Source organism: Propithecus coquereli, unplaced genomic scaffold (genome assembly GCF_000956105.1).
Source record: "Propithecus coquereli isolate 6110/MARCELLA unplaced genomic scaffold, Pcoq_1.0 Scaffold138, whole genome shotgun sequence".
Taxonomy (NCBI): Eukaryota; Metazoa; Chordata; class Mammalia; order Primates; family Indriidae; genus Propithecus; species Propithecus coquereli.
Window position 1 is genome coordinate 4,473,741 of NW_012138080.1, and position 69,385 is coordinate 4,543,125.

A 69,385-nucleotide genomic window follows, 5' to 3' on the forward strand; every position below is an offset into this window, starting at 1 on the left:
GACGTGTACAGCTTTCCAAAAGAAAATGTGAACACACACATCTGCCAGAATGGCTGAAACAAAATTAGTGATAATACCAAATGTTAGCAAGGATGCAGAAAAACCGAATCACTCACGTGTTGCTGGTGAGAATGTACAACGGCACGAGCATTCGGGAAAATAATTTGGCGGTTTCTTACAAATCTAAACATACACTTACCATATGACTCAGCAAATGCATTCCTGAGAAATAAAAACCTAGGCTCACACAAAAATACATACATGGATGTTTATATTAGCTTTATTGTAAGAGCCAAAAAGTAGAAACAACCCAGATGTGCTTCAACAGGTGAACGGTTAAACAAACTTTGGTACTTCCATTCCACGGAATATTACACAGCAATAAAAAGGAGTGAACTATTGGTACATGGAACAACAGGAATGGAGCCCAAGGAAGTTATTCTGAGTCAAAAAAAGAGAGAAGTCCATCCAAAAAGACTTATACTGTATGATTTAATTTATATAACATTTTTTTTTTTTTTGAGACAGAGTCTCACTCTGTTGCCCGGGCTAGAGTGAGTGCCGTGGCGTCAGCCTAGTTCACAGCAACCTCAAACTCCTGGGCTCAAGCGATGCTTCTGCCTCAGCCTCCCAAGTAGCTAGGACTATAGGCATGCGCCACCATGCCCGCCTAATTTTTACAAAAAAATTTTAGTTGTCCGATTAATTTCTTTCTATTTTTAGTAGAGACAGGGTCTCGCTCTTGCTCAGGCTGGTCTCGAACTCCTGACCTTGAGCGATCCACCTGCCTCGGCCTCCCAGAGTGCTAGGATTATAGGCGTGAGCCACCGCGCCCGGACTATATAACATTTTTGAAATAAAATTTTAGAAATGCAGAACAGATTAGTGGTTGCCAGGGATTAGGGATGCAAGGAGGAAGAGCAGATGGACATGGGAATTGTTATAAAAGGAAATGAGAGGGAACCCTGTGGTTACGCAACTGTTCTGTGTCTTGACTGTGGTGATGGACATACAAACTGGCATATCCATACAATGGCATATTATACAGCAATAAAAAGAAATAAGCTGTTTAAGACATGGGTGAATCTTAAGCTAAGTGAAAGAAGCCAGTCTGGAAAAAGCAACACGTTGTATGAGTCCAATTATATGACATTCTGGAAAAGGCAAAACTAGAGAGATGATAAAGAGATCAGTGGCTGCGAGGGGTTCAGGCTGGAGTAGGCTTGAATAGATGAAGCACAGCATATTTTTTTAGGGCAGTGAAACTGTTGTGTATGATACTGTAATGGTAAATACAAGACACTAAGCATTTTTTAAAACCCATAGAGCTTTATATCATAAAGAGTGAATCTTAAGGTATGAAACATTTTAAAAAATCTTTTAGGAGGTCAATAAATCCTAGAATGAAATGAAGAATGTGGCCAAAGAATATAAATGTATTCCAAATGTAAGAAACAACCTCACTAAAAAAAAAAAAAAGAAAAGAAAAGAAACAACCTCACTGAAAGGGGTGGACGTGTAAAGTGCTGACCTAAGTGACTTTGGAAGTGAAAGGCGTCTGTGAGACTAAAAGCAAAAGGAACTGTATATAAGTGCCACACCCTAGCTGATAAAGTTATTTCCCATGGGTGCAGGTTCAGAATGAGCAATTCTGAAGTCACCATACACGTATACTGGAACTGAACACTTAAGCAAATGCATGATGGATGACCGGGGCCATTGTTGGAGTGGAAGGTTAAAGATGAGCAAGGGGAAGAAGCTAGAATAACCCACGTGGTAATGGACTGGAGTTGGAGCTGTGAGTTTGAACTCATGTTTAGCTTAATATAGGTACAGGTGGTTACGTCTAGAATGTGTACATATTTATAGGTAAGTGTATACATATGGGTTAGTATACACAACTGCATTTCTTTGCTCCGTCAGCTGAGAGGGCCTCAAAGACATGACAGCGTAGCAGCAATGAACACATCTGCAGCCCAGACCTTGGTCTCTCACAACATTCTCTAATGAAGGGAACCAAGACTCCTTGGAAAAAAGGCTGATTCTAGGAACGGGGCAGGAAATACACAATTTGAGCCGAGAGCATCTTGTAGTGCCAGGAAGTAAACAAGTGCTCAAAAAAGAAAACATAAAACCCCACAATAATGGTCATGCCAAAGGAATACAGGAGCCAACTCAAAGAGCTCCTAATTGCCAAAGCTGGAACAATTTGGGCAACAAAATGAATATAGCATTAGATTATAACCCTAAGTATAAAATAAATATTCATGAGTCCATACTGATATAAATAAATGATTGAATAAAAAAATAAATTGGGGAGATTGGACATATCTCCCACATGGAAGCATTCCAAATAATTGATGTTGATATTTTGCCCTTGAGAAGGTGGAACGTAATTCCCCACTCCTGAAGTGTGAGCTGTGCATAGTGACTTTCTTCCAAAGAGTGCGGTATGGGAAAAAAAAATAGTGACTTTACAGTGGAGAAAACTGACAAACACTCTCTCAAGACAGTTGGTCGAGGTCAACAGTGATGCTGACATGATGAGAATGGCATTTTACCTCTCTGGTCTTCCTCCCTAAAACATATCACCGCAATCTAATCATGAGGAAAGCATCAGACAAATCACAATTAAAGGGTATTATACAAAATACCTGATCCACATTCCTGAGAACTCTCAAGGTCAACAAGAACAAGGGAAGTCAGAGAAAGTGTCACAGCCAAGAGGAGCCTTAGGAGATAGAACTGCTAACCATAATATGTATCCTGATACAGAAAAAGGACCACAGGGGAAAACTGAGGAAATCTCAAGTATGGACTTTAGTTAATAGTAACATATCAAGATTGGTCTATTAATTGTGACAAATGTACCCCACTAACGTCAGATATTAATAACAGGGGAAACTGGGTGTGGAGCATATGAGAACTCTCTACCATCTTAACAATCTCTCTACTCTCTTCACAGTAATTCTGTAAATCTAAATTGTTCTAAAATAAAAATTTATTTTAAAATAAAAGGAATGGACAGGGGCCGTGGTGTGCTTGGGCAGGGTGGGGATGAGACCATTGCACTTTTGCTTTCCCTTCACTCCCTACCCCCAGATCCTCTGCTGAGATTGTCTAAAGTCACAGGGAAATTTGATTAGCGATGGATCGTCATTGCTTTCCAGAAAGAGTGATTTATGGCTCTGTTCTTTTCTTAAGCTCCCAATTTGGCTTCATCCTATATTTCATGTGGGCTTTTATACCTGAATCTTAACTAAACTCCTTAGACTTAACCAACTGGCCTAAAATATACTGGGCAGTTGCAGTACCTGTCTACCTTCTTATTACCATAGTAATCGGTTATGCACTCTTATTTGAAATTACTGTAATGAACAGCCCTCCACTTGACTCCATCAATACAATCACAGATAACTGCTGAAAATCAAAAGCAGGAAAATTACCAAGAGGCCATCTCAACATTAAGAGATTCCTATTAGTGAAGTAAACCAAATTTTTTTCTTGCACCCAAAGAACATTACACCAAAATCTGAATTTTATGTAGACACATTAATACCAAGCATTTATTTATAAATTTTAGATATAATTTTGACTATCTCTCTTATTAATACTTAGTGTTGAGATGTTTAAAAAAATTAAATTGAACTTCTCTTAGATTAAGTTCCATTAATATTGTAAAGGTTCTCAAATATTAGTTATTAATGGATAGAATAAGTAAAATTATGCATTACCAAAAATAAAAATTAAAGGGAATGAACTATTGATATAACAACTTGGATGGATCTCAGAAAAGATGCTAAGTGAAAAAAAAAGCCAAACTTAAAAGGTTACATTTATATAACATATAACAATTTATATTAAAATTTTGAAATAACAAAATTACAGAGATGGAGAACAGATTAGTGGTTGCCAGGGGTTGGGGATGTGAGAAAGAAAGGGTGTGAGTATAAACAAGAACCACAAAGGATCTTTATGATAATGGAACAGTTATGTATCTTGATTGTGGTTGTTGTTAATCTACACACATGTGGTAAAACTGCATGGAACTACATGTATACACACACATAAGCATGTAAAAATGGTGAAATCGAATAAGCTTTGTAGATCATGTCATTTTCCTAGTTGTACTATGGTACTACAGTTATGCAAGATGTTACCACTGCAGTAATCTAAGTAAATGATAAATGGAATCTCTCATTACACTTTTAAAGGCATTAGATGTTGTTTTTATTCTTTTTTATTGACATATAATTCATGTACCATAAAATTCAGCCTTTTAAAGTGTAAAGTTCACCCCCATAATATGCTGAAATAAAAGAGAAAAAAAAAAGTGTATAGTTCAGGAGTTTTTAGTATATTCCCAGTTGTGCAACCATCACCACTATTTAATTCCAGCAGTGTCATCATCCCCAAAGAAACCCCATATCCATAAGTTGTCAGTCACCATTCTCCTGTCCCCCCATTCTCTAGAAACTACTAATAAACTTTCTGTCTCAGTGGATTTGATTATTCTTGATATTTCACGTAAGTGGAATCATACAATATATGTTCTTTTGTGTCTGGTTTCTTTTGCACAATGTTTTCAAGATTCATCCATATTGTAGCATGTATCAGTACTTCATTCCTTTCTGTGGTTGAATAATATTCTATTATATAGATATGCCATATTTGGTTTACTCATTCATTAATTTATAGACATCTAAGTTGTTTCTGCTTTTTCACTATTATAAATAACGTCACTATGGCCAAGCAGAGTGGCTCACGCCTGCAATCTCACACTTTGGGAGGCCCAGGCAGGAGGATCGCTTGAGGCCAGGAGTTTGAGACCAGCCTGGGCAACATACCGAGACCTTGTCTCTACAAAAAAAATAAAAAAATTAGCCAGGTGTGGTGGCGCATGTCTGTAGTCCTAGCTACTTGGGAGGCTGAGGTGGGAGGACTGCTTGAGCCCAGGAGTTTGAGGTTACAGCAGTGAGCTATGATTGTGCCACTACACTCCAGCCTGGGCAACACAGTGAGGACCCTGTTTCAAAAAAAGAAAAGAAAAGAGAAGAAAAAAAGATAAATAATGTCACTATGAATATTTATGTACCGATTTTTATGAACATATATTTTCAATTCTCTTGAGTGTATACCCATGAGTGGAATTTTTGAGTCATAGGGCAACTCTATTTTAATTTTTTGAAGGACTGACACAATTTTCCAAGATGCTGTACCATCTTACATTACGATCAGCAATGCATGAGCATTCTAATTTCTCCACATCCTCAAAAATACTTGTTATTATATGTCTTTTTGATTATAGCCTTCCAAGTGGGTGTGAAGTAGTATCCCATTGCGGGTTTGGGTTTGATTTTCTATTTCTTCTTGACTCAGTGTGTTTTGTCCTTCTAGGAATTTGTCTATTTCTGTTAGGTTATCTAATTTGTTGTTATACACTCGATCCTTTATAATCCTTTCCATTTCTATAAGATTGGTAGTAATGCTCCCTCATTCGTGATTTTAGTAATGTGAATTTACTTGTTCCTTCATCAGTCTAACCAAAGGTTTGTCAATTTTGTTGTTCAAAGAAGCAGCTATGGTTTTACTTATTTTCTCTATTGTTTTTCTATTCTCTATTTCATTTATTTCCTTTCTAATCTTTTCTCCCCTTCCTTGCTTTGAATTTAGTTTGCTCTTTTTTTTTCCGGTTTCTTTAGCTGAAAAATTAGGCTAATGATTTAAGATTTTTTTCTTTTTTAAAAAATACAGGCATTTACAGCTTCTGTATTTTTTTTTTTTTTACAACTCCATGTGAATCTACAATTATTTCAAAATAAAAACTTAAGAAAAAAGTATGTACTAGGGGGCCAAGTATGGTGATGTCTCAGCCATTGTAGCTACCCTTTCCAGGAAGCCTAATTTTGTGGAGAAAGATATAAATAGAGTGATATAGAAGATGAGAGGAGGAGACGGTTGTCGTAGAGACTAGAGGAGACACTGAAAGATGTCCAGGAAGGCACAATCAAGGGTTTATTTGAATTGAAGAGTGATGCTTTTATCCTGGGAGTTCCAAACTCAGAGAGGCCAGCCCTGAGGCTGTCACACTTATTTCTCCTCAGCTCTTTAAAAACCATAGCCGAAGCCACTTAGGGCAGAGATGGAACCACACTCTGATTAACGCTAATGTTTCTAGTGGAGGGCTTTTCTCTGTAGCTCAAAATGTTCAAAGATACCCCGCCTTGTACCAGGTCACTCAAGTCTTCAAAATGTAAAGATGGACTTCCTTTACAAAAGATAGCAAGAATAGTGTTTAAACAGCAAAAGAAAACTATAGCAAATTTGTTTGGGTTCCTAATACTGAAAACGTTTCTTTTAACTTTTAATCTTGAAATAATTCCAGAAACACGAAAAAAGTTGCAAAAATAGTACAAAGAACTCCCACATACCCTTCAGCCAACTTTTCCAACTCTCCCTAAAGTTAACAACTTGTACTGGGTTGTTAACACTTTTTTGGTGCTTATTTTTCAATTTGTTATTTATTTATCTATTTTTTGGACTATGTTTTTACTCTTGGTCTATAAAGCAAAACAATGTAAACAGATACACAGGTGAAAAATCTTATTCTCACCTCTACCCTTTACACCCCTCACTCGTACCCCTCACACACATTCATAGGTGACCATCTGTATATTTCTTTTTTTTTCTTTGAGAGAGGATCTTGCCCTGTCACCTGGGCTGGAATGCAGTATCGTCACCATAGCTTACTGCAACCTCAAACTCCCGGGCTCAAGTGATCCCTGTGCCCCAGCCTCCTGTGTAGCTGGGACGACAAGAGCGTACCACCGTGCCTGGCTAATTTTTCTAGTATTTGTAGACACAGGGTCCCGCTCTTGCTCAGGCTGGTCTCAAATTTCTGGACTCAAGCGATCCTTCCTCCTTAGCCTCCCAAAGTGCTAGGATTACAGGTGTGAACCACTGCGCCCAGCCTTGTATTTTTCTTTATGCAAACATAAACATAATATTTTCTTAACTCCCCCTCTCTCTGCACACACACGAAAGCTAGCATCCTCTGCATACTGTTCTGGACCTTGCATTTGTTATTTAACAAAATAGCTTAGAAATACTTCCAAATCAGAAGGCAGTAATACTTTTTTTTTTTAAAGACTTCTGTATTTACCCCAACTCAACTCCACCGTCCTCCAATATCACCTCAGACATTGATCATGCTCCCTCTTTCCTGTCCAGTCTGAACTGTTCAAATCCCAAGTCCTCCAAGCATACTTCATTCTCTGTGTTGACAAACCCAGGGCTTATACAGACCCCAGCAGGACTGGAGCAAAGCCACCAACCCCTCGTGCCATCACGATCACGGGGGCACATTCAGAAGCGACAGCAACGGGGTGATGATTGCTTTAGCATGAGCAACACTCCACAGAGATCACTCTGGGCCAAGGAGAAGAGATGGTCTGCAATAAGGCCTTGTTGCCAAGCAACCCCAGAGGGGATGAAATTAACGCAGTCTGTTTTTCATGTAACTGCATCTCAAATGAAAGCCGAGGCCAGAGTTGATCCCATGCAAAATTAATAATTACCATATGATTCTTTATTTTAAATGGCTGTTGCCAAAAAACCGAGGACTAAAGAAACCAGTATATTCTTTATTTAATAGGGAGGAGGGAGGGGAAAAAAAAGAACAAGTAAATTCAGATCCTGTGTTTTTCCATTTGCGTCTCAGGTAGGAAATGAGACATTTCTATCTTAGACTGTCGTTCAATCTGCCTGGTGGGAAATGTGCTTTAAAAGCAGATCTCAAGCAGACAAGATAATATGCACTAAAAGAACTGAGAAAAGAAATGTTTTTAGGGGCAAGAGAAAGCTTAGGATCATTTGAGACCCTTTTAGTGCCCCTTTTAGAAGATCTAATATGTACTTTTCCCCATTAGTACATTCAGAGAGGGCAAATTGTCATAAAAATAAAAATAACCCTACTGCTTCCACTCACTCTCCTTAACCTCATACCAAAGGCTGAAAGAGCACAGCTTGAGGAACCCGCTAACCCTTGTTTATTTGAGAGCTTATCAATATTAAAAAAAAGGAGGGGGGGGCAGAAGAGAAGATTCTACCCCCACCTGTTTCTGTCGCATTAGTTTGGATAAATTAACTGCGTGGTTAGAACAGAGCAATGGCCCTTCTTACCAAGAGAAACTTTTTGATCTTTATTTTGTGGTTGTACAATAACATAATTCAAAACAAAGCATTTTTTTTTCGGTTTTTTTTTTTTTTTTGAGAGAGGGTTTCGCTCTGTTGCCTGGGCTAGGGTACAGTGGCACAATCATAGCTCACTGCTGTAACCTCAAATTCCTGGGCTCAAGCGATTCTCCCACCTCAGCCTCCTGAGTAGCTAGGACTACAGACATGTACCACTATGCCTGGCTGATTTTTTAATTTTTTTGTAGAGACAGAGTCTCGGTATGTTGCCCAAACTGATCTCAAACTCCTGGCCTCAAGCCATCCTCCCTCCTTAGCCTCCCAAAGTGCTAGGATTACAGGTGTGAACCACTGTGCCCAGCCAAAACAAAGTAATTTTAGCCAAGGAAACTAATTTTGTCTGGGAAGGAAAACTTTCTTGCCTAATGGGAGTCTGGACCCATTGCAAGTATTTCTAAGCTATTTTGTTAAATAACAAATGCAAGGTCCAGAACAGTATGCAGAGGATGCTAGCTTTCGTGTGTGTGCAGAGAGAGGGGGAGTTAAGAAAATATTATGTTTATGTTTGCATAAAGAAAAATACAAGGCTGGGCGTGGTGGCTCACACCTGTAATCCTAGCACTTTGGGAGGCTGAGGAGGAAGGATCTTAAACTGCCTTAAGGATCTTAAACGTCCTCCCAGCCAACTTGCCTCTGTGAAGCAATGAGTATTTGCTGTTAGAGTTGAGCAGAATGTACCAGTACATAGAGAAAACCAGACAGCAAAGAAAGTGCATACTTGATTTTTGGAACGTCTATCAGTCAGGGTCTCAGCAGCAAACAGATGGTACACTCAAACTGGGCGATTTGAAGAACAAACGCTTCTCAAATAATAAAGGGATTATTTACAAAGGTTGGTGGGAAAACTGCAAAGGACTGGTGTTACCTTGGGCTGGTAACATTGGTTTGGGGGTCGTTATCATGTCTAGACCTGGAGACATGAGAGAACCAGGAGGCACAGGGGCTGTATGGAGAGGGCAGCCTTACAAAAATGTACTGTTTGGTGGGGTATGAATATCGCAGTATCACTTGCCTCCTTCCCTCTGATCTCTGGCTAGGGTTCCCCATTCGGCTGAACCCCTGAAGTCAGAGGACAAGGAGGCCCTATAAGGTAGTCTCCATAGGGCAGCCTCCCAGGGCACAGAGCAGCAAGGAGATCATGACACACAGAAGATGGCCAAGGATAAGCTTTAATTAATCTTTCTGGTTCTGAGTCTATTCAATCATTCATCCAATCATTCAGCCAGCACTCACTGATCACCGACTTATCGATCAGCCAGCACTTACTGCTCACCAGGCAGGCAGAAGAGAAACACAGTAAACAGGGTGGGGCTGGGGGCCTCACAATCCCGAGGCTGCGTCAGGCCCGGGCAAGCTTCAAATAGGCTGAAGGTGTAAGATCACTGTCCTCCAGCCTGCGCCATGGTTATCACACGCCTTCTCTTATCTTCTCACCTGCCAGGAATAGAGATTCTCTGGTTACCGGTAAGTGAGCGCCAGTAATGGGGATGTGTCCACGTTGGTGTGTGTTAAGGTGTGGATATTGAAAGGGTGCGTATGCAGAAGAATGCAGAAGAAAAGGAAAACACTGGGCCCCGGGAAAGGCAGGACCAGTAGTAAAGCCAGATAGCAGGAGCTCCGCTCCAGCACTTGGCCTTTTTTTTTTTGAGAGACGGAGTCTTGCTCTGTGTCTCTGGCTGGAGTGCAGTGGCACGGTCGTAGCTCACCGCACCCTCAAACTCCTGGGCTGAAGTCATCTTCCTGCTTCAGCCTCTTGAGCAGCTGGGACTATAGGCGCATGCCACAACATCTGGCTAATTTCTTATTTTTTTAGAGATGGAATCTCGCTATGTTGCTCAGGCTGCCTTGGCCTTCAACATGACCCAGCTCCTACCCATGCATCCTGCCTCCTCTGTGTACACCCAGCTTCCAGCTCCCATTCCCACAGGTGTGGCCCAGCTCATCTTTCCACGCCAGCCTCACTCAAGGTCACTGCCTAGCTTATGCGGAGGGGCTGCTGGGCTTGCTTCCTTGTCCTAACCCAGCCAGTGGTCATTCCTGGTGCTATCTCTGAGCAGGGGCTGTATGTGGCGCAGTTTCTCCCTATCATAGGACACATTAGGTATGACAGAGCCCAAAGCTGACGTGGCCAGGGCCCCCTACTACTAGATGATAAAAGTTCCTTGAGGTCAGAGACCTGGGTCCTACTGGGTTTTCCAGTAGCACGTGGCACCAGTTCATGTAAGTCAGTCACTTAGTCAATGTTTACGGAATTAGACTGGGCAAAATCACCTCAAAGTCACAGTTACATACCTAAGCACATCCGTTCATAGGGACCTTTTAAAGCACAAAGATATTTGACATTTGACATTTGTTGAAAAGGACATTCTTGATCGACAGGCAGAGAAGCCGACCTGTGCTTGGGCTGATGGGGAGATAGGCTGGCAAGGTGCGCATCCTGTTGGGGACAATGGCTCCCTTTTTCCTGAAATGCCTCCCAGCTACGTGTGGCCAAGCTAGAGCTAGGCTCAATCCTTTGCACTAAGAAATCTGCAGCAGCAGGAGAGGAAGCGAGGTGCTGCCTTTGTGCTGAGGTGACCTTGTTCCGTTTCAGTGACACAAGCTTATTGACATTGTATGGAGAGACTGATAACCATCGATTCTTCCCTGAGCAAAGCTGGCCTTTCTGATGGTGAGCACAGGGCTTCAGTGCTGTGTGCCACAGAGATGTTCTCTTCCTGGGTGGATCTGGGGAACAGAATTCCTTCGGCTGAAAATTAAGAGCCATGAGCCATAGTACAAGCTGCTAGCGGAAAGGCCTCTGGACTTTCCTACACTTCTGGCTTAGAACTCTGGGGCAGAAAACAACTGTTTCCAGCACTTTCTACATGGCACAGTTTTCCAAACCAAAGTCTTAAGTCCAGAGACTTAGCTGGAGAGCAACTTGAAGGTTCTCCATGAACAGTAGGCGCTGATCCTTGGGGGAGGGGAAGGTTTTAATTAACTTCATCTGAGAAGTTTCCAAGGCCTTTTCAGCTGTTTTGGAATGTAGTGTTCTAAGTTGTAGAGGTTATAACTTTCTCCTTCTGGAACCCAAAAGTGACTCTTGGAAGCCAAATGAGAACAGCTTTTGGCCCCTGATACCACAATGCATCAGCCAGGCCTGGATCTTGCAAACAGAGCGGAAACTGTTTCTGGAGTCTCCTCAGGGCCAGAAAGGCATGTTTGACCTTAGATATGAAGACTTGGCAGTTTGGGAGCAGATTGCCTGTTCGGCTGTTGAACCTTTGCTAGGGTCTGGGTCTTTTTCCAATGCCTGGGAATTGGAGAGATGGCCAGCGAATGTAATGGCCAGCGAATGTAACGGCCAGCTGCGCAGTGTCCAACACCAGGAGAGAGGAAATGGTGGCTCTTCCCTACCATTAGTCCCGACATCTTGGAACAGAGGGTACCCACTGGGACTAATGGATCTAAATATGTCAAAGAAAAGGGTGTGAGAACTTTTTTCAATTTAAGGGATGTGCTGCATCTTTTCAAGAATGGACATCCCTTTTTTCCATTAAGGGAAGACTGACTGAGCGCCCCGTCTGTCAGGCACCATGCTGGGATTGGAGGATAGAGCAGTGACTCAAACAGTCACATGTTTTCAGGGCCAGGACCATGTTCCATCCTCTTGCTCCTAACAGGTACTCAGGCCATTCTTCACTAAAATGGTTCCTCAAAGTCACATGGCTTTACCCCACGTAAAGCCTCCTCTAACTGGTCTCCCAGCTCACCAACTTCAGGAAATTGCTACATCTTCCCTATGCAAGTTGCAGCCTTGCACAGAAATTCACCTTTAAAACCAAACCAACAACCTACAAACCAAACCAAAAGGAAACAAGAGGAGAAGGGAAGTAGAATTGGCTTCCCTTTGCGCCCTTCCTAGTTTTCATCTGGTACACATGGATCCTAACAGGTTGCTCCTCATGCTGGCGAAAACCCTGTTTCTCCTTAACTCTTCCCCCCCAACCACCTCCTCTCTCATTTAAAATAAATTAATGAACGTTTTCTGATTATAAAGATAATAAATACCATTCGGAAAAGAGAACACACTGTCTCTACCCCTGCTACATTTTAAAAATGACTTCCCAGGGTGACTTCTGATGCCATGCTCAGCCCCTCCTGCTCGGGAGTCTCCAGAGGAGGCAGATGAGTGAGCCCCTCACCACTGACCCTCTACTCCACAGTGGAACCTATTGCCTGTGGAGAGGGCTTCCGTCCCAGGGTCTGTGACTTCATGCTGATGATCACAGCTGCCCAGATGTTAATTTTAGCCAAACTTCACTCATATAAAGTGAAGGAAATAGATAGGAAATAAGGAAGGAGGCCCGGTAAGGAGATTTTATGTTCATGATGGAAATACCCTAAACTGGGGGCTGAGCTGCCAGTCTGAGTCCCAGCTTTGCCAGTAACCAACTGTTCCCCTCACATGGGTCTCCCAGCCTCTCTGAGTGTTTATCATTTGTGAAATAATATAACTGATTTGATTATCTCTGAGGTGCTATAAATAGCCCAGATTTATAGAGTTTAAGAATAAAATATTTATTTGGTTAGTCTGCTTTCTCTCCACCATGTTTCTTCCTCTTTTTACCTCAAAGACCTACCAATTTTCACTGTTTCTCATTACCCAGCCCTGCCGCTCTTCCATTTGGTAAGGAGTGAAATGTTCTTTCCAACTGTTCAAGCCAATGAGGAAACTCTCTCACCTCTCAGTCGTTTTCCTGCTCTTTGTGCTCTTTCGGTTGTCTTCCCAGCCTTATATCCCAAACAAGGCCCCACACAAGCAGGTTTGCCTCTCTCATCTATGGCTTTAATCAACATATTCAATGAATGAACAAGTCTTTACTGGGTACCCACAATGAACAAAGCACAACTCAGTCCTATTAAAAAGATAAACAGGTTTAAGACACATCCTCAGACTTCCAGGAGGTAAGTCCCTTAGCTCCCTATGGTCTGCCACTGACCTCCATGAGCCAACACTGGTAACCAGCCCACTGTGCCAGAACGAGCTCTTCTCGGGGCTGCCCTGTCTGCACACTCTGGCTCTTCTCTTTCTCTCACTTCTTCCTGGCTTTCTTTGCTGGATTCTTCCCCTGCGTCCATTCACTAAATTTGATCCTCAGAGGCTCTATCCTAGATTCTCTTTTCATCTCAATCTCTTTTCATTTCTTGGACCATTTCAACCATTCCTATGACTTTGGTTACCATCTATTAATACATGCTGATAACTCCCAAGTATGCATGTGTGTATGTAAATATCTACATCTACCTATATCTCTATATATCTGCCTTCATTCCTGCTTGCTATGGTTTGTCCTCATCAAAACTCATGTTGAGGCTTGGTCCCCAGTGTAATGGTGTTGAGACATGGTAGGACCTTTAAGAGGCATTTGGGTCATGGGGATCTGCCCTCATGGAGAGATTAGTGTAGTCTGTTGGGAGTGTGAGACCAGGTTATTATAAAGTGAGGCTGCCTCTTGCGTTTGCCCTCATTGCACATGCCTGCCTCCCCTTTTGCTTCTCTGCCATGTTATGACATGGCACGAGGCCCTCACCAGAAGCCAACCAGATGGGCCACCTGATCTTGGACCTCCCAGCCTCCAGAATCACGAGCTAAATAAACCTCTTTCCTTTATATTATAAATTACCTGGTCTCAGGTATTTTGTTATAGCAACAGAAAAGGGACTAACAAACTGCTCTTTCTTCTGGGTTCCAGATCTGTATATCCAGTTGCCTCATGGACATCTCCACTTTGGCATCACACAGGCACCTCAAATCCGCCATGGTCACCACCAAGTTCATCACCTTCCCCATCACCCTGCTCCTCCTCCTCCCTCCAGTGTTCCCAAACTCAGTAAGTGGCTACACAGTTGTTCAATCCAGCAACCTATGACTCCTTTTCTCTCCCACAATCTGTCCCCAGTCCCAATATCCAATCTAATTGCCTTATAATATCTTGAAATATCTGCTTCTCCCCGTCCCCATTGCCTCTATGTTAGTCCAAACCTCCATCATCTCTTATCTGTACTATTTAATTGGTCTCCTCATCCAACCTTGCTTCTCGCCACTTCACATTCCTTGGTGCAGAGGACTTTTTTAAGAGTTCAAAGGAGTTTATTTGGGACAGATGAAAATCAGCCTCTTAAGGTTCTTGTTAGTGGAATAAGATGATATATTTATAGGGGAGGAAGGTCCAAAATCTATTCCAACAGTTCAGCCTCACTATCTCCCTGTTAAGTGGAAACTTTCTGGTTTACCTGATTGCTTATGCCACCTTTACCATGGAGTGATTGGAGAATGGGCATATCTATCTCCCAGTGCAGGTGATTTTTAATTTAAAAAGAAAATCTGGACATTTACTATATACATATTCCACAAAAGACTCATCCAGAATATATAAAGAATACCTACAAATCAGTAAGAAAAAGACAGACAACACAATTTAAAATGGACAAAAGATTTGAACAGGCATTTCACAAAAGAGGGTATCTAAATAACCAACATGCCTGTGAAAGGGTGCTTGCTGTTATTATCAGTGACACACAATGAGGTACCACTAGACCTTTACTGAAACTACTAAAGTTTTTAAAAACCTGTCAATATCAAGTTTTGGTGAGGATTTGGAGCAATTGGAATCCTCATACTGATGGGAGTATAAATTGGTACAATGTTGGAAACCTGTTTGCCTATAACCACTGAAACCAAATATACACATGCCCTGTGACCCAGCAATTCAACCCTTGGTACATACACAAGAGTAATGGGTACTCAGTCCACCAAAAGACATGGCCTAGGTTCCTGATTTTGTTGCTGTTTCAACATACAAGTGGCTGGATGCGAAGTGGCTCCCCATCGCCCACTCACTGTGCCCAGAAGTGGCCGCACGCACTGTCCCCCCGCCCCCCCACAACAATATGAGCCCTACAGTTAAACCTCCTGCTCACTGACCTCAATTGGGGTCGTCTCTTTCCATCAGATTCTAATACAGGTCCACAATCTTTATTCAGGAATTAGAATTTTCCAGATTTTAGAGAAGCAATAGAGTACATATACACATTCTATCTAATATCCCCATGTTTTACTATAGATACATTGATGTGTCTGGAGCAGCACTGTGCACCATTAATCAAACACATTGACATATTTGTAGCAAAACATGGGATAGATAAAATGTGATAAATAGCCTGGGCACAGTGGCCCTAGCACTCTAGGAGGCCAAGGTGGGAGGATTGCTTAAGGCCAGGAGTTTGAGACAAGGCTGAGCAAGAATGAGACCCCATCTCTACAAAAAAAAAAAAAAAAAAAATTAGCCAGGTGTGATGGTGCATGCCTATAGTCCCAGCTACTCAGGAGGCTGAGGCAGGAGGATCACTTGAGCCCAGGAGTTTGAGGTTGCAGTGAGCTATGATGACACCACTGCATTCTAGCCAGGGTGACAGAGTGAGACCGTCTCTCACACACACAGACGCACACAAAGTGATAAATAATAACTGTAACTACCTCTCCATAAGTTCCAGTCAGATTTTGCTGCCAAGTTAGTTTTAGTGCCACCTTATAAAAAGAAAAAAAAAAAAACTTTCATTTTTCAGAGCTTTATGGACTTTAGAACTGCAGAGATGATTGTGGGCCTGTTATGAGGAGGGCTGGCCTTTGTCAGTCCAGACAGGGGAAAAAGACAAAGAAAACAAAACTTTTCTTCATTTCCTCTTTCCCAAAATAATGAACACCCCCTAACCATACATCTACATAACCAAAGGAACTCTCTAGTGGTCCCTTCCAAGAGACTTGACATCTCTACTGCTAGAATGAGGCGATGAGGAGTGACGAGAAACTTGTAAACAATTTTTCTTGTTAAAAAAATAATAATAAAGTTCTATGACCTCTGGCTGCCCACTACAGTAGCAGCCGGCAGTCGCAGATTCAAGCTCCTCACTGCCTATTAGCTTAGCTGAAATGCTTGAGGTTTCTGTAACACATAATCTCTGCACCTGCTGAATATGCGCACCAATGCTCACGCACATGGCTTTAATTTGTAGGTATTTAACTAGACACACAGCAATGAACAAAGTGATTTCCCCCACTCCTTTCCATGATGACTATTTTCATCCCCTGGCATGACACTTCCTGTGAGTTGGCCCTACAGCCAGATTAGTAACAGAGCTAGGGAATTTTCAAGGGGTGGTAGTGGATGGCAAGGCAGCATGGAGAGGCTGGATGAAATGTTAGTTTCATATTTTTCAGTGAGACAGAAAAAAAATCATGCGAACTGCTCTAATCCTTCCCTCCCTTTTGTTTTATAAAGTCTTTATCCAAAGCTCAGTTTTGGATTAGACCCTTGTTGACTAGGTCTGCTTAAGTCCTAGACAAAGGCTTATTTATTTGACCTATGTATCCATAATTGCTCTAACTGCGCGTTTTAATTTTCCTATTGTGTAGACTGTGTTAGGAAGCTTGGCAGGAAGCATACTATGGAAATGTGGAACTGAACAGTTTAATGTGTGGGATCTGGGAAGTTCAGCAGATGCCAGGGCTTAGCAGGCTCCCAGCTTGTGCAAGACTAATCCTGAGGATTTTCATTCTTGCAGGCATCATGCCCCTTAAGTCTAAGGGCTTGAGTCCCACCCAAACCCAGTCCACAAAGCCATCTCCCAGCTGTCCTACTCTTAAAAGACCAGGGTAGTGGCTGACACTTGGAGGCTCTCCTATTCCTTCTGAGGAAGTGGAGAGGTAAGGAGGTAATTGGGTTCCAAAATGGTCCTGGTAAAAGCTGTCATATAATGTTTCCTCTGGACATGAGTGTGGACTCCAGGTTGGCTTCTAGGAGACCTGAGGGGCTGCCCATGCAGCATCCATCTCCCCTGCAGTGGATGGCGTGTTGTGCCACCCACATCTCCCCTCCAAGACTGGAACGCTCATTCTCCCATCTACTGGGAGGGGTGATGGCAGCAACTGTCAGCTGAGTCCCTCTCTGAGGCTTGTCCTCTGCTGAAGAGAGCCACGTTGCCTAAGATTATGCTCACGCTGACCGAGGGCAGCCCACATCTAATGACTAGCTGACACAGGATTAAAAACGCCTAGTCCTCTCGCCTCAGTATGGAACAACTTAGCCACCCCAGCACCAGAGGTTCCTGAAAGATCAGCTAAGGCCTTTACTGTGAATGCACCGCAGCTCAACGTCTTTCTTTGATCATTCCTATTTACTTCACTTCCCCTCAGGTGTCGATGCTGTACTCCCCAATTAACTTCCTGTACGCGAATCTCTGTGTCAGAGCTGGGAAAGCCTACCTGCAATGCCCCCTTCATCCTGGCTGGCAGAGCCCTGGGTTTGGGGGCCCACTTCTTCACCTGAAGACTCAGGAGTAAGCCCAAATTGGTCTAAGCTATTCAGGGTGGTGCCACTTTCACCACCAGTGGTTGGCTTAGGAAGCATCATGTGACTGTCTCCCAGCCAGTAAGCTGGGAAGGGAACTCTCAGAGGGAACTGTAGGAAAGATTTCATGGGTCACAAAAAGAGACAAGGGAAGAAACAGTTGGATGTTGAATGAGATGCCTGAAATAGCTGTCGACAGGAACAGATGTATGTGGGAAGAAGATGGTACCAAGAGAACAGCAGAGAATTCAAACTGAAGCAGAGCCACGACGTGCTGGGTTGGAACCTACCTCGCCCTGTGATCATTTTGTCATCTGGGATAAAAATCCCCTTTGACAGCACAGAGGGATTTGTCACACAAGTATTTAATGATGAAGTTGCATCTACAACTTGCAGGTCTTTTTCCAGTTCCAGCTGCCCATTCCGTTTTCCCACCCTTTGCTTTTATAGTTCATTGTCAGGATTCTTTCTTCTTGAAGATTTCTCGGTGAACCAAATTCTCCTTTCTCTTGATCATTAACATGTCTTTGGTTGATCAACAAATCTCTGCTTCCTTTTTCTACAGCATTATGGGCATCAGCCTACAGAGCCAATGCTACGCAATAATGTATATGTGCTGCTGAGGGTGGCGGGATGCTGACCCTGAAAACCATGTCCTGGGATGACCGTAGATGAGGAAAGAAGGAAATGGTGATGAAAAGGCTTTCAAAATGTAGAGGAACAGGGCTTGAACCTAAATGGTTAGCCCAGACTAGGATATTAATTTTTAGAAAAATGCATCCCTTCCTATCTGTAGATTATTTTGAAATGTCAGTTCACAACTGCCATAAAGCTTGGCACTGGGGAAAATGCCTAACACAATAGTGGGATTGATGGGTGGGGAACCCCCTTCTTGCCCATATTCCCCTCTGCCTAAAGACTGCTTCCTTTTTTTTTTAGTAGAAGTATAATTTATAAATAATAAAATGTACATATGCCAAGCAGTTAATAAAAAAGATTGTTTTTCAGAAAAAACCCACAAATCTGAAGTATACAGTATAAAGAGTTGTGACAATGGTATGCTACCATGTAACCACCATTCCAATCAAGAGATAGAATATGTCTCTTATCCCAGAAAATTCCCTTCTGCCTCTTTCCAGTTAATTCTCTCTTTATCCCAGAGACAACTAGTGTTCTGATTTCTCCCACCATAGATTAGTTTTTGCCTGTTCTTGAACTCCATATGTACTTTTTGTGTATGACTTCTTTCACGCAACATAGTATTTTAAGATTCATCCATGCTGTTGTGTGTATCCTGCTTCTCTCCTACGACTATTCATGGGGTCTGCTGCTCTCTGATTTCCCCAGCTGTTGACTGCCAGGTTTGAGGAGGAAGCCCTACCCTCCTGGGGATGGTTTTGCTGTGAGATGAACTTGACAAGTGAGCTTCATAAGTTATTGGATCCTAAAGACCAAGCAAATGGCTCCTCCCAGGGATAGCCAATTGATTTTTCCTTTCTACATGATGATGATGATGATGATGATGTCAGAACCCTTCGGAATGAGGACAGAATGGCACTTCCTCCTGTGAGAGGCACAAGACAAATGTTGAGAATGTCCAGCATTCTATACCAAGATACCATCTGTACTTCATCTTGGTGAGGACTTAGTCCCATGACCATGGCCAAGGAGAGAAACAAACACTTATTAAGCACCAAGTGTTTGTAGGCACTTGGTCAAATGATCTCATTTCCTCTTCCTGGGAACTCTTTGAGATAGGTGTTACTTCCTTCATGAGGACCACACTTGGCTTCTTCCCAAAGTGGGAAATGAACCTGGATTTGGAGACTTCCCTACCACAATTTTTCACCAGCAGCAGCTAAGGCCTGTGTCCATCTGAGGTGGTGCATGCATATCTCTGGGTGATGGTTAGACCTCACAATTATATCCACAACTGGATTGCTGCAAAGCTTGATAGAACTTGGAGTCAGACATACTTCCTTTCTCAAAAAGAGCCTACTAGAGTTGACAGACCAATCTTCATTTTCCAGAAATATTCTCTTTCTCTTTAGCCAGGCAGCTCTGACCTTTGGTAAAGGTCAGCAGATCTCTGTTATGCCCCTTGGACGTCACTGTTTTGTAACAGTTGTGTTTACAATTGAGATGGTTTCCAGACCCCGGGAAGCATTACAAAGGATGATGGCAGCAAAAAGGCATTAAGTTCTCTAATAGGCTTATGCCCTCATAATCATATTAACGGCACTATCTCATGCTTTGATGCTGCAATTATGGGCCTCTCCTCTTGAATATAATTTTTCAGTTTGATGATAATTAAGAGTATGATTTTGCATTTCTCCTTAATGAGAGTTCCATTCCCCAAACAATATGATGATCCTAATAGAGACAGCTGTTCAAGCCCCTTCAAATTGCTGACCTTAGGCACCACCACAATGTCATATACAAGCTGGGAATTGTGAGTTCTCCCAGCATCAGGATTCTGTGAGATATGGATCAAGCTCCCTGAGAATCATGACACTTGTTTCTAGTATCTGCATCTGATAATAAGATTTTATGTTTTTCTGCTGTTGCAAAGTAATCTTGGGAACAAAGGGTCTGCTTTAGGAGCCAGGCGAGTTTTAACCTGTGACCTAAAATTGTCCACCACCATTCAAGATGTTGTCTCTGATATCAGGTTTTTGGCTTCCAGAAAGCTGCTCTTGAGCCCTTCTTTTCCTCATTTGCCAGTTCCAAGGGATTGGACTAGAATTCTAAGAATTCCTATTCCAAGCTTCCACACTTTCCATCAATAATTAATATTTTAGTCACTGACAGAGGTGGTTAGTGTTTTCATTGTCCCACCTGGGACTGATTAACAGACTAAGAAAACACTGCTGTCCTCCTGTAACAGCCTAAGTTCCTAGTATATATGAGATTTGGGGATTTCTGCTGCTGTTGCTTTTCTGTGTGTGCCTGGCCCTTGGGCACGCTGGGACCTTTTCTAGGCCTATGGTGAAAGAAGGAGGGAGGTAGAGAGCTGGGGCACCAACCCGGTGGCAAGACTTGCCACTGAGGAGGGAGGCCTTCATCTTGAACCACTAAAGGGCTGCAGGAGTTGGTTCCAACAGAACCGAGGAGGTGGAAGCCAGCTCTGGGGTGGCAGCTCCGTGGCGCCTGTACCTGAATGGTGGGTTGGTGGGTGCTCCTGGCTAGTGAGGCAGAGGCAGAGGCAGTAAAGAAAAAAGGAGGCGGGTGTGGCCCAGGGCTTTGCCTCTGTGGGCATCCTAGGCTGACCAGGTGCAATGCGGAGAACCGCAGATCTTGAAGGCTAAGGAGGAAGGGCGTCCAGGTCTGCTGGCTCAAAAGCATGCAGTCTGGCTGGGCAAAAATATAAGGTGGGGGCTGGCACCAAAGGGTGCACAGGAAACTTGCTCAAAATCAGCCTCTCTCCTCAGCAGAAAAGCGGGTGACATGGGAAACCCAAACACGAGAAGCCCAGAACAAAGCACACAGGATTCATTGTGTCGCCCAGACGGCCCGTCCACCGTGACCGAGAAGGGGGGTGAGGCTAGAGGAGTGACAACAGGCTGGGAAGCAGGAGTGCCAAGAGAGAAATCTATGACCTAGAAACTTTTTGTAGACCCATGCCAGTCAGATCAACAGTCTTCACGGCCACAAAGAATCGGGCATATTCACAAACGTCCTCCTCACAAAGTGCTCCTGAGAGAGCAGCCTGGTGCCCTCCACCCCACCTTCGCCAGGAAGCCTCCCAGACTTCCCCAACCCTGGCTAATTGTTCTCTTTTCTGATCTCAGAGCTCTTATTGTCTACACGTTACAATTTAGCACTTAATAAGACACAGCTGTGCATTCCTCGCTAATTGTTTTGGGTGTGTTTGTCCTGTCTCGGGGCAAGATTACAACTTCCTCTGGAGCAGGGACTCACAATCTTCTTGGGGGGAGCGGTCCCAGGAGTGATGTGGGTGTATGTGGGGTTCTGAACAAGGGAAATCACTCACATTCATACAGGCCTTTACAGTCTAGAAAGTGCTTGTACTTAGTTAACTCCTCTACTCCTCGACAGCCCTGAGAGTTGGGTGTGTTTTAGTGTCCCCATTTTACAGACAATGAAACAGACTGAAGAGGTCAACAACCTGTTTGAGGAAGAGAGAAGGTGAGTGGCAGAGGTTTGGTGACAACAAAGCCCACAGTGGAGAAGCGGGGAGGGGTGCGGGAGGCTTCCACATGCCTTTCCCCAGTGGAAATCTTGGGAAGGAAAGGAAAGTGAGGGGGATGTGGCCCTGGTTGCAGAGCTACTCGGTCAGGCTTCATAAGAGACAACTGAGGCAAAGCCACTGTGCCACTCATTTCTGTTTTTATTGTCATTCCTTCACACATCCTCGATCCCTCTATCATCCCACAATGCTCTGCTCTCCCTGGCACCTGACTTATCCCCTCTACTCACCTACTCTTCTCCAAATTCTTTCACATGGTCCTGTGGAACTGCAGACTTCAACAAGCAAACTGAATTGAAGGTCAGTCCATCAATCTGTGCATCTCTGTCTGTCTGGCCAGACATCTATTCAGTCACCCATCCTTAACCTGTGCAGAATTGAATTCTCACCTTCTTTGCTTCCCTTGCAGCACAGGGAGGTGAGGCTGGGGACTCGCTCCCCTGTGCCCCCAGGTGGGGTAGGTCCTCTACTGATTACCTCCCCTCCTGCTCTTGCGAACAGTCTTGTTCCTTTGAGGAGACAGCTGCCCAGCCATACTCTCTCTTCCCTTCCTGATGCTTCTCATCTTCTGATCTCCTGGTATTCCCTCTTCCTCATTCTTGGCTGCATGGCCTTGGCACCGTGAGCGCAATTCCTGCCCATATCCTGGACGGTCACTGTCCACACAGATGACCCATCCAATACCCTGATTCTTAACCCTCGACCTCAAGTTCTCCAGTGACCATCTCCTCTACTCCTCCCCCATCACATCCTGGCTTTTCCATGGCCCTAAACTTCCCCACCTCCTGAACCCCTTCCTTAAGCACCCAGATCTCTAACTGATCTCCTCTCCTTCCAGCGTGACTGAGATTTCACCCCTTTGACCTGTCTAGTCCATTTGTCAGGTCACATGCGAAATGTCAGTTCTTGGTGCGCTCATGGCAGAAGAATGACCAGACACACTAAAGTAAGGCAAGCACGAAAATGAGGTTTATTGAGGAGAGAAAGATAGGATTACAGAGCAAGATATAGGTTTACAGAGTGAAATATATACACCACAGATGACTACCAGACCCATTGTTGTAGCAAAAGAGACAGCACTTGGTTATGGAATAGGTCTTATTTTATAGTGTCCAGATAGGGACCTCCCCGTGGTTCAGACATCATCATGGAACCACTCTGATTGGACAGTTGGGAGTTACGTGACCTGCGTCTTACTATGCATGCGGATCTCCCAAAAGCCTCTCTGAAAGCCCATTTGCAGGGATGAACCGCAATGGCACCCACTTTCGTCCCTAGGAGACCCAGAATCCCTTGCTATCTACCTAACACATTAACTTCTGTCCTTTATCTCCGATCACGGATTGTATCACCTCACTCTTGCCATAGCTCTCAGTTCCTTTGGTCCTCTGCCCCAGCAAGTTTCCTCACCTGAGCCAGCACCAGAGTAAGCAGCTCAACTGTTGGAGGAAACCACACAGGAAGGCTAAAGGCACCTTAAAAGCTTACAGCCACCAACCTGAAGCAGACTGCCATGCTGCCTTGCTATCTAGCTGTTCCCTGGTCATCACAACCCTCCCAAACTTCTGCAATGACTATGATAAACCTTCCCCGCACTCTTCAAATCTCTCATCTCTCCTTGCCCCATCCCTAGCCTCCTATGTCCACAGAGAAAGAGGAAGTCATTAGGTGGAAAGATTCAGCTCCCTACACCAAATCTGCCTGGCTCAGTCGGCCTCCAAGCTGTCCCCTGCTGTTATAATAGAGGAGGTGGCCCCTGCATGAGGTCAGTCTTCCTACCCATGCTCTGGTGCCATCCCCTCCCATGGGCACAGGAACCTTCGCCTTTCTCTTCTTTATGGGATCCTCCCCATCTGTGTTTAAATACACTCGAGTAATTCCATCCTAAAAAGAATAATAAAAATATACAAACTCAAATAAACCCACTGCTGACATAACATCCTTTTCTAGCTATTTTTCTTTCCAGCTGTCACAGTCGAACCTTTCAAGAGCTATCTGCACTCTGTGCCTTCATTTCTTCATCTCTCACTCCCCAATCCACTCCAATCTACCTCCCACCCGCTTCACTCCACCAGTCACTGCTGGAGTCCCGATGACACCAACGTCACTAACTCCAATGGATGTTATTCAGTCTTCAAAACCGCAAAGGGTTTTCAGCCTAGGTCCAGTTGCTCACTGCACGAAGATCCAATTACTGAGACAATGAGGACTGCCAAGGAAGAAAGGAATTTTAATGCTAAAGATGTCTGTTGGGAGATGGGGAGAAATAGTCTCAAATCCACCTCCCCACCAAAAGAGATCACGGGCTTTTTAAGGAGGGGCCACATGCATTGGGGTAGGTCAAGTACATTGGGGCAGCACTGGGGCAGGTCATGGGGGATGGTGATTCTTGGCATTACGAATCTCAACTCCTCTGTCTTATAAAAATTCCACCATTTCTGGGAAACAACTCAAAAAGTTAAAGTAGTTAGATAAAGGAGAAGATTATAAAAAAACATGTAGAGGTCACTGAAATTTGTTCATAGAGGCAATACAGTCTTGTTGGTGCCCAGCAGTCACTCTACTACTTAGTCTCAACAAACGGCCTCCTATCTGTCCCTCCACTTCACTCCTCCCCCACGCCATTCCTTCTTCACATTGCAGTCAGACTGATCTTACACCAAATGCAAATTTCAGTATATGACCCCTGCTTTGAACGTCCTTAGGAGTCACAAAGTCCAAACTCTGTAACATGATGTACTACACCCTGCCTGCCTCTCCAGCTTCCCCTCAACCACTTCCTCCCTGTGGCCTGAACCAGCCAGGAACTCCTCTTGGACTCGCCACATGATCCCACCACCGTGCACTCCCTTTGGCCCATATCACAAGTGTAATTATATATTAATAACTGATAGTGCATTTAATGGTTAAGCTCCTCTCTCCAGCTGGACTGTGAGCTCCAAGCTGGAAGCACATTTCTGCCACGTTCACCACTCCCAGTGCCTAGCCCTGTGTCCTGCACCTAGTAGGTAGTATGTGGCCAGCACATATTTGTTGAATAATTGATGATCATGTAACAGGAAATGGCCTGAAAAAGAGTAAAAATGTTTTACAAGCTGTCTCTTTAAAACCTCCCCACCCTTTTTGGGAATTAAAACCTGTATCCCTGCCCTAGGCCAGTGGTTCCGGAGGGCAGGGGAGTGTTCTTTGTTTTTTTGTACCACTGGAGATGGTTCAATGGAAATGTCTGGGGAGAAGTCGCTAGATTGTCTTCACTGGAGATGGGGTAGGTCAGAACCATCAATTGTAGTTAAACAATACCCTGGAGCTGAAAACACTCCCTTTAAAAGCTCTGTATTTCTGTTTCTGCTTAAAGATAGAACGTTGGTTCTTTAAGTCAGGAATCTGCCAACCTCCTCATTTGCCAGCAAATTAATAAACCTCCCTTTCTTTCTCCTCAAACTACTTGTCCTTGGTCTTCTGATGCTACCTTGGGGACAAGTGCCCAACTCTCCATAACAATCAGTCTACCTACTGATGATGGACCCTGGTCCAAACCTAAGAGTAGGGACTATAGCCAAGTGGATGTGGAATCTAGCATTGAATTAGTCCCCCAAAGACACAGTGTAACTGTTGCAGATACACTCCCAGCTGCATTGATTAATGGCACCATAGAGAGAACGCCCTTATTTTTAAATTTCAGGGCCTGGTCAGCCTTTGGCAGCTGTGAAGGACACAAGCTTAATTTCCTTGTTGGTTGCCAGCTGACACTGTAGCAGTTCCTTTACTAAAAACTCCTTGGCTGGCAGTCCCTGAAAGCATGTCTGTGGCTACTGGGAGTGCATTTAAAGGGAAGACACATAGGCATAGAAACAATATACTAATCTAATGGCACAGAAAATTTTGTCAGCTTTGTCCCATCACTACACTAAAGATCAGACCAGCAGCCTAGAGATATCTTTATTTAAACCAAGGAACGCAGACTCAAGATTATTTTAACAGAGAATGAAAAAATTAGGCTTCATTTATCTATTAATTTATACTTTCTGTAGAGTTCTTAAAGAATTTCTAGCTTTCGTTTCTTTAAAAATGTTTTTCTTAGCTTTCTAAATTATGAAAGTAAATATAACTGGGAAAATACAAAATCCAAAGTCAATAAAGTCCAAAATTTATCTTCCCTCTTCTCTCCACCCCAATCCCACACCTGGGTAGCCATGGTAACAGTGTGCACTCTTCCAGATGTGTTTTCTATGAATATACAAAAATCTGACGTTGTTTCTTGGAGTTTATGCCACAGTCTAAGGATAATCATACGACCAATATTGCAAGAATGGAAGAACAAACACCACATGTACTCAGTGCTAAATTGGAACTAATCGAGCAACACTTACTTGCACGTATGGAAGTAAAACTCAAGGGAAATGAAGTAGGTGGGAGGGGGAGGAGGGGATGGGTAAATTCACACCTAACGGGTACAATGCACACTAAGTGGGTGAAGGGCACACTTACAACTCTGACTCAAACTGTACAAGAGCAAATTATGTAACCAAAATGTGTGTACCCCCGTAAAATTCTGAAATTAAAAAAAGAAAAAAATCATATGACCAACATAAAAGCAAAAAGGTCTGAAGACTGCAAATCGTAACATTTCCGAACCTACTGACTCAGAATTCGCGTTTCTAGAGGACCGCACCCGCGTGGCTAGGTGCATTCAGCAGCAACGTGCTCTTCTTTCACACTGAGTTTGGTTAACCGAGGGCAGGGCACACAGGTGCTTGAAATTCCTACATTAGCATTCCTTCCCTTTCGGCTAATTCAGCCTCTGAGAGCCGCTGGAAAAAATGCAAATAGTTGCGGGTGGAGCGTCCTTAATTCTTCAGTCCAATTATTTAGAAGTGAGCGCTTTCAACCCCGGGAGATAAGGACCTAAGGAAGGAGGGGCTTGCCTCCCTGCGGAGCACGTCCGCCTTCCAGCCTGCGCTGGGCCTGTCAAACCCCGGTAGCTTCACCCCGGCGCCCCGGGCTTACCTGTGGGCCCCAAAGTTGTGTTAAGTGCGGCTCGGACTCACCTTGGAATGCAGTGCTCCGGCGAGCCCGCGGGAACGCTGGGCTAGGAGGGCGCGTCGGTGGTCCTGGGACGTGGTTGGCACCGAGGCCCTCTGTGCGGGCGGAGCCAGCAGTGTCGGGAGGGCAGCGTTCAGAGCCCAGCCGAGCCTAGGTATCCGCCTTGCCCCTTGGACCCCGTTGCGGGATTTGCATTTCCGGCTTCCTGAGAGGGGCATGGGACCTCGAGGAAACCCGTCTGCATGACACCACGGGAACTAACGACTTCACCCTTCCCTAAATGTCTTGGATGGCTTCATAAACCCGAGGATCCGGTGGCAGTGCCAAGCAGAGCACCATCCTAGGCCTTGCACACCTACGAGGTGGCCGCAGGTACTGGGCGGGCAGGCAGCAAAGGTCAGGTCCCACTTTGGCCCTGATTTTCCCCCTCCTTCACCTCCCCCGGTGGAACCATTCCTCACCCGCCCCAGCACTTGAGGGGCGGCCGGCGTCGGTCTAGATCCACTCACAAACTGGCTCCTGCCAGAAAAGGGCATTCGAGTCCTCGCCAGGCGACGTGCTTAGTCCCCCAGCATCGGACCGACTGCACGAGGGGCCAAGTGCAGGGGGAGGGATTTAGGTTAGACCTGAGTTAGAATAGTTTTTTGGAGTTTCGAGCTGCCCTGCTTTTCCGGGGGGGTCTACTTCCTAGAGTTTCCCTTTCCCCAGCTTAACCCTTTGCTTTCCAGGTGTGTGCGTGGGGGCCGAGGGTCCCAGGAAGCCACGGAGAGCACAGGTCTCGGCGGGTCCTGGGAGCCAACTGGCCAACCCGCGGGAACTGAGCCTTTCCAAAACTTGGGGCGCGGGGCCGCGGGGGGGCGGGGCGGTGACGCGAGGGGCGGTGCCTGGCCTGATTGGCGCGCCGGGCGGGGGCGGGCCCGGGGCGGGCGCCCCGAGGCGGCGGCGGCGCCGAGAGACGGAGCCTGGAGCGAGGCGCGGCGGACACGGCGGCAACAAGTGCGGGAGGCGAGCCGAGCCGGAGCCGACACCGCCGGGCCGCCCATCCCGGGCGCCGCGCATGGGGCGTGAGCGGCGGCGGTCGCCGGGCTGAGCCGCGCGGAGCGGCCGGGACGTGGATGCGGCCGCGATCTCCCGCCCCTGCCCCCGCCCCGCCGAGCTGGAACTGCCCCTGGACAAGGTAGGGCCCGGGCGGGTGGGCGCCCCCGCCGCCTCCCTCCCCACTCTCTTCTCCCCTGCGTAGTCAGCCTGCCCTCTCCACCTCCCCGCTCCTCCGCCCACTGAACCCCCTCTTTCCCCACACCCGCTTCCTCTCCGGTTCCGGCTTCGTACCGGCGCCCCAGTGGAGGAAACCGTCCCTAGGTGCCTGCCGCATCTAAGCCTCCCCCACCTTTCCCCCTGTCCCCGTCACCGTCCTTAACCCAGAGGAAAGCCTCTTGCCCCATTCCACACCGACCCCCGGGTCCCGGGGACATCTCCCCCTCCCGCTGTACCCCAGCTTCCGGGAGATCCCGCGCAGGGGTGATGCAGGCTTTGGAAAGGGGCGTCTGGGGCAAGGCCTCCTCATCTGGGGCGCACGAGCATGGTGGGGAGGGGGCCGTGAGTGATTTCTCGCTCGCACCCCCGCACCCCACCCTCGCACTGCGCCGGTCTCCTATGCCGCATGGGGGAATCAGGTGTTTTGTGAGCCAAAGAGCCGCCGGCAGCCGCACCCCACCCCCAACCGCTGGCCACTGCTACCTCCAGGTCCCTAAAGACTGGTTTCTGCGAAACTTAGGGAGAACCTTTCGCTTTGACCTCTAAAAAAATATTCCACGCCGCCCGCGTTGAATGATTAACCAGGCTGCTTGCCCGGGTCGTGGGGGTGGGGGCTGGGGTGGGGTGCTGCCGGGCCAGGAAGCGCCTGCAGCCGGTCTCTGCAAAACACCTCGTGGGAAGGTGGGCGTGGGGGCCCTGCGGGGGCTGCGGACGCGCTCGGGCAGCGGCCGCTGGAAGGCAGGCGGACCCTTCCGGAGGCATTTACCGAGTCACCTTGTTAATTTCCAGGGCAAGATATTTTACATTCAGCTTGGGGAGCTGCAGAACTCCGTCTCCCCATCAAGTGGAGGAGCAGTCGAGAGACTCCCCACAAGTGTCACAGCGTGACAGCTCATCTTTAAAAATAATATGTACATTTATAAGTTGGGTTGGCGAGGAGGCTCTGTCCTGTCTAAACGCAGGGGTGGTTTGTTTGTCTCTGCTCCCCCAGCCCCCATGGCCGCCTCAATCACTCCAACTTCATGGAACGGTTGTTCAGAATAGTTAATTAAACCGTGTTCTTCTGCCCTTCCTTTGTTGGAGCCTAGCCGTAGATATCAGATTGCGAAGCCAGTGGTGAATATGGGCTTCTACTTGTTATAACAAATTCTTCCAATGTAACTGTTTGTGTTTCTGGAGTTGATGAGATGGTTAACAAGGTGGCCAACAGGACCCGCACTGGGACTAGAAGGCGGGGACCAGGCCAAACACAGTCGGGGGCTACCCTGCCTGTGGCGGCTCCTGGTCGCGCCCAAGCGGATCTGACAGCTGACCCGGAGGGAGGACAGACAGGGCAGGGCGGTCACTTCCCACTGTCCTAGCCGCCGCTTCTGTTTCTTTTGAATAGAGGTTATTAAGCGTGGTGGAATTTGGGAGAGTTTTACACAGAGCCCATGCGCTCTTAAACCAGATTAGATTTTCAGAGAAGTGCAGGAGCCCCGTGGAACTCTACTTGAGTAATTTGAGTAAACCTTTTCTACCCTGGCCTGCCTTTACAAATGTGTTTATCATTAGATCGTCTATTTGAAGCTACTTTTTCAGTTTGGGATTTTTTTTTTCCCCCTGAGACAGGGTGTTGTTCTGCCCAGGCTAGAATGCAGTGGCGTCATCATAGCTCACAGCAACGTCAAACTCCTGGGCTCAAGCGATTCTCCTGCCTCAGCCTCCTGAGAGTGGCTGGAACTACAGGAGAGCACCACCACACCAGGCTACTTCTTCCATTTTTTGTAAAGATGGGATCTCCACCTCTTGCTCAGACCGGTCTTGAACTCCTGGCCTCCCAAAGTGCTGGGATTACAGGTGTGAGCCACCGCACCTGACCTGGAATATTGCTTTTTCCTTTGAGACTCTCCCTACAACAAGGGCGCGGTGCTCCTCTTTTAGTTTTTTGTGCAGATGGCACATGTATCATGAAAGGCCTAATTCTCCACAAAATTTGCCAAGTTCTCACCCTCACCATTCAATAGTCTTGATTTTGCCACATGCTATTCAGTGGGCAGGTTAACCTTGGGCAAGTTATTTTTTTTTTTATCATAGCCTCATTTTCCGTATCTGGTTTTGGGGATGGTAGTGTCTGCTCTACAAGATTGTTTTTGATGACAAATAGAGTGTTTGCCAAACTCCTAGCACTGTACTACAGGAGTTAAGAAGTGCTTAATAAGTGGTGGTCATTGCTGTAATCAACTTAAAGGTTCCTCCTAGCACCAACTTCCCCTTACCAAAAACAGTAACCACATGGCAACCCTTCAGATTTGTCTGTCTGAGACTGAAGTCAGCCAAGTTGGGCAGATGCAGATGGCAGGTTTTTAAAATCTAAAGAATGAGGTCGTTTTTTGAGGAAAATAAACATAATTTGCTTGTAAAAAAAATTATGAATTGGTTTTTTTTCTGGGCTTCTGATGGAGGCCTGAATATATAAATAGTTTGCAGTTTTGAAAATTTTCTTGTTTTAAACAAAAATCACAATTTAGATTTCTCTGGTTCTAATAAACATGCTAAAAATAGGAAAGTGGGACTGATAACAGAAATGTGTGATACACATGCAGCTGATACAGGGATAAGAGAAAAGGTGAATCCTTTGTTTCTCAAACAAACTTTGAAACGTAGCTTTCAATGTTTTCTAGCAATGGTGGGGTTCTTTGAAAACCATAATTTAGGGATGCTGACCCAGAGCTGTGAATGTGCCTGAAGCACTCTGTTCTTGACATACTGGGTCAGTGTTTTCATTTTTTCTAATTTGCTTAATGGATATAATATTTGACTCTATTTAGGTTTTTTGACAGTTTTATTGGACAGTCTGTTAAAAAGATTTTAAAAATTAATAAATGCCTATGGTTACTTTTATAAACATTGAGATCCTGCAACTAGAATAATATTTGGTTATGTAACCTATTGCAACACACCGGATGATGGTACATATATTACTAACATTGAAAAATTCTCGTAAAGGCCTTTTGGTCTTTATGCAAATGCCCAGGGGAGACTAAAAGTCATTTCATTCAATTGCCTGATATTTTTGGTGTGTACAGAAGGTTAAAACATGAATTAAACTAGGCTCAGGAAGTGGTAAATGTTTCCTGGCTACCTAATCGAAAGCACCCAGTAAAGAAAGAAGACAGCACATATACCCAACAGGTGTGATCCAGCTCTTTTTCTCCACTCTCTAAGGTGGGATTACTGTTACTAGGTACTTGCCAAATATGTCTCCAAATTGTGGGATGAATAAATTCCTCTCTCTGGGGAGGCAATTACTGTTGGAATCAGAGGTGTGCGTATGTGTGGGGTAAAGCTTTGAGAGAATTGATGTAATGATTTCATCATCACCCACTGGTGATGAGGCTTTGCTAGTCTGAACAAAGCTTCAGCCAGAAGAACTTGTTACTTGATGGAGAATTTGTTATGAGGGCATATGTGGCACAATTACTTCACTGCTGGAAAAAAGTTACTTGTACTGAGTTTTCTATTTGTTACAACTTTCAGAGTTGAGATTTTGCACTCACTGCCTGTTGCTCCTACTCTGAGTTTTTTGCCCTTGGCCCACCAGCTTTGTCTTCTTGGTCTTAATTTTTGTAACAGAATTAAAACTTCTTTTGAGAGTCAGCATTGTCGATAAAGTTGTAATATATATCTTGAAATATTTTCTGTAATTTTAGCTTTAGGTATTTTTATAACTTTAAGAACTGTATTACACATTATTTTCTGTGTGTCTATAAACATTCCCTTCCAGCAGGGTTAAGATTCTTTTTTTCTTAATTCTGATGTGGCTGCAGAGGGGAAATTCTCAGTAGCCAGGAAATTAATACTTTCTACTTTTCATTCTGTGGCATTTTAAAACAGGTTTATTGTTCAGATGTCAGTTGCTTACCAGAATGTTTGAAAAAACTGATAATCCAAGGTAATCAATTCTAGGGTGTAGCTAGGTTCGGTCGGAGTGGCCATGTGGTGGCTTAGTTGTGGTGGTTTAGGGGTTAAGAGCATGAACTTGGAGTCTATGAGATGAGAATTTTTTTAAATTTGAGGTATAGCAAACAGTAAAATGAGTGAAGTGCTAATATTAAGTGTGAGCTCATGTATGTGAGCTCCCAGGTCAAGAAGTATAGCATTTTCAGTACAACAGAAGGTTCCTGTGCCCCTTTCTAGTCAATATCCACCCCCTAGAAGGACCTGTTATTCTTACTTACATCATCATAGATGTGATATGTGGTTTTGCCTGTCCTTGAATTTCATATAAGTGGAATCACAGAATCATACAGTATGTAGTCTTTTGTGAAACAGACTTAAGTTCTATTCTTGCCACTTACTGTGTGACTACAGACAAGTTACATAGCCTCTCTGAGCCTGTTTTCTCATTTGTGAAATGGGGGAGATAAAGCCCTATCTCAGATTTGCTGGGAAGATTAATGTAAATAATAAACCTAAAATAAATACCTAGCACTGTGCCTAACGTGCAGTTTCCTTGTCCCTCTTTTATTTTTTTTAAAAGGTGATAACTAAAGCCACTATTCTGTGTTTAAATAGGCTATTTCATTATAAAAGTCTTGTAAGTCTTTTATTAAGGTAGAAGACAAATTTTTATTGATTCAACACTTTGTTGATATAGCATTTAGCTTAAATAAGATGTATTATTTGTTGATAGTTGATCCCCTATTACTATTAATTGACATTTCCTCTCTAATGACAGTCATTGAAATGTCTCATTCAGAGCTGTCGGGTCACTTGTGTGATAGGAGCTAGGGTACATTGATGAGAGCTGGTTTACGTTTGATTGTGAAGCTCATGGAGGAGTTTAGTTGAGTCATCGATAAATGCTTAAGATGCTCAGAACATTTACTGCTTTATGTTTTGTGAAATAATTATTTCTGAAGTGAAAGCACAGGGCCAGTTGTTTTAATTGCATGCTTTAGACGAGCCATTTAAAACGTTTTTAACTTGCATAATCTTACTCTAGAAGTGGTATTATATATTTAATGGTCTTATGTCCCTAGTGTATGCATTTGTTTGATACCTTTTATTTTTGGAGCCATTCTTTGAATATAACTTGGGTGGTACTTTGGCATCCTTTCTGACTTCTGTTTATTTAGAAAAAATATTCAAGATAAGGTAAAGGAAAATAAAATTAATCCCACTATCTCTTAATGCTGTAAATGTAGTTAACTTGATTTGGATCCTTCTAAGTGCTCTTTTCTGCATTTGTGCTCTTCTAGAATGACCTTAGGAAAAACACATTGCCAACACTTTAGGCACATTTAAAACTGTGTATGGGCCTGCTTAGAGATGCCTGGCAGAGAGAGCAAGAGTCTTTGAAGGCCTAGATTCAAATCTGTCCACGCTCTGGCTCCTACCCGTGGCTGTGCCTGTGTCAGGAGGGTTGGGCACACTCTCCCTGGAGGCTCCATCAGAGGGCCCCTGGCCTCCAGATTACAATAGCTGAGAGGGAAAACCTGTCCTCTAATCCTCCTCCCCCAGGAAGACCTCAAGATGTTATCTGAAATGGGCAATTTATTCACTTAGTCAATATGCATTGATTGAGCACTCAATGTATGCCCAGCATTGTACTCGCCCTGTGCGTATTCACATATGGGTCAGGCATAGTTCTGACCCTCCACTGGCAGACCGGTGGCGACAGCCAGGGACTGGTGTGAGTGCTCTAGTAGAGGCGTAAGCAAATCACACATTGGCAGGACGGCCAAAAAGGCTTCCTGAGGAGGTGGACTTCGGGCTTAGCCTTGAAGGATGAATAAATAACATTCCAGGGGCAGAGAAAGGAAGGTGGATATGGTCAAGGAGTTGCAGGCTGAGAAAATAGAGTGTACAACACAAAGGCTTATAAAAGTCTCTTGAAACAGCAGGTGATCCTGTGGTTTTGGAGTGCTGCGTGCTTAGGAGCGGGTAATAGAGCACACTGCAGCCTCAGCGACCATGCAGAGACGGGGCACTTAATAGTTAGGTAGTGGGGCGGAAGGGCATTGAATCTTGTTGCGGTGGAGAGAGTATCGTGACAAGTCCTGATCAGGCTTGCAATGAGCTTGAGAGCAATGCGTGAGGCGTGTCTCATGGGCCTGGGTCATTTTATAGTCCCTCTGCTCTCTGCTTCCCATCTGTGTACCCCACAGTCTGTTCTCAGAAGGAAGCTGGAGGGATCCTTTAGTGGCTCCCTCAGAGTAAAGCCAAAGTTCTGTGTCACCCACCAGGACTGTGGTGACTGCCCTCCTCTCCTGCCTCCCTTCTCCCCTAGTTTCACTGCAGCCACACTGGCCTGGCACTGGAAGCAGTGACCCCCCCCACCTTCTCTCGGAGAAGAGAGGCTTTCTCTGATCACCTGCTCAAAGCAGCCTTTCCTTATCCCCGTTCTGCGCTTCATGTTTCATCCAAGCGCTTAACCTTGTACAGTCGACCACCACTTTATTCTTCGTTGCCTGTTTTCAACACTGCTTGGTTTAAGTAGGTGTTTGGTATCAATTTGTTGAGTTAGGCCACCAGTAGTTTTGGTAAGGGGGGTGGGAATTGAGGGCCCAACCCAGGGCCAGGATGGTATAGGATTGAGATGTGCGTATGTTTTATTTGAAAGAGATAAGAGGGATAAAAAGACTCATGGTGGGTGCGGTGGGATTCAGAAACCAATTTAGGGAGGTGTGGAGGAGGCAGCTACAGACAAAGGTATGCTGGGGCACTTTTAGCATATGGGATGTTGGAGTCCATATCTAAGAGGGTCTGGGGACAGGAGTGTGGGATGAGAGAAGACCCAGCAATAGACATGGGCCCAGAACTGTGGAGAGGGCCCATTTTGGGGGATGGTGCCAGGAGCACAGGCTGCCAAGATGCAAGAGAACTGGGGGATAGGGGGAATCCTGAACTTGGGGTGGGTACAGAGGTGGTGGCCAGCAGTGTTAAGTGCCTATGGAGTCAGGAGAGTGCAAAGACTCTTGACTCTGGGAGGTGAAGGGGATTGGGACAGTCAAGGCGGGACAAAGGGGCATGAGGAAGAGCCCGTGCCTGGAGCCACTGGAAGAGAGCTTTGAGGTGGGGGAGACGGTGGAGATCACTGTTTGTGAAAAGGGTGTCATAGCAGGTGAAAGCCTGGGGCCTGGCTGTTGTGGAGAACTTGGACAAGTAGGTTTTGGTCCCAGAGCTGACATCAAATATCTTTGTAACCATGGCAGCCCATTTAGCTTCTGTTTCCCACTCCCTGCAAAATGGGATAAAACCTGTACAGCCAACTTCACATGCTTATTGTTTGAATCCATTGAAATCATGAATATGAGGGTGTTAACACTCTAGTAGGATATTTCTATGGACTATAAACTTGCTACAGCTTATTATTTGTGATTCAAAAAAGTTTTTTTTTATTGCTTATTTTCTTTGAAAATCACTTAACATCCAAGTGCTTCTTTTCTGAGTCCTGATCAGGGAGTAACATAATCTGTGTGTGGGGTTTTTTGGGGGAGGGGGAACCCAAATCCTTCAGATCTGGCTCTAGATTGTTTACTGGGAAGCCTGGTGTTTTGGAATCAAATATATTTGTCTAATATTGAAAGGGTCAAAGTGGGTGTGTTGCAAATGCCATCCTTTCTAAATAATTGGCATTTGAAACTAAGGATGTATTTTTACATTTATTATTTTATGGCTGTATTTGAAGCGTGTTTATAAGGAACGTATGTAGCTTTTTTCTTTAAATGAGTTGCAGCCATTTTATTTTTCTTCTCTCCCTTCACCACATAAGGAATTATTTTCTTCAAATGAACTTAAAATATCTCTCATGAATACTCCTATTTTTAACTGGTTGTTTCTCTTTTGAATTTTTGTTCCTTGAGGTTCTGATGGATTTTTTTTTTTTTTAAAAAAACCCTCTTTATTATGGAAAATTTTAAACAAGTGCAGAATGGTATCCTGCAGCCTCAGGTAGCTGCCAGCAGTTTCAGTGTGACGACTTCTCTTTTTCATGCCTGCCCCACTCATGACTAGGGGGCTGTAGGCACCGTCCAGAGCAGGAGAGGGAGGTCACAGGAGACCACAGGTGTGGGAGCCATCAGTGTGGGGAGTGGATTGGGTCCCCAGGGAGAGTGAGAAGCAGACCCAGGAGGACATGGGAAGCTGTGTCTGTGGGGTAGCCACAGCGAGTGAAGGCAATATGTATGCATGGACATGCTTAAAACTGAGGCGATTTCAATTGCTTGGTAGAAGAGGCCCAGTTTCTAGGCTGTTCGGTAGTATGCCCAAATATTGAGCAAACAACATGTTCTCTTTTATTTTGACAACAGAGATTTTTCTTGGCACGTGGCCAGAGAAAGCTATGTTACTATTTTACCTCTTCTTTGAATACTTAGACATGAGTTTTTAGTTGAATGCTTCAATGATCCCTACCCTTTAAGAGAACATTTGGATAAAAGGCCAAAATGTCACTGTTTTGAGGATGTGTATTTTAAATCTGTATGATTTATTTTGATATTTAAAAAAACAACTTAAAGACAACAGCCCTTACATACCTCTCAGTAATTTGGAATTTAACTAGCATTTGAGAAAGGGAGAAGAGGCAGGAAAGGAATCTGGGAGGTGGGAGCTGAGGAGAGGGAGAGCCATTGTGCTTGTTTGGTACCCTGTTCTGAAGTTGCCACCCCAGGGTCACATGTCACTAGGAGAGCTGTCTTCTGAGACGAGGACGGGCTCTGACCCTGGAGAAGAGGCGTCATCCTGGGGGACCCCAGGTTAATTGGAGACTCGGCGTGTGTAAAGAGTGGGCTGGCCTGGGAAGCTGGGGTGCTGTAGGGGCTTTGCCGGCCCTTGGACATCATTGGGAGATCCTCATTGCCAGGAGGAGAGGATGAAATACAGTACACTGGGCAATTGAGGCTGTCCTTGTGGAGGAGGAGGAGGCAGGATTTGAACCTGGACCTTCAAGGATGGGGTAGGATTGAGAAGCAAGAGAAGGGACATTTCAGGCTGGCAGTCTGACCAAAGGTATAGTGGGGAACACAGCAGGTGTCTTAAGGGGTGCTAGTGTCCAGGAGGCCTCCGGGTGAGGGTTTTGAGAGTGGCATGCCAGGATCGAGGGCCAGGGCTTTGTAAGGGCGCTTAGTGAGGATGGGGATGCCCGCCTTCCCTCCGTCCGGCCATGCCTGCCACGATGCTCCATGCTGGGGCAGCCCATCTGGGTTCCCAGTTCCTGTGTCCCCTCCCTCCACTCTCTGGGAAACTCAGTCACCACTTCACAGGAGCATGTATCCAGGTGGGCCCTTGGCACACTTCCTGGTACATGGACAAGCCCTCAGGGAGTGGATAGGGACTAGTTGTACAGTGGTTAATTTGACTCGTTATAAGGAGTGTTCCTGATACCGTCATCCCATTTCTTCCTTTCTTGTCTTTTTTCCCTCCCCCAAAGTGTCAGACTGTTGTCCAGCCTGCCTGTGGATTCCCTTTAATACGACGTTATTTTAAAAATCTCTGCACATGCTAATTCTGCACAACTTTCTGCCTGTTTTTAGAGGAGTGCGTTAGGCAGCTCTCTCAAGACTCCAGCTGGGTAAGTTGAGGAGTCCTGGAGTCTGAGGCTGTGCTACCTTATGCCCTTTGGTGTCCCCTTTACTAGAACCAAGGGCCTGGTCTCTTTTAAGAAAATGTGTCACTGGAAACCTTTATCCTAACAACCAAGAAATTGAGACTTCCCAAGGCAATTTGTTAAATTAAAATAAACACAATGAATGTCATTTCTGTAATTTTAAATATTTATTGAAGTTACAAAAGATGGCTATTTTTAATGTGCTATATGTGGTCCCTAGTTTGCAGCATGTTCAAACAATGCTTTCCTGGTTTTTGGAGGATATATTTTTATTTTGGAAGGGAGACAAATGTAAACGTTTATACAGCAGGGAAATGTTGGGAGATGCTCTCAAACTCTATAGTTCTTGGAGGACGAGAATTGCCAAATATAATTTAATAGAATTGGAAGGGCAGTGGTTGTTTTGGAAGGGTTTGTCTGTAAAGTACCTCTTGGAAGTGATGCAGATGATTCTTTATGCCAGGGAAAATGGACTGAATTGGATTGCCCAAGTGCTTAACATTAAAGTGCTTGTTTTAAAATTTAAAATTTCTGCTTCTGTTTGTGGTCAGTTATCACAGACTGTTGGAACCAAGTGGTGGGGAACGACGTATAAATTTGAAAGCCAATCTTAAGAGTTTAAGGGGAGTCAACTTTTAATTTTGTTAATTGGTCATTAATTGGATTTTTGATGCACTTTGCTGTATAAAAGGACGATAATCACTTTTCCAATACCTATGTGAAAATATTTTTTTCTTAAGTGACTTCACCACCTTTTCTGTGTATGTGTTTATAGACAAAGAGTATCCCACATAATAGATACCAAATTACCCCCTCCCCATCTCTGCACACCAAGATTGCCAAACCAGGGCTGCTGGCCTACTTATTTCCAGAAGCATTTATACAAGGTCAGTTTGATAACTTAGTTTATGTAATGGGATTCTGTTTCTAGTCCAGTACTGTAATTTATGCTTGTACATTTTTATTAATTTTTAATTGCCTTCTTCCTCCCCTCCTCCCATCCCTTGGGCCTGTGTTTGTTTATAGATTTCTTTAATTGTATGTGACTGTTTCCTGAGAGATGTTTCTAGGCGATGTACTACGTTGAATTGATACCAGGTGATGCTGCCTGATGGGTGAGAGTGAGGCATTGAAGGGAGAGCTCAGGATCTAGAAAAGGCTTCTGACCTTGTGGAGAGGAGTGGCCAGGACTGCTGCCTCTCCTCTTTTATGTCCTTCTTTTTTTTTTTTTTTTTTTTCGAGACAGAGTCTCTGTTTGTTCCCCGGGCTAGCGTGCTGTGGCATCAGCCTAGCTCACAGCAACCTCAAACTCCTCAAGCAATCCTACTGCCTCAGCCTCCCAAGTAGCTGGGACTACAGGCATGCGCCACCATGCCCGGCTAATTTTTTCTATATATTTTTAGGTGTCCAGTTAATTTCTTTCTATTTTTGGTAGAGACGGGGTCTTGCTCTTGCTCAGGCTGGTCTCGAACTCCTGAGCTCAAACAATCCGCCCGCCTCGGCCTCCCAGAGTGCTAGGATTACAGGCGTGAGCCACTATGTCCTTCTTGTCCTCACGTGTATTGTGTGTTGCGTGGCAGACCTAGAGATACAGAAGTGAGTGTGGCCCTATCTGCCCAGACGCCTGTGGGTGTGTCAGAGCTGTTATCACACAATGTGGTAAGTCAGATAAATGTGGGTGACGTGTTACAACAGCTAGGAGGAAGCAGGGGCAAGTGGAGGTGCTGGGGCAGTTGGCTCTTTTGGATTTTTGTTTTTCTTTTGAGACAAGGTCTTGCTCTGTCACCTGGACTAGAGTGCAGTGGCCTCACCATGGCTCACTGCAACCTCCTGGGCTCAAGCGACCCTCCTGCCTCAGCCTCCGGAGTAGCTGGGACTATAGGCACGCGCCACCGTGCCCAGCTAATTTTTCTATTTTTTGTAGAGATGGGGTCTCACTCTTAGGCTGGCTTTTTTGTTTTTTATGTTAATGGACCAGAATCGAAGCTATGGACTGTGAGAAAAAGACTTTGTTACTAACAATTCTCACTGGTGAATTGCTGGCCTCATCCTAACCTGTGGTGGCCGCAGGCAAGGCTCTGTCTCCCTGTGCCTTGGTCTCCTCTCCTGTAAATGAGACGGTTGGAGTAGATGATCTGTAAGGCCCTGGAAAAGAAATTCTTACAGCTTCTTTCTGGCAATGAAATGGGGCTATGCTCCGTGTGTGGAGTGCCTGTGCATGTTGTTGTAAAAACAAGGAAAAGGGTGAGATGGCACAGTTTGTGGCTAATACTGGTTCTGTCACAGGCAGGCTGGCTGTTCCTCTGTGACCTGTAGCCCGTTGTAGGGCTGTGCTGGGCTCCCCTGCCTCAGGCTGTCGTGCTAGAGGCAGAATTTCTCTGTGTGTAGACAGCTCTGACAAAAGGTTTTGCCTGGATGCGTTTGTGCCTGGGGCTAGTTTAAGCCCCTGCCAACCTCTCATTCTTTAGTACAGATAACTAACTAACCAAAACGAACTCACTAATCACAAAACACATCTGCAGGGGATTCTGCCCAAGGTATGGAAGGTGCCTGCGTTACTAGACCGGGACCTCTGGACACCTTAAACCAGTGGCAACTGGCCACTTTGTCTACGTTATTCCTTTCTTATACTGATTTAAAAAAAAAAAAATCTCAATTCCCATGACTTTCCTTGGAATTGTTTACATTTTTCTGGGTATCCACAAATGCAGTGATTTTAGTTCCTTGATTATCTTTTAAAAATGCAGCCTTATTTGGGGATTCTTGAAATCCTCTTTGAGCTAGTGTTGTGTGGTAGAAAGTATAAGAGCTTAGACTTGAGGTTGGGTCCGAAGTCCAGACATTGGCTCCACAGGGATTAGCTCTGTGACCTCAAACTAATTGCTTCACGTTTTTAAGCTTGTTGTGAAGATTAAATGAGATGAGAACATCCCGACATAGAAAAATGGGCAAAGGGCAGGGAGACTAGGAAAATTAGGAAGGAAGCGTATGAAAAGACAGTGTCAGTTAAAACAGGGAGATGTTCTTTTTGTTAAAGATTAAAAAGAAGGACAGTGTCCATTGTCAGTGTGGATGACGTCGTGCTCTTGGATATGTTGTGAGAGGATAAATCAGTCTGGCCTTTCTTTTTGGTAGGGAAGGTTTAGGGTGAGGGCAAGGGGAATAACTTGATAGTATGCTAAATGACTTTAAAAGGTTGTGTTCCCTTGTAATTTTTCCAAAGGAAACAATTAGATGATGAAAAAGGCACACATAGGTTGTTTATTGCTTTTTTTCCAATTATAGGGCAAATCAGAAAAAACTCATACGCCCATCGGTTAGCAATTGGTAAGACAGACCAGATATACCTGTATTCTGTCAGAGATGTGTTAGAGATTGGATGATAGAAGACAAACCACTCAGGTCATGCTCCTTCTCCAGCGTGAACAGAATCCGCTTTATAGAAATTAAATCTCAGTGAACGCAAAAGCCAACTATATTTGTAATTGCCACAGATGTCCAATTTGGAGTTCTTCATTTTCCCCTTATTTCATATTCTTGTGCGATATAGTCAGTTTTCTTTTTTAAATAAAGGGGATGTAAAAGAAAACACGTTCTTGCAATCTGTCCAGCAGCATCATTTGTCAAGTTAGACGTAGGCATGGCTCATCCTCCTCCTAGCGGAGCAGCAGAGGGCCCCGCCAGCTCCTACCTACTCTTTCCAGTGTGGCCTCAGAACTGATCTGCCTGGAAACTGGCTGTGTGGATCTCAGCCTGCAGACACTGTGTCCCCACCCCATCTCTTATCTGCCCTGCTTCTCGCCACATTTCTGAAACCTGCCCTGTTGCAAGCCCCACTTAGGTCCTGCCTCATCCCCTGGTGTTGACTAAAGGACTGCCACGTATTTATTGCCTCTCTGCCAATCCAGGGTAGAGGACTCATGTTTTATACCCTTTCCTCCCAACTCCAGACTTGAAATAAAAGTGTTTGTGGTTAAAGAAGACTTTGGGTTGATGACATAGAGACCTACAGCTCGTGCCAGCTTTCAAGTATTGCCTCTCAGCTTCAAATTCACCCTCTGTTGCCTGATGTCTGAAAATGGGTCTGGGCCCTTCACATACTTTTCCTTTGCTCTCTGTGAGTTGAGATCTCTGAAGAGGACTTTCAGAGAGCTCGTAGAGGGAAGGGACTTTCCTTCTCGGTTCCTAGTGTCTGTGTATGTGTGATTCTGGGCTCCTAGAGAGAGCCTGTTGTTTTTCCTGCACTCCTAGATTCCTGTAGGGTACAGCTCTCTCCAGAATTTGCTGTTCTGCTTTCTCCGGCTCTGGCAGCAATGGTGGGTCTGGGAGCCTGAGATAGCAGGCCATGCCCATCCTGGGTCACTGCTCCCTTCATCCTCTTCTTAGATCCTATGTGTGTACACCGGAGCCACATGGTGCTGGCCATCTAGCGAGCTGGCCACCTGATCTTTGTGCTGAGCACAGCCCTGAGCTGCTCTAGTCCAGATCGTACACTGATATGCTAAGCTCCTACAGGGGGAGGCCTCTTCAGTTCTGGGTTTTAGCACCACCTAGTGACCCCCCCTCTGTGTGTCCTCCTTTCCTTCTGCATGCTTGCCCACCTATCCACTCTCCGGCCTTGTTCACCTACACCCCAGAGAGTTGTCCCTGCTTTCCTAATGACTGGACCATCTCTGGCCTGGGTACCAGGAACTTTTCTACCATCCATACCTTCTTCAGCAAACCCTGGAACCCCCCACTTCCAAATTTGTCCTTTTGGGGGTACTTTTCATCTGTCTCAGGGCATCCTTTAGATTCTTATTCCATCTTCATAGTCACTCAATATCATACTCTTTGTATTAAACTTTCTTGCTTAAATTACTGCCTGGTTGGACCCAGACTGGAAAACATCCTGGTCAGCTCATCTAAACAAGCGGAAGGATGAATGAGAGAGAAGGCTAGCGATTTCTCTGAGGGCTCTCCAGGAGCCTGCCAGATTACCCTTGCTAATGGGTAGATCCTAGAGGCTGGAGTGGAAGCATTTTCCAAGCCATGTGCAGGCTCTTAACCAAGGGCTTCCAAAATGCATTAAGCTCCTTAGGAAGGGGCTGCCTGCATTACGGCATTTCTTTTCTGCAATCATTGTCCTACCTCAGGTTGCAGATCTGTACTAAGGACCTTCCTTCCTTTTGCCATGCTCGCTGTGTTCCTCTACTGTCATGTAGGTAACAACTACAGGAGGTGGAGCACCCCCATTTTGGGATAGGGTGGAGGAGGGGAGGCTTGGGTCTGCTACAGAGGAGGGATGGAGCCCTCACCTGGAAGCGCTGCTGAACCCCACACACCTGCATCCTGCACACGGGATGCTCACTCGGAGCACACCCACGGGTATGTTGCCTTTGGTGGGTCTAGGGCCAACTGGGAAATAAGGGCTTGACTGTAATTCCCACTCCAGGCCTAACATGGGCTTGCTACTTCAAAAACTCCTATCTCCCCCAACTCTAGAGAATCCGTTATAAGTTTTTTCTGTTGTCCTTCAGTACTTAATAAAGTGAGACAGATGTATATAAATGTGTACGTATATTAAATAATTCAGTAGCATACATCTAAGTGATTTCCCAGTGTCATCTCTTTGGAGAAAGGATATGTATATTTAATTAATCCTAGTTTCTCTGAACACTCACTCTGTTCAGTGAACTTGACCAGATGACCAAAATATCTGTTCCTTCGGCAAATGCTGGGTGACTTTCAGGTACCATGAGCTGGAGTGTAGTGGTGGTACAACGTGAAGACCTTGGTCATGGAGGATGCCCAGGCGTAAGCCAACCTGACCAGGAGAGACTACCCTAACTCCTGGGAGGTGAGGCTGGTGTTTAAGCTGGGGCATATCCATGGGCAGGAGATCTCTTAGAAGAGGAGAAGAGGCCCTGAGCCTCCACCTCTGGGAATGGAGCAGACAACACAAACACAGAGCTAGAGCTGGGCTTGAAGGGAGCAGTAGAGTGTTGGTGGTGGTCTGACCAGACTCGGGGAACAGCACGAGCAGGGAAGGTATGTACAGGGGACTGAAGACTGGTTAGCTTGGGGAATAAGGCATGTTGGGGAACATAGTGGGAAATCAGTAGCCAGAGGCAGAGCCTGAGTGGAATAGAGGAGAGGTGAGGACAAGGTACAGGTGACGTTATGGTGGCGGAGACACATGACCTGGCTGAATGTGCAGAGCAGGGAGAATTAACAATTCAAGCTTATGCTGGGGTTTTCACCTATGTACTTGGGAACTTGATCCAACAAGGCATTTAGAAGCTAAAATCTGGAGTTAGATGGGTTGACCTGTGAGCCCTCTTTTTGGAGGTGATGTTTATGGCCGTGGATGGATGACTTTGTAGAGAGAAAACTTATTAAAGAGGCGATGAAAACTTGAGAAATGTGCTTTCATTTAGTGTTTGGTGGAGGAAACAGAGCCCCCAAAGATGAATTGTTAAATGCCCATTGCATGGTAGACAACAAACTGGTGGGGTAGGTTATATCATCCTCCTTTTACAAAGGAGGAAACAGGCTCAGAGAAGTCAGGTTATTTGCCTAAGGCCACACAGCTAGTAGGTAGCATAACCAGAATTTGGTCTGTTTGACTACAGATGCCAGACTGGTTTTCCAAACTGAAAAGATGGATCTGGGACATCTCCATCCTCAAACATCTGCCAGCTGTGTTTTTAAATTACGTGATCTTTCCACTGAGGACCTAAAATCCTTGTCAGTTTTACTACAGGTGGGGCAAGATGGCCTCTGGAAAGGTTAATTCTCTGTCATCATTTCTTCCTCCCCCCTTTTCCTGAAAGTTCTGTATGTATTTATTTGAAGAATGCATTTAGTGCTTAATTGTTTTTATCGTGTGGGAAGGTCATCCACACTGGGCGTTGGGGGAGTCGTGATCAATGGGGATCAGAACATGTACTGCCAGACACTTTGATTTAGAATGTTGCCTGTGCGGATGCGTAGGTGAATAGATTCATTAAAAGTACTTTTCCCTTTTGATTTTGAACACTGAGGGTAACTAATGACTAGGAACCAAATTTTTTGAATATAGCTAGTAGCATTTCTGTGACCGACAGACCAGAAAGCAGAGTCAGACACATCTGGGAAGCTTAGTGCCAGCCTCTTGGTGAGGGGGGTGCGGATGGGGGGAGGTAGCCTGGGGCTCCCCTGCCCCAGCCCTGGCAAGAACCCAGGCCAGGCCTCTCGCCCCATCAAGGAACAAGCTCTAGGTGTGACCAGCTCTTCTGGTCCCACTGAGCTGCTCCACTCACAGCCTCATCACCACCCCACCATCTGCTGTGAGTGCCGGGAGTGCTGTTCTCTCCCCCAGAACCACTTAGCTGCAAACTGTCTCTGTTTATCCGAGCAGAACCTGGAAAGGGCTGGCAAGGACCAGGCAACAGATGGGACTGCCTAGGAGGTGAGGATTTAGGTAAATGACTCTCGCCAGGCTCCTGGGGGGTGGGGAAGAGCAGGGGGTAGTGTGAACATGCTCTTCTGCCCTCATGATGTGGCAGGAGGCTTGGCTCCTTCTGTGAGAATTTGTGTGTCATGTTTGAGCAGGAAGCACCCACCCCTCCCACCCACCCCCGACAAGGAGGCTGCCAACTCGGACTCTTCGGCAGTCAAATCAGAAGCTTAGATTTCCATCCTCTTGGTCTCTGGGTGGGGGTGACTGGTCATTTTATCTCATGATTACAAGAAGGGTCCTGCCTTTCCTTCACCCTTAACTTTGGTACTGGGGGGAAGTGCAGGGCAGTCTCTGCACAGGTTTTAGGTCTGCCTTGGGCGTATAGCTGGCTCTGTCCCTGGTTAGCTGCTGTTGAGCCTCTCCCTAATTTGCCTGAGCTCCTTGGTGGGGAGGTCAGTGCCACCTCAGTTGTGTGAGAATGAGTCCGCATGGCTGCCGATGGCCACACTGACCACATTCAGATGTCTTCTGGTTCTGGCCAGCGCTTTGTACTTCGGTGCTCGTAGGGCTCTCAGAACTGGAGTGAACCTTTTAGGATCATCCAGTTTAGTGGCTCCCAGTCTAGTGTCCATGAGTGAAATATTGGAATTGGTTCAGTATTTCAGAGTCCTAAGAAAATTAAGCCTATACAAGCTAAGTGGATGTTGAAGTCCTTTGCTTTGGCTGGAATTGAACCAACTGAGTGTGATGGGGGTAGGAGGGATCATGGCTTTTTTTTTGTTTGAGACAGAGTCTGGCTCTGACACGCAGGCTAGAGTGCCATGGCATCAGCCTAGGTCACAGCAACCTCAAACTCCTGGGCTCCGGGAATCATCCTGCCTCAGCCTCCCAAGTAGCTGGGACTACAGGCGTGCACCACTACACCCAGCTAATTTTTTTTCTATTTTTCAGTTGCCCAGCTAATTTTTTCTATTTTTAGTAGAGACGGAGTCTCACTCTTTTTCAGGCTGATCTCGAATTTCTGACCTCAAGGGATCCTCCCGCCTTGGCCTCCCAGAGTGCCAGGATTGCAGGCTTGAGCCACCATGCCTGGCGGGGATCATGGCTTTTGATTAATGGATTGTTGGGACAATAGAAAAATTGATGTCTTTGAAAACCATGATTTTGTGTGTGAGGAAAAAATAAAAACAGCCTCTTGGTTAAGAAACTAAGGTCTTGAGAAATTGGCTTCCTCAAGGTCATAGAGAAGAAGGTCTTTGTGAGTCACCATCTGTTTTTATGGTTTGGTCATCCTTCCCTATGTTCCAATGCACTGGTAAGTAGCAGAGTCTGGAACCAGACTCCCTGGGCCCAAATCCAGACTCCATCCCTAACTGGCTAGGAAGCTGGGACTCTGGAAGCCTCATTTTCCTCATTGCATGGGGGCTGCATTTTGCCTGGAGCTTGGCCTGCAGAGTAGTAAATGTTACTTATACCACCCTGCCTCCCATACCTGGTTTTTGACTCATGGTAGTTTTGTGGGTTTAAAAGTGTAAATGTAAAGCTTTTGAATTTCCCCTTTCTTTGGAGACTCTTGGTAACTCTCAAATCTTTAAGAAGATTAACCGCTGAAAATAAGACCAGTGTCCCTTCAGTGCCCTCAGTCATAACCTTGTGCAGCCGCGTTCACTTGCATGATGGTTTTAAAACTCAGGCTATGGAGCTGTCTTGCTAGAGTTTGAATCCTGGCTCTGCCACTTACCAGCCATGTGACCCTGGGCAAATTCAGTCAGCCCCCCCAGGCCTCAATTTCCCCATCTGCAAAATGAAGAGGGGGCATTTAGAGTATCTGCCTCATAGGATTGCTGGTGCCTGACACATATTTATTAAAATAAAGCAGATGTGTTCATATTTCACTGTTATATTTAGGAGCCCTTTCTAAGAAATGGCATGGGCATGAGGGAGAGTGTGCTGGTGATCTAGGGATGGGTGTCGTGCCAGAGCCTCTGTGCAACACTGCAGGGGTCAGAGAGAGTGATACAGAGTCTGGGCTGCAGCCCTGGCACAGGCGGCGAGTGGGAGCTCGGTGTCGGGGCACGCTGTGCTCCTCTCCCAGCCAGTGCGTAGCGTGCACAAGAGGCTGCTCAGAGGGAAGGATGGTTGGGCAGCGTTGAAGAATGTAAAACAGCCTCTCATCCCACCACCCGGAGTAAACCAGCTTTGTTTCTGTGTGGTATTTTATCTGGATTTTCACATAGTTTCAGCATCACATCTGAACTATTTTGTAATCTGTTTTCAGCTAACACATTTTCTGTCGTATTGTCTTTCTAAATATTTTAATTTCATTAAGCAAACAAAGTCAACTGAAGTGTTCTAGAAGTTTCAAAGCTGTTCTATCCCTGCTGGAAACAAGGTAAAAAGCTAAGGTTGTTCTTTGTTTGTATATGTGATTTTCCTCCTATTTCTGTTACAATAAAAATTCTGTGTTTCACAAGTGAGGGTTTATAACATCTTCCCCAGCTTTGGGGTAGGTTTTCTTACTCAAATTCTTCTTAAAAAATGTAACTTCCTGCTCAAAAAAGGACACGGAATTGGGTTTTTTGTCTTCAATGGGAATATTTAGTCAGCTATTTAGAGAACTTTTTCCCACAGATATTTTTATGGGAGTCATTGCTTTATCCTCCTGTCCGTGAACTTTGGCTTGTTATAAGAGTACTACTGCCAAAAGCCGAGTTCTCGTGCAAGAGACTCTGCCCAGGTCACAAGTGAAAGATGACATTTAATCTTCATAGAAATGTGCAGTTGAGAATCCTGGTTTTTCCACCTTTCCTCCTCAGGTTGGTTTGGAAGAAATACCCTTTAGCAAGTAATGGGAAGAGTGCCCCTAAACTGAGCCTTTAGAAATCTGAACTCTTACAAGAACGCCTAGCCCACCTTGTGAAGGGGGCAGGGAGCTTGTAGGAGCTCCCATTTACCTTTCTTTGGAGACTCTTGGTAACTATCCGATGTACATGACCCCATGCCTTGGGTCTTTTCAGTCTGAGCCAGCCCTTGAGACTTCGTTGTTGACCTGGACCGGGTTACTAGAACGTGGCTGTGCATTATAGAAAACAAGAGATCCAAAGAGCCCTGGATTGTGAGCCAGAAGGCTGCTGTCTCATCTCAGCTTTGTCACTTAACTCTTATGTAATGTTCAGGCAAATTACTTAACCCCTGCTTTCCCTGATAGAAACTTCAAATGGTTATGGCTGGATTCCAGATATCCGTGGCCTCCCCCATAACTTGAATACTTCACTTGTTAATTTATCTGGAGTTATTTTTACGTATCGTTCACCCTGTGTCATTTCCTAGGAGAATTAGCTCTGGAAGTTCACAACCAGCTATGTAGAGTATTGTGCTTCCCTTTTTCTTCCTTAAGCTGCCTTTCCAGAAATTTTGGGAATAGTCTATTGGTGTCTAAATTCCTTAACTGAGTTGACAATTTTGCCGGGTATTAGCTGTTCATAGCATGTGCTGTTTTTTTCCTGAATACCTTTCCAAATCTTTTTCCTCGTTGTAGTTTTTCTCCATTCATCCTCATACTTATCCTTGTTGCTCTTGTTTCAGCCTAGGAAGTGCCCAAGACCTATAGATTGGAGGTACTGGGTCAAATACTATTTTAGCATTAGGAGAGTTGTCCCAATTTAGAGAAAACCAATTATTTTTTTTTAAAGTATTTTGTCTCAAATCTGGAAGTCAAAAAAAAGTTTAAATGTATTTCTAATTTATTTTCTAAAAAGATGACTAATTCTTTACCCGTATCAGATACCCCTGCACATACATTCTCATTGTCCATTGGGTTCCCTTGCCCTTGAAAGTTAGGCCCATAGCAAAGTAGTTTAGGTTGCCAAAGACGTACCGGACTCAGACCTTTAGTGAGCTCATAAGATTTGCTGAAAAGCTCAATTGAAAGGAGCTAACCTAAGAAGGGTGTGGACCCGAGATTTAGGTGTGGACTTACTGAGGCTGTGTGACTTGGGGAGCTTTAAAACCATAATTAAGGAGTAAGAAGCCAGGCATGGTGGCACGTGCCTACAGTCCCAAGTACTTGGTCGGCCAGAGGAGGGAGGATTACTTACTCAATCTCAGGAGTTCAAGACAAGCATGGGCAACATATTGAGAACCTGTCTTTAAAAATTAAATTTCAAAAAAAAAGGAGTAAGAAGTGTCTTGTGGTTTCCTTCTTTGAGGAAGTTTAAGAAGATCCTTCTTTCCTGCTGGCTAAGTGGTGGGATTCTTCAGGGCTGGAGGTGGGTAGTGATTGGGGAGTTAGGGGAGGAATGGCGTGGTGATGAGAGACTGCTTATTTGGGTGAGCCAGGAGCACCTACATATCTTTCTCATCTGCCATGCTCTCTAAATGTGCAAAGGCTTTGGAAAGTTGGGTTTATAGGGTAGGGGCTGGTTTTAAAAGAAAACAAAAACAAAACCCTTTTACTTAGCTGGAACCCTTGTTCATAGCTGGAGCTATTTAGCAGTACTAAATACAAGCAACTAGATAAAGATCTACTAGAGTATATTTTAAGAGACACAAAATATCTTGTGAATTCCTATTGATCTAATGTGGGCTGTACAACATGTAATAGTGTCACAGCACTCTGAACATGACAGATATTTTTATGCCTTGTGACTGTTTATTAGAACCTAGTGAACTTAAAAATCTTCTTCTATTAAAAAAGTATTGGCCGCGTGTGGTTTTGCTTAAGAAAAACAGTAAATACTACTCTTGATTAAAATAGTCACACAGCTTTGTTTTAGAGGTCGTAGAAAGGTGTTTACCATTTGACATGGTAGCCTTGGAATCTATTGCCTTGGCTGGAATTCTAGCTCTGCCCATCCTTCTTTAAATATATGCCTCCTTAGGTATAAAATGGGAATAAATATAATAATACCTAAGGGTAAATTCTCAGTTTTAGAATAACCTGATAAGAAATCCTTATAGCTCTCTTTATAGTGTGTTGCCATTCTACTTTTTTGGGCTGCCTTTTAGTGTCCAGCTTGTCTAAATGTTTGTTCTTATGCAGATCATTCATGTCTGTAGTGTTAGAACCTTGGGGTTATCCCCAGCAAACCATTTCATTACTCTTTCCTTGTTCTCCTGTTGCCCACAGCCTGAAATCCTTTGATATTGCTAGAATGTCATTTGCATGTCTCTTTTTCTTTTTGCTACGAAACAATAGAGGTCTTAAGCATACAGTTTAATACATACTCATGAAGCCTCATGCAGGCCAAGACCCACGCAGTACATTTCTTTACCCCAGGAAGGTCCCTCCTGCCCCTCTCCAAACCCCCACCTCCATCACTTTCAGATTTCCAGGGCCTAGATTAGTTCTTCAAGTTAATATAAATGAAATTTTGGATCTGGTTTTTCACTCGCAATGTAATGTTGCTCGTAACAATAGTTTTCCAACAAGAGATATTCCATTGTATGAGTATGCCACAATTTGATAATCTGTTCTCCTGTTGATAATATTTGAGTTGTTCTCAGTATTTGGCTATTGGTATAAAGCCGTCATGAGTCTTCCTTTCACTTTCTCTCTCTGAACATGCAGTGTGGCTATTACCTCCTCCACTTCCTAGCCTTGCAACCTTGGGCAAGCATCTTAATCTCTCTGCTTCAGTTTCTTCATCTGTAAAACAGCAAGTTGGGAAATAATTCAGGATTGGGACCAGCATTTTTTAAAAAATGAAATAGAATAGGCCGGGCGCGGTGGCTCACGCCTGTAATCCTAGCACTCTGGGAGGCCGAGGCGGGTGGATTGCTCAAGGTCAGGAGTTCGAGACCAGCCTGAGCAAGAGCGAGACCCCGTCTCTACTAAAAAATAGAAAGAAATGATCTGGACAACTAAATATATATATAGAAAAAATTAGCCGGGCATGGTGGCGCATGCCTGTAGTCCCAGCTACTTGGGAGGCTGAGGCAGTAGGATTGCTTGAGCCCAGGAGTTTGAGGTTGCTGTGAGCGAGGCTGATGCCATGGCACTCTAGCCAGGGCAACATAGTGAGACTCTGTCTCAAAAAAAAAAAAAAATGAAATAGAATAGAAACTTGGAGTGAAAGACACGGAATACGTAAACACATGTCTAAAACAAGAGCAGCAATGTTAATCACTTACATAGTGCTTGCTATGGGCCAGGCCCTATTTTAAAAGCTTTCCATAGGAAATCATATATTCCTCACAACCATCCTATGAAATGGATTATTATCCCCATTTTATAGATAGAGAAGCTGAGATATAAGTTATACCACTTGCCCAAGGTCACAAAGCTAGAAAGGATGGGCTGAAATTTGAACCTAGGCAGTGCAACTGTAGAGTCTGTACTCTAAACCACTATTCCTAGGGAGACAAAGAGGCAAGTAAAGTAAATCAAAATGTATGTGCAAGTACAAATTAATAATTATCTAATTAATGTCATACCCCTTTTATTCCAGATATGAGAAATGAGTGTTGGACGTCGAAGAATAAAATTGTTGGGTATCCTGATGATGGCAAATGTCTTCATTTATTTGATTATGGAAGTCTCCAAAAGCAGTAGCCAAGAAAAAAATGGAAAAGGGGAAGTAATAATACCCAAAGAGAAGTTCTGGAAGATATCTAATCCTCCCCAGGCATACTGGAACAGAGAACAAGAAAAGCTGAACAAGCAGTACAATCCCATCCTGAGCATGTTGGCCAACCAGACAGGGGAAGGGTATGGTTTTTCCAATATAAGCCATCTGAATTACTGTGAACCTGACCAGAGGGTCATGTCAGTCGTTACAGGTTTTAACAATCTGCCGGACAGATTTAAAGACTTTCTTCTGTATTTGAGATGCCGCAACTATTCACTGCTTATAGATCAGCCGCATAAGTGTGCAAAGAAACCATTCTTATTGCTGGCGATTAAGTCCCTCACTGCACATTTTGCCAGAAGACAGGCGATCCGGGAATCCTGGGGCAGAGAGAGCAACGTGGGGAACCAGACCGTGGTCCGCGTCTTCTTGCTGGGCCAGACTCCCCCCGAAGACAACCACCCCGACCTTTCAGATATGCTGAAATTTGAGAGTGAGAAGCACCAAGACATTCTTATGTGGAGCTACAGAGACACTTTCTTCAACTTGTCTCTGAAGGAAGTGCTGTTTCTCAGGTGGGTAAGTACTTCCTGCCCAGACGCTGAGTTCGTCTTCAAGGGCGATGATGATGTGTTTGTGAACACCCATCACATCCTGAATTACTTGAATAGCTTATCCAAGAACAAAGCCAAAGATTTGTTCATAGGTGATGTGATCCACAATGCTGGACCCCACCGGGATAAGAAACTGAAGTACTACATCCCAGAAGTTGTTTACTCTGGCGTCTACCCACCCTATGCGGGGGGAGGGGGATTCCTCTACTCCGGCCACCTGGCCCTGAGGCTGTACAACGTCACCGACCGGGTCCACCTCTACCCCATCGATGACGTTTATACTGGAATGTGCCTTCAGAAACTCGGCCTCGTTCCAGAGAAACACAAAGGCTTCAGGACATTTGATATCGAGGAGAAAAACAAGAATAACATTTGTTCCTATGTAGACCTGATGTTAGTACACAGTAGAAAACCTCAAGAGATGATTGATATTTGGTCTCGGTTGCAAAGTGCTCATTTAAAATGCTAAGATATACATACTAAATTTTGCATAGAAAGGCATATTTTGAATAGTCCCATGTTGGGTTCTCACATTTAGGGTAATTTCTGTGTTAAACCATCAAAATTGCCTTTATAAGTAGTATCCATTTGAGGGCTTCTAAATCCTTCAATCTGGTACTTTTGTGAAGAAGGAAAGCAGAAAATGATAATATTTTATGGATGATAACGTCAGGACGATGGGTTTTGATCCTTTCTACCGGCTTGTGGTCATTGTGTCCCCCCCTTCTCATCTGATATCATAAGTTTCTAGAATTTGACCATTTTAAGTTATTTTTATTTTACCCTCCTATGTTACTATTCCTGCTTCCCATTATGATGACTGATTTATCTGTAATTCACGTGTTTATAAACTTACTGACTACAAAGAATTTGTTATACATGATTCATTGGTTTTTGTGAAATGGGATTACATTTATTTTCATGAGATTTGGACGAATTTTTAAAATTGTCTAGAAAATTGACTTCTGTGGAATTTTTCTGCCACCCCAACAGTATTTTCTTGTGTTAATCTAATTAGTTAATTTTGCAAGATGGGAATCACTGTGTGACACTCATCTAATTTATCTTGTGGTCTTACGGTCAGAATAAGAGAGAGAGTTTACTTTTTCTTGTATTTGGTTTGCTGGGTGGTTATCATAATAGTTATCTGATTTTAGCATTTGAAAATAATGAGTATGATTCCACAATGGCCAACTGAAGATTGAATTGCCCCTGACAACCATATTGGGTTTGTGAATTTTCACTGTGGACCAGGAAAGTGTATGTAACTTTTGACTTGAGTGAAAAGATTGAAGTTGCAGACCTTTTCGTAAGTGACTTGTCAGTTTAAAGATCCAGGTTTTGTTATCGCCATATTTTCACATGTTGCTTATACAAGATAATTATTCTGAATAGTGATTGCTTCCTTGTCTCAGTGTAGAAGTGCCTGTGTTTTTATTTATTGTTCAGATCAAAGACCAAACATTTTCTTAAATATATTTTGTGTAATATTTTATTTGTATACAGTGTTGTCAAAATATTTAACTAGAGCATGATATTTTAAATGTTAAGGTGTCACATGTTAAATAAAGTGGTTATTTTTGAATTTTAAAACTTTTTTTGGGGGGTATGAACTACTAGAGTTGATAAAATTCTGCCAAACTATTGCTTATATGTACTATCTTGGAACGTGCTTTCTTGAAATATTTTTGTGTTTAATAAAGATGACAGTTCTTATCAGATGCGATACTGGGAAATGGAAATAAAGTTACTGTATTTTTAATTGTTATGTGTAATAATCAATGATCTTTTTATTTCCTGTATTGGATTACATTTCCCCCAAAGAGGCCATTCTTCCGCCAGAAACCATCACAGTAATATTGAACTATAACTTTTTCTTTGTCATTTGTCTTTACATTTAAAATCTCAAAAGTGCTTTCCCACTAGAATCTTTAAAGAGAAGTGTGAATATTTATGCTTTCATTTTCAGTGAGTATAAAGAATGGTTCAGCATTGTAAAGACGTATTATCCTAAGCCATTTCCATTTTGGGGTTTGTAGCCACAATGATATATAAACAACAGCCTTGACCACTCAATTTCTTTTCATAGACCTGTGTTGAGAAGAAATTGCCAATGTTGAGTTAGAAACAAATAGACATTTGATGAAGCTCAAAAAACAGAAGGATTAGTGTTGTAAGACAGTTTAGCAAACTGTCCCCTCCTGTTTGGAATACTGAAGTCATTTCTGAGCAAGTGTGAGGACACAGGCACTTGATGTGGGTTTGAAGACTGTTGTAAGCCCAGTCTTCCTGAAGGTTCCATGGGGCCTGCATCTGACCTCTATTCCAGTAGTTGCTAGCACAGCTCCCAGGGGGCCACATGGCCACATTAGGTTTAGAGAAGAATGAAGAACTTCTAGCAACATTCACAGGTAATCGGTTCAATATGTCCATATAACTTGATCATTCTCAGGTAATAAGTTTCTCCTCTGAGGGAAATTTCTTTAATTTTTTTCTTATAAGGATTGTCCTCTGAGGTTTCAAGTCTCTTATAGAGAAAGAAGAGATGGAACTAGGGTATGAAGCAGTGTTTGGAAGGCCACTGAGGGCCTTTTGTGAGCCTTCAGTTGACATGTGTGCTGTTGTTTGAAGAAGAGTTCTTGGTGCTGCTGTTTGGGTGAAATGATCTCTGGCCCTTCTTTGGGAAAAGGTCTTGTGCAATGGCTGCCCAAGCCTGCAACACTGGTCACTGCTATACTGTGAGATAGACCTCATGGGCTTTTCAGCAAAGGGATAGTAGGTTTTAGAGCTTTATACATGTGTCTGGGCTCAATTTTGACACAAACTGATCCTTAAATCCATGAAGCCCTCTCTTGGTGTCCCCGAGATGGATTCTCACCTGATCCTCCATCTCATGGGTGCGAGTACTACAAGTCTAACATATTCTCTGAGAACTGCTCAACATTTGAGGCGTCAGGGCAAACGTGTTTGGGGCCTTTTTCGTGGCTGCTCCTGAGTCATGTTGATTTTGAGTTTGAAGGTCAAAAAGGCTGGACAAGGGTTCATACTTTTCATAAACCCAAGCAGCCCTTAAGAGGAAAAGAATGAGAGACTAGAGCAGGCCATTCCCATCCCTGATTCTAGTTAGACTCATTTCCTGAGTTGGTCAGGAGACTGGAAAAGAGCAGGAAGTTGGGGGAATACTTTGTTATACTTGGAAGTTGAGTCCAGAATTAAAGACACCCAAAGTGAGACCATCTACTTGTCTACTCCTGATTGGTAATGATGTGAAATATTTTGATGTTCTGGGTCATCTTGGCTCCCTCAGATGCAGAAAGGGACGATGACTTACCTTCACTTCCAGGAAAGCTGAAACAAAGGAAGCTTTTACTTGGGCCAAAAGTTTAACTTCTGTGATTTGCCTTCTGATGAAAAATGCCAGATGAAGTGAAAATCCTTGTTTCTTGCTTAAAACAAAATAAATACTGTAAGTGTTGGGCTAGTGAGATCATGGGATAAGTTCAGTTTTTCCTTAATATGAATTCTATGTTGGTTTTGCTTTTTTAATGCTAAGAACATCTGCCAAATAAAGGATTTTGGAACTGCACTTCATTAGTATTAATAATAAACCTGAAAAATTATTTATCCTGATTCATTCAGGTCTCAAAGTAGTTCACTGAAAAAATTTTTTTTGCCCTTAATGTTATTACATCTTGAAAGTTAGAGGCCAAGAATGACGTGCTTTTATCTTTAAAGAGTCCCCCAAAATTTATTCACATCACTTATAAATTACCATTTGTATTAATAATAATTGCAATGCTTTCTGTACACTACTAAAAAAACACTACTAACCAGTATGATTTATATCAGTTGTATGATGTGCCTCAATTACAGAGGTGTTAAAACATGGAATATTGCATCTTAGAATAATGAAAATACAGCATTAGTCTTTATATATGTATTTTTAAAACTCTAAAATTGAAAGATGGAGTCCTGTTCAGGTGCGTTCCCTGCTTCTCTGTCACTTTGATCTGCGTTTGGGAATCCTCATCCCAAGCAACCATGGTGGCTTTTGAGCTTTGGCAGTTGCTTTCTTCTTGACTGCTAGACATTGTGAAAGGGGATGTCTTGCCTACACTGACGCAGCAAGAGCAGAGTTTTAATTTGATCCTAATCCAAGGGCTTCTTTACAACTCAGGGGTCTCGTAGTTCAAAGAAGGTGCTTGCAGCTTCCCAACAGCTGCCCAGGGGAGAGGTGCTCTTTCATCCTACTCAAGCAGTAAGCCCCATGGAGAACTCGCATCCTGAGTTAACAAGGGCTCACCTCACTGCCTGGGAAACCTGCCCTCCTGTGACTCGCCCTTTCTTGTCTTCAACTACTAGTGTTCTCTCTTCCTGCTCATCACCCAAGCTCTTCCTGAAATTGGCTTCCCTAACCATTCTAGTGACATATAATCAATAACCCTGATGCTGGGCACCAACTTCAACCATCTCTTCTTTAAAAATATGTCAGAAGGGTACAAAATGAAAAACATTATCCTTCCCTTGGTTTGGGTTCTTCCAGAAACAGACTTTAAGACAAGGATTCTAGCGCAAGTAGAGTCCTGTTCCTGGGTGTCTTCCCTGTATTCCTCCCTTGGTCCTCAGGTCCATGTCTGTGGGTGCCCTCCCCACAATATTTCTGCCTCTCATTCCTTTTTTTTTTTTTTTTTGAGACAGGTTCTTGCTCTGTTGCCCGGGCTACATTGCAGTGGCATCATCATAGTTCACAGCAACCTCAAACTCCTAGGCTCAAGTCATTCTCCTGCCTCAGCCTCCCAAGTAGCTGGGACTACAGACACATGCGCCACCCTGCCTGGCTAGTTTTTCTATTTTTTTGTAGAGATGGCGTCTCTTTCTCAGGCTGGTCTTGAACTCCTAGGCTCAAGTCATCCTCCCACCTTGGCCTCCACTACACCCAGCACTCTCATTACTTCCTCAGTCAATCCCACCTTTCAGTCAACATTTTACTTCTCACTTACTCCTTCTCTGGGTGCTGTGACCTCACCCTCCCCTGCACTAGAGTCACAATCCACCTCCCCTCCAGTCAGTCCTGCCTCTGTGGAACCTGCCCGCCTGCTTCCCGCTGTGTGTGCAAATCGGCCATCCTGCAGACTCAGGTTCCTCTTGTCTGCCTGTGTAGGCTTCTGGCATCACAGTCAACCCAGCAAATGCCCTTCTGCCCCACCCCCATCCTGTGGAAATGGGTCTCTTCTGAGTCCCCAGGCCTGGGGAGGTCTGTTGTGTAAGAAATGGAAGGGATTACATTTTACGGTTTCTAAGGTCTGTTTTCCCCTGATTTAAAAGGACTGTCCCTTGGCTCCTGACTCACCTCTGAGCCAGACCAGGGGGTGGGGAGGGTGTGGCCTCAGTCCCCTTCCAGGTGGCCCTGGGTTGCTCAGGAGTGTGGTGGAGGTGCGGATGCCCCTCATATCAAGGCAAGAATGTCTGAGGTCAGTTCCTTTGCTGTTAGGCTCAGGCATTGCACTTGCTGATACCTGCCCTGTGCTCAAGGCCAACCCCTTCTTCCCTCTCTCCCTCCTTCACCATGCAGGAGCTACCCCTCCTCTGACTGCCTTGGGGTGAGGCCTCTCCCCTTTGTATGTCTGTTTATTCCCCTGTTGGTGACAACAGAACTGACCAGAAAGGAGCTGAGACAGAACTATCTCCCTCTGCCCTGTCCTCCACGTTTGTCCCCTCTGCAGAGCTCATAGCCAGGAGGTGGCCTTGGGAAGGGGACTCTGGCGCTGTTCACAGATACCCAGCCCTGCCCAGGCCACACCCCTACAGCTGGCAAAAATTGCCAGGGTGGGTAGGAAGTGGCTGGGCCTCCCAGCCTCATCGGGCTCTCCCTGGACACCGGAGACAGCCCCAGCTCGCCCCTCCTTTTGACTCAGTGACCCTCTGGGGCTCTTCCTCCTCTTGTCAAGGGTTCAAGACAACTGGGGTCAGAATACCTTTTTCCACTTGTCCCACCTTGTTGCAAAATGCAGCATAGTAATGGGTGTTAACTAATCATTGGATAACTTATTTCTAGTCTGTGCTATGGAGAGAGGAGAATGAAAATGTAGAACTTTGTTGGCACGACACAAAGACAACGAAGGGGAAGGCTTGCAGGAAACCTAACTGGGCAGGGACCCAGGAATTAGATAAGAGGTGCTAAGGTCCAGCACAGAGACAAGGCACAAGTCCTGCCTCATTGTTTTGGCTGCTGGAACCTTCGAGGACCAACATACTTGCTTTCCAAGCTGCAGTCAACCAGGAGGCCAGAGCTGCTGCTTTGGCAGGAGCCTCTGAGCTGCTGTTATCCTCCTAGTGAGATGGGAGAAACCTGGGAAACACTAAGAGAGAAAAACAAAGACAATAATCAAATGGAGACAAACCCAAACCTCTTAAATAGCAACAATCTCACATTAATTTTTTCACTTGTGGGGTATGAGAAACGAGTGGCAGACATTGAAGGGTAAAGTTTGTTGGGCTTAAGGTTGGTGGGAAATGCCTTTGTTTGATTGCAAAAGCCTCTAAAAGTGAGTCACCCTGGAAGGAATGAAGAAGGAGGGGTTGGGATGCACTGTCGAAAAGGCTGGAGAACTCTCACTCCCTGAGCCCTGCTGGATTGAAGAACAAGACAAACAGAAGATGCAGAACCCCACGGAGAGCCCTGGCTCTGGAGGCTGGGGGAGGGCATTTCCTTGTTGGAGGCAGCCTGCCTTGCTAGCTCGGTCACCCCTCCATAACTTGGCGAGATGCTTACTTAAATGAGCGTTTAGCACTTGTCCCTGCAATTGAGTATCTGCTCAACAAATAGGGGCTATCATAACAATAAAAACACCCAGCTGTGGCAGATTTTTAACAACATGGCAGGCAATGAGAAATCTTTTCTGTTTTATTCCAGGTCTGGGCATTTTTCATTGCTGGTAGACCAACCCCGTAAGTTACTTTTCTGAGATGGAATTGATTTGTTAGACAAATCTTCCACTTAGAAAGCTTTAAATTCAAAAATAATTCAAAATTTTTCAATTTGAATTAATTTTGACTTATCAAAAAGTTGTAAAAATAGTACAGAGAGTAACTGTATGCCTCTACCCAACTCTCCCTAATGTCATCATCTTACTAACCTTATTGTAATTATCACAATCAACATTGGACCAACCAACAACAGGAAATCAACATTGCTATAATTCTACTACCTACACTACAGACCTCATTTGAATTTTACCAATGTTTTTTACTAACGTCCATTTTCTGTTCTAGGAGCCTATTTAAGGTCCCACATTGCATTTAGTTGTTATTTTTCCTTGGTCTCCTCCTGTCTGTTTCTCAATCTTTCTTTGTCTTTCGTGACTTTTAACGCTTTTGACAAGTACTGGTTATTTGTAGAATGTCCTTCAGTTTGGGCTTGTCTGATACTTTCTCAGGATTAGAATGAGGTTATGTATTTTTGGCAAGAATCCCACAGAAGCGATGTTCTGTCCTTCTCGAGGCAGCACATGGGGTGTTCATGATGTCACTGTGTCCTATCACTGGTAATGCTAAGCTTGTGCACTGGGTGTCTCCACCATAAGGTACTATCTTTCTCTTTGTAGTAATAGTTAAGAAATATCTTGGGGGGACATTTGAACATTTAAAATGTACGAATAATTAAGTTAATGCATGTGAAATACTTAGAGCCTAGTGCATAGGAAGCACTCAATGAATGAATAGCTGTTACTTTTTTTGGTCATTGTTATTATTGAGATTACTGCCTGTGTCCCAGTTCTGTCCCCAGAGTTCCTCCTCTAGTGTTCAGTACATTCACTGTTCCTTGTCCTCTGCCTCGCATGCTGATCCATCCCTGTCTGGTCACCTCCTCACATTAGGATTGACTGTCTCATTCAAGATGTCTGAGGCCTAAAGAAGGGCACCGAAGAGCTTAATGCTTCTCATCAGCACACAGGGTCAGGGCAGAGGAAGAGCCTACTGTCACTCCAGGGTAGGGACAAAGTTATGCAACAGGAGCAAGGATTTCTCTGTCTTTGTGAGATGTCCTACTTCAGAGGTGACCTGGAGAGCCCCAGCCTTGTTAAAGCAGCCATAGTTCCCTCTGTGGATGAGAGCAGGGGCTCCGGAATGGTGCCCTTCCATACGTTCCAAGCCAGGGTCTGGAGATGCCCCTGTGCTCAAGGACAGCCTGCTACAAATTGCTTTCCAGGAGGTCCCTTGTCCTGCTCTAGCACTCAGGACTTTATTTACAGAATGGCTGTTCTTGGCAGCTTTCTCAGTCTCCCAGACTCTTCCCCTACTTTGGATCATTTGGGCTCTATTTTTACTCAGCAATGAGAAGTTTCCCAAGTTTGAAAATAGCTGCCGTGTAGAGGACTGTTTTGCCCCTGTTTCTGCCTGCCCAGCAAGCTCCCCTCTGTCCTCCTGCTCCTGGAGACAGACGCTGCCAGGGCTGTGGGGCAGGCATGTGATACGCAGGGCCTGTGGGGATCTGCCCTGGGACTGGGAGAGGGAAGCTCTCCTTCCTCTGGGGTCACTAAGTGGAGGTGATGGAGTTGCCTGGCTATCTCCCAACTGCCCGAAGGAAGTTTCCATCAGCAAACATGAGAATAAGGGCAACATGTGTGGAAGCAGGAAGGGGACAGCGATGATGACACGTGTGAGCCTCTGAGCCCCCAGGTCCACCTCCACCAGGCCTTCCCAGCCACGGGAGCCTTTCGTTGCCTTTTTTGCTTAACCTAGCTGGAGTGGGGTTTCTTGGTCCTGACCAATAGCATGATAAGCCTGGTTCCTTCCCTGAGTTCTAGGTCGAGCCCAGCTGCAGGTGCCTTCCAGATTCCCACCCTGAGACACCCAATCTCAGCACTGTGACAGTTGCTCCCAGCAGGCAGCTGGGGGAGGGAGTTGATGTACCTGCCTTACACCCAAAAACCCAAGTGGAAAAACTTAGGGAGCAGGGAGCACCGCTCTGCTGACCTAGGGTATGTTCAGTGCAGGTCTGGAGACTCCTGGGTGAGAGCTTATAGCATCTCTTTCAGAGTCAATGTTACAGGCTCAGTTTATAAGTGTTTGCTCTGGTGACATGAGAAGAGCCAAAAAGGAAAAAAAAAAAAAAAAAAAGGGTAGGGGTGTGTTTGTGTTTGTGTACAATCCAGCTCCTCGGGAGGGGAAGATGCTGGTGGCTGGGAAGAGATTGCGAATTGCGAGGGGAGGGCGATGCGTAGCTGCCTGTGTAGTCAGTATGGAGGTGGGTCGGCGTGTGGGCTCCCGCGGCCGGGGAGGGAGAGCCTGGGCCAGACCCCGCTGCCCCACAGCACGGTCACAAGCAGCCTGGCCTGGCTGTGAGGGGAAGCTCATGCTCACTGGAAAGTTCTGTGCTCAAGCTGCCCAGGATTCTTGTGGGCCAGAGTGAGCTGGGGCTCGGCAGCGCACTGCTGCTGAGGCTGGAACAGCTGACAATCCCCTGCTCTCATAATCGACGTGACCATTCCTGGAAATAGGCTTGATGTCTGCGAGGACGTAGAAAGGCAAAGCCTCTGTGCCCTGCCGGAGGGAGTGTCAGGGGTCCGGCCACATGACAAGCACTCTGGCAGCAGGGAGGGACATGCGGTGTGCCTGTGCGCTGTGACCCTCCACTCCCAGGCTTGGCTCCTCCCTCGTTTTACAGTTGAGGAAAGAAAAGCTTAGGAAATTACATCAATCACGTTCATACAACTAGCAAGTGGGGAGCCAGGATTTATACTCGGGGTCTCTGACTCCAATGCCCGTGGGTTTTTCCCACCACAGCCTCTTTCTCCCAAAGGACGACGTGTGCCACCAAAGCCCCACAGCACTGTGGAAGTCCCTGCCAACTCCCTGGCCATGAACTTGGATTTGCCTGTTGCCCTTTGACTGTGCTGTCCAAAGTTTTTGTTTCGATCAGCTCCCCACTCAGACTTTATCAGCCCAGACCCGGGCCCAAGCCCAAGCCCATCCTGGTGACTCAACGTGCAAAGCCTGGTTTCTATTCACAGACCTGTACTGCTTGTTGATAGAGGTGTATGGCCACTGAGGAGTAAATATATGCTATCGAGTGAGAAGACTGAGGCTCATGAAGGATATGACCTTTTAATTCCAAATAGGCAGTACCCTGTTATATAAGGCAGGTTAGTGGTAGCCTAGTGTCCGGAGGTGGTGATGGAGGGACCACTAAGGGGTATGGGGTTTCTTCGGGGGATGGTGAAGATGTTCTAAAATTCATGGTGGCCATGGTAGCAAAACCCTATGAATATGCCAAAACCCATTGAAATGTATTTTAAATAAGTGAATTGTATGGTATGTAAATTATGTCTCAATAAAGTTGTATTAAAAAATAAAATTTCACTGAGTCTAAAAAAAAGTTTAAGCAGGACCCTCTTTCCAAGTCTTGCAATACCAGACCAAATTGATCAATTTATTTTATTTATTTATTTTTTTTAATTTTTATTTTTGGGGGGATAGGGTCTCACTATGTTGCCCAGGCTGGTCTCAGACTTTTGGCCTCAAGCCATCCTCCCATCTCAGTCTCCCAAGTAGCTGGGACTACAGGCACAATGAGCTACCACGCCTGGCCAAATTGATCAATTCAGACTACTGCTCTAAAACCAGTAAGGGACAGGACCTTCACATGATGCTCTAACAGATTTACTGTCCACTAGCAGTGTCATTTTAATATCCCCCCGACACCCTGCAGGATGGGGATGGGCTTTCCCCGAACTGTCCATTTACTCCTTCCCAATTCTGGGGACAAAATAAAGGCCTAAGGCCTCTTTTGATGCAAAAACTCTGTAATTCTGATTCCATGACGCCATGAGCCCCCTCCTGTTTGTGAGCCGGCACTTGGACTCAGGGGCATATAGTCTGGGGTGATGGGCTGCAATTTACTGGGCATGGTAGCGCTCCTGTCCTCATGCTTGTCACTCTATTAGATTAGGTGCTCACACAGGGTAGAGACCTGTTCTACTCATTCCTGAGTTCCCGGGGCCTCCTGTCCTGTTACTTCACTTACAGTTTCCAAAGGACGAGTTACTTCGTATATTTTCTCTGCTCCCCTCCCCCACAAAAACAGAAGCTCTGCAGGGCAGGAAGATTGTTTTGTTCACCTCTGTACCTTGCCCATGATAAGAGTTCAATAGGTAGTCATTGAATGAATGAATAAATGTACTTGGTAACATTTGCTGAAGGAAGAAAAGTTAGAGTGACAGTCAAAAGGTCTCCAGGGAGCGGAGGCAGGAAGAGCAGGGGAGTGTTTGTTCCCCAGAGTTGCTAATTCTTGATTATGTCCTAATTATGTCCTTTCTGTCTGTCCTATCCCGGCCCCTTGCGTGCACCCAAACTGCCTATGTAAGGATAACCTGAGGATAGGTAAATGCCCAGCCACAGGTGCCAGTCACTTACCTCAAGGACTTCCTGCACTGTCTCTCGTGCAATCCTCCAACTCCCATTTCCCTCTGCCTTTGGCTTTGATAAAGTTTCCCCCAAATTTGCAAAAACTCTAACAATATACATGACATTAACAAATAACAAGTTGTGAGGCCGGGCACGGTAGCTCACGCCTGTAATCCTAGCACTTTGGGAGGCCGAGGCGGGCGGATTGTTTGAGCTCAGGAGTTCGAGACCAGCCTGAGCAAGAGCGAGACCCCCGTCTCTACTAAAAATAGAAAGAAATTAATCGGACAACTAAAAATATATAGAAAAAATTAGCCGGGCATGGTGGCGCATGCCTGTAGTCCCAGCTACTCGGGAGGCTGAGGCAGGAGGATCGCTTGAGCCCAGGAGTTTGAGGTTGCTGTGAGCTAGGATGACGCCACGGCACTCTAGCCCGGGCAACACAGTGAGACTCTGTCTCAAAAAAAAAAAAAAAAAAAAAAATTGTGTGTATTTGGAGTTTTGTATTCTTTCTTTTAAGAGAGCAACAAGATTGCGTAAGCTTTGGGGTCCACAGAGCCTGGATCTAGTCCAGTCCTCACCAAGCAGGCGGGGAAATTCCTTGATGCAGGGATGAAAATTCCATCTTTCTGCTTGTCCACCTCTGATACCAGCTGTGTCTTATGTATCCTTAGGCGAGTGCAATATTTTTTTCTTAATTTAATTCAGCTGAAAACTTTGGCTTTGAGGAGAAAAGGCACAGGGAACACATGACCAACGGTATCTTTTGTCAGAAGGTGGTCAGGTAGGGGGACGTAGGGGAGTCCTGTGTACATTCAGAAGATGAAAGAACCAGGAACTCAGGTGGAAGTTGCACTAAGAGAGTCTTCAGTTAATTGAAAGAAACATCTTTCTAATTGTCAAGTTTTGAGGACCCTGCCTGGGCAGACAGGTGGATTTGATGATATCTGAAGTCCCCTCTTTCAACACCTAGATGCAGAGGGTAGCAGTTTAGCCCTAACAGGAGGGCCTGGTACCTGAAGATGGGGCTTGGCACTGAGGCAGGGTGACGCCTGCAGGGCAGACCCTGGGCCTGTGAAGGGTGTCAGGGAAACCTCGTTAGGGGTGGGGAAGTGCTGGTGGAGCTCTGGAATAGGCATCTGGTGTGGATAATATTGGGCGGGCTGAGCAGGTCAGAGTGACAGATCTGGGGCTCAGGGGAAAACAGAAAGCCAGCCTTGAGGAGGGGCCAGTGTGAAGGAAGCCAAGTCAAATGCCAGATTCTGGGGAAGCTGATGGAATCTCCCAGTTCCAGGCTGGCTTACAGGTTTGGCTTGTGGTCTCGTTGGCAGTACAAGTCTTTCTGGCACTTAGGAAGCTTCCAGCCATTTGCCTCCTGTCGTCTATCTGAGTGAGTAACCACAGCCAGATATCTCACGGTATCTCTTTTAAGCATAGCTCAACATTCTGAAATCTTTAGTTACTGACTGGTTGCTCTGCTCAGCAGTTCTCTTGTCTTAATCCTAAGGGTAGCCACTTGAGGCCATCTGAAACAACAGCCTTGACCTTGATCTGATCTTTGTCATTACGCTAGCTCTCACGCTTCTCATGTTGGCTGAGAAACATTAATAGGAAGCTCTTGGGAAAGGCGTGGGGTCTCAGTCCTATTTCCTGACTCCCAGTCCCAATGTAGATTGCAGAGCACAGGCTGAGAAAGCCTCTCTTAGCAGGGCTGTATTCCTTAACATCTCAAAAGATAATTGACTATTTAAATAAAAATAATAACAATGTATTGTGGGGTTTATATCATATGTAAAAGTAAAATACATGAAAACAATAACATGAAGTCCAGGAGGGGAGAAATGGAAATATATTATTGTAAAGTTCTTATATGTTATGTGAAATTGTATCACTTGAAGGTTTAGACTGTGATAAGTTAGATGTATACTATAAACCCAAAGCAACCATTAAAGAAGCAAAGAATTATAACTAATAAGCTAATAAAGAAGATAAAATAGAATCATAAAATATGTTCAATTAATCTATAAGCAGTAAAAGAAGAAAAGGGAAACAACATGTTTCTGATGTTTCTGACCAATAAAAGACAAACAGCAAGATGACAGACTTAAACCTAATTATATCAATAATCACATTAAATAAAAACGGTCTAAACACTCCCAATTAAAAGACAATGTCACATTGGCTATCAAAGCAAGACTCAACTATATGCTGCCTACATGAAGCAAATTAAAATATAAAGATACATAAGGTAAAAGTAAGAAGGATGGAAAAAGATATACATGCAAACACTAGTCAGAAGAAAATTAGAGTGGCTATATTAATACAAGACAAATTTGATTTCAAAGAAAATCATTTCAGGCTGGGTGCAGTGGCTCATGTCTGTAATCCTAGCACTTTGGGAGGCTGTGGTGGGAGGATCATTTGAGCCCAGGAGTTCAAGGCTGCAGTGAGCTATGATTGGGCCATCGCACTCCAGCCTGGGCAAGAGAGAAAGACCCTGTCTAAAAAAAAAGAAAAGAAAAAAAAAGAAAGTCATTTCTAATGACAAATGGGTCAATTTATCAAGAAGACATAAAAATCTTAAATGTTTAGGCACATAGATCTTCAAACACATGAAGCAAAAACTGATAGAATGGCAAGGAGAAATAAATAAACCTACAATTATGGTTAGAGATTTCAATACCCCTGTTTCAATAATTAGCAGAACATGAAAACATAAAAATCATTAAGGATATAGAATCTTTGAACAGCATTATTAACCAATTTGGCTAAAACATTCCACCCAAAAAAAGAACACAAACTTTCAAGTGCACTTGGAAGATTTACCAAGATAGACCATATTCTCAGTCATAAAACAAGTCTCAATAAATTTTACAAGATATTAAGTATCTTCTCTAGCCATAGTGGAATTAAACTGGAAATCAATAACAGACCTCTGGAAAATCCCCAAATACTTATAAACTAAATAACACATTTCTAAATAAACCATTTATCACAGAACAAATCAAAGGGACATTAGAAAGTCTTTGAACTGAATGAAAATGAAAGCAGAATAGCACAATATGTCTGAATTTGGGGGTGTTGCTAAAGCAACCCTTAGGGGAAAATTTATAGCACTAAAAGCCCATATGAGAAAAAAAAGGAGGGTCTCAAATCAATGACCTCAGCTTTCACCTTAAGAAAAGAGACCAAATTAAACCCAAGTAAGCAAAAGAAAGGAAATAATGAAGATCAAAGCAAAAATCAGTGGAACGGAAAATAAAAATAATAGAGAAAATTAATGAAACCAAAAGCTGGTTATTTGAGATCAATAAAATTGATAAACCTCCTGCTAGACCCTAAGGAAATTAAGAGAGAAGACACAAATTATCAATCAGGAATGAAAGAGGAGACTTCATTAGACATTCTGTAGACATTAGCAGCAACATAAGGAACATTATGAACAACTTTATGCCAATAAATTTGACAACCTAGATGAAAGGGACAAATTCTTTGAAAGACAAAAACTACCAAAGTTCTCTCAAGAACAAATTAGTAACCCTAAATAGCTCTGTATCTATTAAAGAAATTGAATTTATAGTTAAAAACCTTCCCACAAAGAAAAATCCAGGCCCAGATGGCTTCACTGCTGAATTCTACCAAACATATAAGGAAGAAATAATACCAATTCCACATACTTTCTCCAAGAAAATTGAAGAGAAGGGCACATTCCCAAATCATTTATGAGAACAGTTTTACTCTATTAATAATATTAAAGCCAGGCAAAGACATCATAATTAAACTACAGACCAATATTCATCATGGCCATAGGTGCAAAAATTCAAACAAAATTTTAGCAAAGTGCATTCAACAGTATTTATCTCAAGTTTGCAAGATTGGTTCTACATTCAAAAATGAATCAAGCTGGGTGTGGTGGCATGCACCTGTAGTCCTAGCTACTTGGGAGGCCGAGGTGGGAAAATCACTTAAGACCAGGGGTTAGAGGCTGCAGTGTGCTAAGATCATGCCCACAATTAGACACTGCCCTCCAGCCTGCGCAACATTAGTGAGACTCTGCATCTTAAAAAAATAAAATATAAATGAATCAATGTAATTCATCATATTAACAAATTAAAATAGGAAAACTGCACAATTATATCAACAGATACAGAAAACATATTTGGCAAAAATCCAACCTCCATTCCTGATTAAAAATTTTAGGCAAAAAATGATTCAAAGGGAATATCCTCAAGCTGAGAAAGGGCATCTGTGAAAAACCTACAGCTAACATTATACTCAATGGTAAAAGACTGATGATCTTTCTTTCAAGCTTGGGAACAAGACAAGCATGTAAGATCTCACCACTTCTAGGCAACATTGTACTGGAGTTTCTAGCCAGTGCAATCAGGCAAGAAAAGAAAAAAAGAAACAAACAAACAAAAGCCATCCATATCATAAAGGAGAAGGTAAAACTGTGCTCATGTGGACATGATCATCTATGCAGAAATCCAACAGAATCCATTAAAAGTACTAGAACTAATAAGTGAGTTTAGTGAGATTACAGGATACAAGATTAATACATGAAAATAAATTGCTTTTCTATATATTAAATATGACCAATGAGCCATTGGAAATTGAAATTTTAAAATATACCACTTACAAACCATAAAAAATATGAAATACTTATGGATAAATCTGTCAAAGATGTGAAAAATCAGTACAGTGAGAGCTAACAGAACATTGGTGAACAAGATTTAAAATGACCTAAATAAATGGAGGGATACACTGTACTCATGGGTTGGAAGACTAAACATTGTTAAAACGTCAGTCCTCCTCAAATTATCCATAGACTCAGTGCAATTCCAAATAAAATCCAAGCAGACTTTTTTTGCAGAAAACCACAAACTGATTCTAAAATTTATATGGAAATTCAAATGACTAAATAGCAAAAACAACTTGGAAAAAGAAGAACAAAGTTGGAGGACAAACACTACCCAATTTCAAGATTTTTTAAAATTGATACATAATAGTTGTACATATTTTGGGGGTACATGTGATATTTTGATACATGTATACAATGTATAATCAAATCTGGATAATTGGAGTGTCCATCACCTCAAACATTTATCTTTTCTTTATGTTGGGAATATTCAACTTCTTCTCTTCTAGCTATTTTGAAATATACAACAAATTATTGTTAACTGTATTCTCCTTACTAAACTATCGAACACTAGATCTTATTCTTTCTATCTAACTGTATTTTTGTACCCATTAGTCAATCTCTCTTCCTCCTCCCCTCTACTACCCCTATCCTTCCCAGCTCTGGTGAACCACCAGTCAGTCTACTCTCTATCTCCAATAGATCCACTTTCGTGGCTCCCACATATGAGTGAGAACATGTGATATAAACATGTGATGTAAATACACACGTTCAGAGTGGTTGCCTCTGAGAACGTGATTGGTTAGTGGAGTGTGGTAGGGCCAGCTCCACTGTTTTTTGTTAGAGGTCTTATAATATTATAATATTTTACTTAAAAAACAAAGCAAAACTATGTATATGTATTACTTTGATAAGAATAACATTTAAATTAAACAAGAAAAATAGGAATCTACTTGCTCAAGGCTTCTTGGGCATGGCTCTGGGTCATGG

General features: G+C 44.3%; 1 protein-coding gene across 1 annotated transcript; it reads left to right on the top strand.

The window, feature by feature from the left end:
• Positions 1 to 27,855: 27,855 nt before the first annotated feature.
• B3GNT2 (UDP-GlcNAc:betaGal beta-1,3-N-acetylglucosaminyltransferase 2) lies at positions 27,856 to 54,112 on the top strand. The gene is made up of 2 exons (XM_012639174.1): positions 27,856 to 28,075; positions 51,617 to 54,112. Exon 2 carries the CDS (start codon positions 51,626 to 51,628, stop codon positions 52,817 to 52,819), a length of 1,194 nt encoding a protein of 397 aa, XP_012494628.1. The 5' UTR covers positions 27,856 to 28,075; positions 51,617 to 51,625; the 3' UTR covers positions 52,820 to 54,112.
• The last annotated feature ends 15,273 nt before the right edge of the window (positions 54,113 to 69,385 follow it).

Bases quoted from the DNA above. Each gene is read 5' to 3' on its own strand.
- B3GNT2 (XM_012639174.1), top strand. From the start codon at position 51,626: ATGAGTGTTGGACGTCGAAGAATAAAATTGTTGGGTATCCTGATGATG.